At 28.8% G+C, this 61986-nt stretch overlaps 1 protein-coding gene across 4 annotated transcripts; it reads left to right on the forward strand.

The window, feature by feature from the left end:
* The first annotated feature begins 11543 nt into the window (after positions 1-11543).
* On the forward strand, positions 11544-59024 carry LOC136985775 (neuronal acetylcholine receptor subunit alpha-10-like). Of its 4 annotated transcripts, none has more exons than XM_067283127.1 (8): positions 11544-11605; positions 45037-45103; positions 45802-45947; positions 46038-46082; positions 46160-46269; positions 56422-56960; positions 57071-57264; positions 57753-59024. In XM_067283127.1, the coding sequence occupies exons 2-8, from the start codon at positions 45067-45069 to the stop codon at positions 58095-58097; spliced, it is 1416 nt and encodes a 471-aa protein (XP_067139228.1). In that variant the 5' UTR covers positions 11544-11605; positions 45037-45066; the 3' UTR covers positions 58098-59024. The 4 variants fall into 4 exon arrangements, with proteins under 4 accessions (XP_067139228.1, XP_067139229.1, XP_067139227.1 ...); XM_067283128.1 differs by having other exon boundaries at positions 11554-11593; XM_067283126.1 differs by lacking the exon at positions 11544-11605 and adding an exon at positions 21559-21821.
* The last annotated feature ends 2962 nt before the right edge of the window (positions 59025-61986 follow it).

The raw sequence follows: 61986 nt of genomic DNA on the forward strand, positions 1-61986 counted from the left end.
GTAAACAGTTAAGGTTTGAGTTTTTCATTTTAATCCCCTCAAGATGTTAGAAACATCGATTTTTAGAAAAAAAAATCGAGGCCGCGGGCCGTATCTGGCCAGCGGGCCGCCAGTTTGCGACGCCTGGTCTAGATTCTAATGAAACGAAAAGTACGGATATTGTTCCTGGCTACCGGAAGTGACGAAAGCGTGTGACCGAGCAATGGGCCCAGCGACCCTTCTAGCTATTGTTCGAATCCCCGACAAACGATCACGCCCATGGACATCCGGGGCACAATCACTATCGGAGATTATTTCCATTACGATAAACAACAGATAAAGTAAAATTTTATATAACAAAAAATGTTATAAGTACTGTACCTTATTGTAATTTAATAGCCCCTTGTAGTTTAATAGCAATTACCTATTATAGTTTATTTCTTAGCATTTCGAAGTAAGAATAAATTAATTCCTACAAGTAAAATAGAAATGCATTAACCAAGTTACTTATTTTTTCCTTTACTTCCTTTGATTGTTAATCAAAATTTTGGACATAAAACAGAATTAATTCACTCGGATCTTACATTAATCTGTCATAAAAGATAGAATAACCATTATCTAAGAATTTAGCAGCCTAATTATTATGCACCTTATGCCATAGAAAATGCCTTAAAATGATAAAAGATTGTAGGCCAGTGTCATCTGATAGATTTGCTAAATAAATCCAAATTTATTTAAATTTTAAATGATTTCATTTGAAATCTTCACTGTTAAATTATAGGAATAATCAAAAATGCAATACCAAAACTTTAAGAGAGTTTAGTAATTTAACCTATATTTATTTATTTTCGATCTTTATATTTAAAATTAAAGCATAATTAATTAATTTAAATTGTAAATTCTGATATAAAATACAAATAAACGAAACTTTACTCAGTTCTAATAATTCTTTAGAAGTGGCCATTTTGCGAAACACGTTATTCGCGTGGTGACACAAAAAGGTTAATTAAGGGAGCAAAGACAAAATTTTGTTTAAATTTATTCCAAACTTTAGATTTGTCAACATAAAAATATTCGAACGACCGCATTTTGTGTCATTGTGGTGAAACGATGCGTTTCGTAATGTTGAACGTAGACCCGTGTTTTGGCAATCCGGTGGGGATTTTATTGCATAATAATATACAGTACAGTACCTTGGATATACTTATATTACCTATTTTATTTGAAAATTTCTCCAAATTCTTTGATTTGTATCAACACGAAATAGCGAAAGGGACATAATTCTATTTTTCAAAATGCTGTTACGAAACAATTTAATACAACTGTTGAAAACACTCGAGAATTAGAAACTCGCCGACATTTATATCAGCAAATTTAAATGTATTTAGACCCGAAATCCAATATTTAATTATTAATTTTATTCATAATTCTTGAATTTTATATAAAAATTTTATACCATCTCCTATCATCGGAAATAAAATCCCGTAAAAATGTTCCCCTAGTTAAACGGAAATCAGATTATCCTGAAAACTTAATAAATTTAATTCCAATAAATTTGGATGTAAACAAATATAAAAATTTCGACTATTTTTTTTTTGTTCAATAACAAACGTTTTTATATTAATGTATTAATATTAAAGAAACAAACGAATTTGTTCATGGCAAATGTAAATTCTTAATCAACACAACATTACGTTGAACATCTTTTTCTTTTCTTTCAGATAATTACATTGTTCTATCTAATGAAAAAGTTAATAGGCCCTAAACAGAAAATCTGTACTTTTTTGCATAGATTTTCTGATGGCACAATCCTAACAATAATTGATTATTTAGCATGTTTCCAGTTGAAGCATGTAACCTAATTCCTGTGCAGTACAGAATTAAATTTCTTATTCTCGTCTTGCTCGCAAATTCGACATATTTGTCTTGAATTGGATACTTCATTTAATTTTTAAATAAGAGACTTAGGCACAATAGTGACTTATCTTCAACAACAAAGATTGTAGAAGTTACTTTTACATACTTTGTAATACAAGCCTACACACAATAAACAGTACAAATAACTTGAAAGATGACACTGTAAATGGAAATAACTTTTATTAGAGAATTTTATCACTGCTTTCTCTTGTGTCTAACGAATATCATACAAAACAGTTTAATTTTACCGAAGAAATACGTTAACAAATAATTATTAATAATCCCTAACGTGCATAATAAGTTTCCTATAACTAGTCTTCTGGATATAGAAAAGAAGAAAATGTATTTCACTCGAACTCACGTGATTGCTCTTAGCTTTACTATTTGGATCTATTCGTTCTGTTTGCTCCTGGATTCTTCCGATCCGTTCCCAGGGCGGTCGAGTGTGGACGTATGTTCGGTTGTCACTCGAGTAAACACTCCTTTTTTTTTCTATAAAGAGTTCGATTTCCTTCTTTGAATGAACACGTTGATTTATGTATCTGAGCTTACATTTTGGATGAGAGTTGTTTGTTAATAAATCAATTGGTTTGTGAACATATTCGATGACCCCTAGCACACGAGAAAAACACGAACCTTTTAAACTAATTATTTGTGTGGCGAATACATCATATTATATAATTTACATTATTTTCTATAAAATATTAGGAGAGATAACTCGCTTGTTTTAAATTAAGTCACTAACTTTGTAATATTTTATTCGATTCGACAACTTGCAAATTATCAAATCATTTATATACAAAAATGCAAGGAATGATGTTTTTCAACACGTTAAGATGTAAAATATCTTGGGAAATAAAATTACTTATAAAAGTGTAACATTTGCAATTTTTAAACTTTTTATTATTGCATTTTAAAATCATACCGTGTTTTATACAAAATTTACTTTATATTGTAAACAATAACAACAGTAAACATCTGTTGCGTGTTTATATTAATGATTCAAACAAGAATAAACACTTCGTTAGTATCATTCATTCTACAAAGACGATCTAAACTTATCCCACATCTACACATTAATAACAGTAGTAGGTAGTACTACTGTATAATAGTAAGGAATTTCTTCTATTTTAGGTAGTATTTTAGGTAATAGTAGGAATTTTCTTCTATTTGGTTGCTATCAATTCAAATATAAAAACTCTTCTTTTAATTTTCCTTTAATTACGTGTGAAATGATTGCTATTTGCGTATGTCGAACAATCCGCAAAATTTTATCTTAAAAATTGCTCTGAAAAGAACATAAAATTTGAATTAAATCTCATTCATATATCGTGTTTAATTTTTATAACAACAATTATTGCTTCAGCTCAAAATTTCAGGTTAACACACCTGATTTCGCATGTATTAACAAACACAAGCATTTCAAATCAGAAATTTAAGTCATTTTATTAATTATTAATTCTTAAGATTACATTTTCAGAAAAAATATCATTTATATCGATAATCTTATCTAATTAATTTCAAATTTAATTTTTAACTAGCCCATTTCTCATCAATAAATGAAACTGTATCTATATATATAAAAGTGTCCTTCTTTTAGGCAATGCAAGTGCTAGTCTATAAATTATCACTGTCATCTGTACAAAAAATCGAAGCAACTAAACAATATACATTATGTCAAATTATACACTACAAAACATAAATGGTTTTATATTCTTAAACCTGAAAGAAACGAAGGCAGGAAATTTATCAAATTCTAGAATATATCTAGAACCGCACGTTCAAATCAAAAACTGCTACACCACGACAATTCCTTCCCTTGACTAATGGCGGGTTATCTTCACCCATTAATTCAGAAACAACATGGGATGGCCATATCAAGTGGAGCTCTTATACAAAACAAGCAAATATTGTTTAAATCTGTAACCAGAATAAACCCGATTATAAATGAAAATACAGACAATGTTCGTCACGACAAAATATATTTTCTTCAGAAATAAATATTAAAAAGGAAGATTAAATTATACACATTAGCAAGTTAAGTGAAATAAAAGAAATAAGACACTGATAAACACATGACTAGGATCAGAGAGTTAACGCTCGCAAACTTTTTTCTTCCTCTTGTTAGTTACTACAATACAAGCCTATCAATCATTCTTGTTCAGAGAAACTTATAACACATGGCATAACAATACATCTCTTGGCATATAAATGCATACTTTAAACAAAGAGCATATTTTAGCATATTAATCAGTGATTGTATATTTGCATATTTTAATGTAGGCATTTACTATTATAGTATTCTGCCGGAAGCGAAATGTTTCGATATGAATTGAATAATTACAACATTATTACCATTTAATCAAACATAAGTATTTATTTTTTTGAAAATAATGATTAGTCCTATATTGTTTCTATTTTTTAGATAATTAGCTAATATTCGCACTTGAAAATTCATATTTAACTTATTCAAAACAGTTATTAAATATTGTTTTGTATAGATTAGTAGAAAAATTGGGGAAAAATCATTCCATAAAATGTATTTTATCTTGAAAATCTCAAAATATTGTCTATACCGTGGACTTTGTCTCCGAAGTTTGAGAAACATGCTTGATGTTAAAGTTCTAGTAGCGGATATAAAATCCATATTTATATTTTTTAAAAAAGGATTCCGATGTGGCCAATTGTTTAGTCAAAAGATCTCCTTGTCTCTACATTCCGAGACAAAAGTAACCCACGATAATAAACCTGGTTGGAAGACTATTTTTAGTACACTTATATTAAGGCATAGTGAGACCTTCTGTATTCATTGTTTGAAGCTTCAAGAGTAGAGTTAAAAGCTATTTCAGATGTAAACAATTTAGCTTTTATTTTTGATTTAATTAATATCATAAAATCTATTTCTTACGCTAGTAAAATATCCTAATTACGTTACTTACTAGAAGAGATTTTTAACGTTTTCTGGATTAATTATAATATTACTGTGTGTTTAACAGATTAAACTCGACAGATATAACAAACTTTAGATTTATTTTTAACGTTCCTGTAAAAATGGAAAAATAATTTTCTCAATATAAGACATTCATAAAAATAATTCTTGTATTTTCTTTAAAAGAAAAAAACGCAAACGCACACACACACACACAATAAAGCAAATGATTGTAACTATTACATTACATTAACTTATTGTTTCACGTAATTGTTTAGGCTATACTAAATGATAATACAAGTCTTTACTAAAAAATACTTCTGTGCTTTGTTTAACATAACATTTGTTTGAAAATAGAGTTTTAAAGATTCAAAAATTATATATATATTAGCGCATACTTCACCTTGTGTAATTGCATACACGCATCATCATGCTCTTCTAGTGTATAAATTATGAGATTCTAATTATAATTATTGTTTTTAACTTATGGCTTCAATATACTGTAAAACAATTAATCTTTTTGTATTCTTGCTGCATTATATTTGCCTATTTTTTATGAGTATTTAATTTTAAAAAATCTAAATATTATGCCATTTTAATAATCGTATTCGGAGTCAAATGACTAATAGAAACCAGATCCGTCGTAGGATAAAAAGCAATAATGAAGTTTATCTTCGATCTTAGACTTCGATCCGAGATCAAAGATTAACGACGTGTAACTCAAAGAATATTTTGCTCGCCGTTCGATTCCTTTATAAAACGATTATTTTACTAAACTATAATTTTATAATATAGACCTACTAGTAGAAAAATAATCTACTATGTTTACATTATAAAATAAATATAAGAAATAAAGAACATAAATCTACAGTTTCTACAGGAGATTTGGGTGTTTTTTAAGCTCTCGATATCGGTGATATAAGGGAATATTTGAAAATATTCGATTAAGGGTAGGTACGTACGATGATAAAACAAGAGGAAATTGCCAGGAGAAAAACCGTTGTAGAAGCAAAAACGACGGTGGTCGAGACAAATCGTGGCGAGTCGTCCTTGGAAAAAGAACAAGTTAGCGGGAGAACGCGAAAATAAGAGGTGTGGCGAGACAGTCTGTTGTCGAAGCCTCGGGCCTTACTACCTAGATAACTGAGAACACCGGCATGACTTAAGCAGATACCTATCGATGCACTTACTATGCTAAGCGCGTACCTTCCTACTGCACCGAGCGCCTCTTGGTGAGGGTGTTCGATATAACCCAGTGAATGTAGTGTTTAATTGCACGCGTCTGCACTAGTGTATACGAGTGGTATTTGCTACTACACTTTTAAAACACTTCGAAATTACTAACTTTTCTATTTGCAATCATTTTTAGAAAAATAAGAGCATTTGGAAGTATTACTAATATCCCGTAATTAAATAATTTATTATTTACATTTGTGCTGGCAACAGTCATAAAATAGAAAAAGAACACGTGTGTTAGAATACCATAAACCTAGAAGCAAATGGCTTCTATATATAAAGCGCGAGTATATAAATAATAAATGATTTCTAATAAGTATGAATAATATGTTAAGTAAATATAATGATAAAAACAATCGATAATAAGAAATTAAATAAAAATTTCGAACTTAAACTTTTACATCAACAGCAGAAATTAACCATGCAAATCCTGAAAGAAACATTATATAGGACTTAAGTATTGCAAACAGGAAATTTACAGCATTTACTCGATGTAAAAAAATAAAAGGAAATCGATAAATTGGAACACGAAAAATATTTGATCGATCCAGATCGAAAGCGATCGCTCTTATGTAAAACCTGTTACGCCATCTGTGAATAACAATATCAATTAATATTTAAATACTGTTGCAATTTACAATACTTTATTAAAATGCCTAAATTAACTAAATAAAAATATTTTGTTCAGGCAAATTACGTATAAAACGGTAAAAAATGAAAAAAAGTCCAATAGAAAACACTGTAAAAATATAAATAAATTCGATTTATGAAATATTTAAATACTCTCAACGTGCGTATTTCTTAAAATAAGTATCACTAAAACAACATATAATTATTTTTTTTTCATTCGAGAATTTTTGGAAGTTTTAAAATAGAAAATTTAATTAACTCGCTTTAAGTATTCTCAATTTATAATACAGTAAAACCTCGATTTAAGGAACAAATTTGGACGACGAAAATTTATTAATTTTTGAATTAGCGTGTTAAAAAAATTGACAAATTAGTTATTTTATCTGCTATTACCTATGTAGATACGTTTGTGCAATTAAAATTAAGTATGTACGAGAAATTTAATTTTGCAGAAAAGTGTTTTTTTTTATGTATTATCGCTTACGTACTCACCTTAAAAATACCCGTCAATTTAATTAAATATAAAAAGCATTTTAAAATTAACAGATTGTTAATTTTTATATATAACATACGGCTTGGAAATTTTGTTTTGGTGGACTTCGAAAAATCCGAAGTTCACTAAATCGAGGTCCGTTAAGTCGCAGTTTTACTGTAATTGATTGAAAATTTTCTATTGCTCCTATGATTTTCGACCGATTAATTTAGTGAATTTTTAGTTGCTATGAAAATGCAGGATGATTTATTTAAATCAAGTCTTATCGTAGTAAAGGATTCCATTCTGTTTATTCGTTTACGCGTTACGTACGAACTGATTCGTCACTCGAAATCGAATAAACAATGCGCAGACCCCTGCATAGAACTCATAGAGATTGCTTTAATCTTCATATTTTATGCATTCTATTGATCTCAAAGTAATTACTTTTACTTCATATTCCTAATTGCATTCTGTTAACCAATTGATATCAGCTTTCAAAAAATGAGACACGTATCGAAATCCATAAATCTGAAATAGATTTCGATATGTGTCACTACCGCACATTAATAAATCGTGCAGATATTGCAATTACAGTCTTTATGCTTTATACAGATGGTATATGCCCTTTTTTTTAATCCTATACGCCCTGAGGACACTAATTTGACAGTTCGTGACTATCGTGGATTCGTCCTGGTACATAATGCCTGGGCGAGAGCAGGATCTGATAAACTCCCTCACATAAATTTCTGATTGATCCGGATTCTAATGAGGATTTCCCATAACGGCAGCTGACGTCTTTACTACTCGACCATACAGTGTACTCTCGCTAATCCGAACTAATTATTGTACGTGAGTTGTTTAGATTGGCGATGTTATATAAGTTATATATAGGCTATATAAAGGAAGTTGAACTACAGACAAGTATCAATATATATTTTAAGAGTTTTTTACTCTCGTGTTAGTGTTAAATGTGTTCGAAAATGTAATATTACCTATTAATTTTATAATTTTTCTCATACTTTAAAAAACTAATCTATGATTTCTTTTTGTTTTTGGCTAGAATATTTAGCAGGAAAACGAACAAAATTAGTTTGGATTAAGTGAAGTTCGGATTAGTGGCGGTTCAGATCAGTGAGTGCCTTGTATTGTCTTTTTCTCTTATGGAGAGTTGAATAAGAGTTGTTGTTCCGATCACAAGTAAAAAAAGCAATAAGTTATATGCTTTATGCCATACCAAAATGGAAAAACTCGTTATAGTCATATTTTGAGGGATTGAAAATACTCAAAAACTTTTGTATTATATATTTTTTTTTTTTCCTCAAGTAAAACTCTGAGAAATCTACACAATATTTGGCATTTTTTAAAACTCGCTTCACCCTGTCAACGTCAATAAGGCCTTTTATCGAGCTCGTCATGGTCCGATAGGTTCGTATTGGAAGGGATTAGGCAACGCAAAACTTGGGCAATCTGACAAAGAGAAGGTGTCCCCCGGGAGGATTTGCTATGGGAAATTGGTCCCTATTTAAGTGTTAGACTTTGTGAAAAAAACCCAGAAAACTTCACGAGACTAGGCTTTTGGTCAGGTTCAAACCCGCACAAACTAGCGGTGTTAAATAGTATTATCCACTCGCCACTGGTGGGCCAAGTTTACATTGGAACGATGAATGATAAAAGACAAGGAGCGATCTATTAATGAAAATTTTTAAATATATCACCTGGACTCGAATCTAGATTTCAAGAGATGCAGACTAAAACATATTTACCTCTTGGCCGTACGATGTTTGACATAATCTTGCTTAGGCAGAAACCACATAAATTATATAAAAGTTAATACGAGAGTTCAGCCATTTATAGTAATTGCGATTAAGACATCAGCCTAGCGCTCTGGGGAAGCTAGGATCGAATATGATTTTCCAGAGTGGTCGAAAAAGGCCAAGAATTCGTTTGAAGTTGGCCTATCGGGCCTACTCCTCAGCATTCGGCTGCCCTATTACGAGTCCGAAAACGTCTCTCTTATTGTTCACAGATAGAAAGAAACCAATAAATAAAACAAAGTAAAAAGTCTCATCTAATTTAAGAAATTTCATCCAAGCTTCAGAAATTTTGATTGAAAGTTATTTTCCACCAGTGACCAAGTGGGTAAAACCATTGAACAATGGTAATTAGTCGTGGATTCTGCCTGATCAATAGGTTGGTCACGTGCAGTATTTCGAGTTTTCTTCACCTTTGTAAAAAAACACTGAATAAAGGCCATTTTTTCTTATGAAGTCCTCCCGGGAGATTTTCCTCTAGGATATCGCCCTCGTATTACAGTTTAAATAATTTAATTATAATTTGACTCGGATATGTCGAGTGACCAAACACCAAGCGTTTACCTTCTAGGAGACAAATTCGAGTGGCTGGAATGACACAATGTGGGTCTTTCCGCATGGATTTGGGACAATTATATTGTCATTATGTTTTCTCTGATATCTGAGAAATATAAGCATTAATAAGCATCAATATGTAGCTATTAATATATATATTTTAAATAATTCGATGCCAATTGTCAACTAAAACAAGATTTACTAAATTGAAAAAAAATCATGAAATAAACTTTGTACAAATTTGCCAGTATTTTTTTTAACGTATACTACATTCTGTCCAATGAATGACGGACTTTTCAGGGTCATTTTTGATGAGCGGGTTGTCAGTCTCGTTGAAGGTTGACACGTGACGCGATAATTATCATGCTAATGGATACAAAATCCATTGCTTTTTTCGCGGTATAAAGGGAATTTTGACTACTAAAATAATTATATACTCCCAGATATGTTTTAAAAAAATAACTCTAGCTTCACCGTTGCAACATGGGTTAAACAACAGCATTATTTTTGTTATTTAGTTAATGAAAGTAGCGATAATGTCATTACCATTTTAATTTATTTGTTTCCTCTTTTTTAGAACTTTACAGTGCAGAAATTCGTTTATGTTAATTAAAGTAATATTCGCATACAATTAAAAATATTAAATACTTTTCAAGTAAAAAAATATTTTTCCAACGTTTTCTAAACAGTAATTGGTTCAACGAAACAGAATATAGGCATTCTATCAGATGGCCCTCATTATAATCTATCCGACTTTTATCATGTAAGAGAGTTTATCTTTGTCGAAAAAGGTCTAAGTACAAATTTAAAATATCAAATAAAATTTTGGCTAAACGTTAACCAGACGGGTCTAATGGCACAAGCGAAAAAGGCACCACCCGTCTTGTTGGGGATTCAAATTCGAGTTCGGATGGAGTAACCTGATTAATTTTCATCAGTGATTTGTTCGATGTTTGTCGTGTCCCGTCCTTCATCATCATTTTTGAGACGTGTTCAATCGAGGACACGAAAAAATGTCTTATTGGCGGCGCTTTATTAAATCGAGATGATATAAAATGCACAATTGATCACATTATTATTCAGCGTAAAACACAGAAATGTCAATAATGAATAAAAACGTCGGAAAATATATTATTTTCTTCTAATATCTTCTATTTTTCAATATGATGTAACCATTAAAACTGTACAAGATATTTTTATCTCCTCTTTAGCTATTCCCTTTCTCCGATTTACTATGCCAGTTCATTACAAATCGAGGCCGCTCAGTAAGATTTTCTACGACTTTATAAATTCGTAAAAAAATTAACGAATTTGATTTTTAAAAATTTTGAACTGTGTGTTAACAGAAGAATTAAATACAATTCTAACGCTAAAAACTGGTTTTATCTACTTCCGTTTTCGAGATTTTTTGGAAAAAGATTTCCCTCAGATCAGTGGTTCTTAACATGTGTTCTTCGGCACACTAGTGTTCCGCGAACTTGTTTCAAGTTCTTTGCGAAGTTATGACAGCGCCTGACTATTTTACCCACATTACGAATATTATTTACTGTTTGTACGGTGTTATATCCTTTCAGAAACTGATAAAACACATGCCCAATATGCTTTTCATTCAAAGACATTTCGACTTGATTTTATTCATACAAAATGTGAAGTAAAAATGTTATAAAACACTCTTCTAAACAAAGAATACAGTATCGCATTAGCAATAGTGTTAAATTTCACAACTGTTATAATTAAATCACACATCTAAGATAAGTAACGACAGCTGCTGTCGTTACTTAACTTAAATGTGTGATTTAGCTTAATCATAAAAGTTGTGAAATTTAACACTTATCGTTAATGTGATACTGTATTCTTTGTTTAGAAGGGTGTACGCTAAACTTTCCGTTCAACCCAATATAATATCTAATTTTTAAGTATTCTACATGGCTTTTAAATTTAAGTTTTGAATTTTTAAAATATTTTCTGATATTCTAGACTTACCCTGATGATTTTTCCAGACTTGCTTGATGATAGCTATATAACAGCGTGTTGGAAGATAGCGTCTCCATATTTGATCCAGTTTGCTGTATAGTATTTATAGTTTTTATTCTAGATTGTCCACTTTAGTATTTTATTAGATTTCATACAAAAACAACACGGAAACTTTTAATATAAAATAAGCAGCTTACAATTCACAACGAATATAGCCGTAACTTCGGGACTAAATATGGAGGATTTGCGGTTAGAATGTTTTTTCACGTATATATCGCGTTATTATTATTAATTAAAGATGTTCTCTTTTCGTTCTCGAAGATTTCATTTTATTTAATTTTCTTTAATATCTATTGTGTTCTATTAACTTTTTAATTTGCGTATTTAACTAATTTAAATTTTATTTCATTTATAAAGAATAAATAAAATTCTCGGATAACGACAATGCATAATTTCATTGCAAAACACAATCGCTATTAGTATAACAGTTTCTGTTATATTTTCAGAAAGTTCTCGGGCCAATGATTTATGCATTTGAATTTTCCAAATTAAAATCCAATTTACGAGCAATTAGTATTAAATTATTGGTCGTAATTATCGGATTTGTAAATTCTTGTGTTTAGAAATTAAAATCTGTTTTAATCGATGATTCGGAGACGATTATTCTAGAATTTTTTTCATATTTAGGTATATTTCACATGTTATTTAGGTATTTTACACATTAATGAGTATTTTTTCATTTTAAAAATCCAATTCTAGAAAGCAAGCTGCACGTTCGGAACGTTTCTCGTTATTTAGGGAATGTTTCGTAATTTACGTAAGGCTATTTTTATACTTTTCAACTAGCATCCCACCTTTTTATAAAGCATCGCTGTCTCACATATCCATCCCTAAATATACATAACGCATATTATCCATCAACCCCTTTAATTGTACTAAGGAATAATACACAGCACGACATACTGAAAGTTACAATATTTTATTATTACATTTAATCTGAGAAGTTGTTTCCGTTTGCCGAAAAAACTTCCGGTAGCTTAACCCATATACTATATATTTAACAAACAAAGTATTATGTAACGTTTTTGTAAACACCCCTACCTCTTCATAACGCATCGTAACAATTACTTGCATATCCACCCACCAATTTCTAATTCACAACACAACACCTTTACTTGTTGCTGAGATAGTTTTATTGAAAGAACTAACGTTTTCGGCCTACTCAATAGGCCATCATCAGGCTTAACTTTCGAAAACGGAACATTGGCGTTCCATTAAAAGAATACATTTGTTTAAAACTTCAAAGCATCAGTAACGGAAAAAAGAAGAAGAAGAAGAAAAAGGACGAACATGGTAATATATACAAATATAAATATACAATAAGTGTTATGTCGATTGACAGAAATAAGGAAATCGACAGAATCATACAAGTAGCCGAATCCTTAGGATATAAAAAAGGCACAATAGCAGGAATAGTTAGAAAATATGAGATGGGCACAGCAAGAAATTCAAAACACGTTCCCAGTAAAGTCACAAAGTTTACTTACAACAAGAATTCAAAAGGCATTATGAAAGAAATTGCAAACCGCAAGGAGACCAGAATGGTTCTAAAAAGAGCTCCGAACCTATATACAATCTTAAGAAATGATAAAGATCACATTAAAAAGGAAGAAAAAGCATGCGTGTACAAAATCCCTTACGAGAACACAGAACTAGGAATCGAAAAAGACTACATTGGAGTCACAACAAGAAATTTAGGGATAAGACTTAAAGAACACAAGTATGACGTCAGGAAAGGCTCCAACGCAACAGTACTTTCGCAGTTCGTGCAGACCCAAGGCTCAATAATTAAATGGGAGGGAGCGGTTATTGTCAAACCCTTGAGCTCCCCAACGTTAGCAAATACCGCTGAAAAAATTGAAATTTACAAAAGCAAGTTGGAAGAGACATGCATAAATGCGAGGGACGCAGACAGTCTACCGACAGCTTGGAAATTTGTAGTCAAGAAATGTAACACGAACTCGTAGGCTTGCTTTAGCTTATATTTACATTTTTCATCAATTATTCCTCAATAATTGTTTATATAAAGTATCACCAGTAGATTCATTTTTATTTTTTATTTTTTATTCTTTATTTCTTATTTTCACTATGTTGATTTTATTGTATACTGTATTTATATTTGTATATATTACCATGTTCTTCCTTTTTTTTCCGTTACTGATACTTTGAGTTTTTAAACAAATGTATTCTTTTAATGGAACGCCAATGTTCCGTTTTCGAAAGTTAAGCCTGATGATGGCCTGTTGAGTAGGCCGAAAACGTTAGTTCTTTCAATAAAACTATCTCAGCAACAAGTAAAGATGTTGTGTTGTGAATTAGACTAATTATTTGCTGAGCAAGTATCTGCTTTATCCCACCTATTTCTTCCTTACGCAATTTATGCACAGTCTTTTATTTCATAAATATCGGTTTTATTTATAAATTGGTCCATCTGTTTGGACTTTACATCTGTAGAAGCGGTGTGAAATAGTAACTTAATGAAATTTACTAACCAAAATTAGAAAATTTCATTGTAAAATTTTTAAGTGAAAATTTTAAATAATAGAAAAATAGCATACGTTTTATTGTCAAAAATTTTATTATTTAACCTTGTTCTTCACACTATGTAAGTTACTAATTTTTTTTTTTTTTTTATTAGGTAAGAAGGTAGAATTACTTTTTACGTCTCTCCTGTTTCAAACACAGAATACTTTTTTTGATAATTATTAGTTGTAGTTAAATAATTAATTTGAGTTAATTTATTTTTTAAAAAAAACTAAATTCAAATAATCGGAGAAACTTTCTAAAAGTATTTCGAATATTATTCTATAGAAAAGAGAAATCATTAATATAACATTCCGGTGTTATGCCTTTCAGAAACTTAACTTGTAAGTTATAAAATAGTAAAAGTTCTAGAGTAGTTTAAAGTCTTTTTTATGATTAAAACTAGAAATTATGACCAATTCTATCTTTTCTTAAGAGATGGCGCTGCGTGTACAATGAAAATCGAGACTCTGGGTACAGTACTTTCTTAAAGTTCGACTTTACGAACGTACTCCCTTCTTTTGTTTTAGTACAAAGAGAAAATAAAATAAAAAGTATTGTATCTCTGCAAGTGAATTGAAAACATTCCGCAAGCAGTAATTAATAGGAATTTTAGATTTGAATGTAATAAGAACTATGTTCAGAACTATCCAAAAGAGTATCTTAAAACATTTTGTAGTTATACTCTAACTTTTTTTTTTTAAATCACATTTATAAATTACATTTATGGTTATGGAATCGTTTATGTTAATTTTATGATCTCAATATGTAACCGGTTCAAATACCTTAATTTTCTAGGAATTATCACAACCACACTTAATTTGATTAATTTATATTTTTATTTCTTATGAATGCATCGTTTAATATATTGATAACACTTTTAAATAATTCTGCATTTGAAATTTGAAAGATATTTTTGGAATACAATTTGAAGAAAATCGTAGACCTATAAATTCCCACAGTCGTCCGTCCGTCCGTCTCTTTTTAATCTCGAGAACGGAATAAGATAGATGAAATTCGAGACAAGATATGAAAACCTTAGGAGGCCCGATTGACTATATATGAACTACCGGTGCAAATCGGAAATCACGTTATTTCAATTCAAAACTTTTCTCCTGAAAACAGTTAATAGATGATTGGCACGACTCTATTGCTAGTAGGAAAGTATAACGTACAGGGGCAAGATACTACTAATTTGAGGTGGAGAGCATATATTTTAAATTAAATAAATTAAAAATATGATTAAAAATTGCAGCCCGGTATTGTGACGATCTCACAATAAATAATCGCTCGTTTTCTTGATAAAATCAAAATAATGTAATATCATACTTTTATAAAATGAGAAATTCGTCAGTGCACATATCTAAAAGTTATTCATCTAATTGGAAAATACGAAAGAGTTAAATTTATATCAGCTACAAAGATAACGTTTGTCATCATAACACATATAATGTTCTATTATATTACTGTCACAATACTGTATATTATTGTAGAGTATAAGAATTATAATATTTTGAGAGTCTTTAAAAAAAAAAACACTAGAAAAAAGCAGAATTTGCTAGATTTATAGTAAATTCTTTTTTCTTGGGAATCTTACTATACATATATTATAATACCCTACGTATAGTACAAGGTATCGTATATCCAGTAAGAAAGGTTACTGTTTCTGTGACTTTGCAAACTTTAATTACACAGTTTACACAAGATGTATACAGAAATAAATAGGGACGAGGAAAAAATAGATGAAATGAAAGACCACCGGATTTTGATCAATGTTCTGAAGATAAAATGGACTTAGTCACGTGCAGTTAAATTTTAAAATATTAAATTTTAATCTGTAAAGTTTTCAATGCTTCGAAGAAGAGAATATTCTGATGCAAGATTTAATTTATTTTTAGCTGTCTGTGCAACTTTAATTTTTAAATCTGAACCATTTTTTTTTTGTATTTTATAATTTATGCAGAGGACCTATGACCTCTGGTCGTTTGCATAAGTTGCAAAATGCAAAAAATGAAGGGAATTAAAGCCGCTCTGGAAACCCGCGATCGAATTCGAGCGGACAAAAAAACCACAATTATTTTTGGGATGGTCTATGAGGATATGTCGGGCCCTCCATTACCCGGCCACCCATTGTGCGCCCAGACGAACCCATGATGCGTATGATTAAAAAAGGTCTTCTTAGTGTCCTATACTCACTAAGAGGGCCTCAAGGGAGCCTTAGGATCCCTCCTAAGGCCATAGGGAGAGACTGAAAAATGGGGAAACTTTTATGCTAAATGCAAACTGCATCAAAGTAAAATGAGAATAAAAGCAAATAGTGGTTCTATAAAAACGTATTAATATATAATTCAAGTAAATAAAAGATCGCGTGATAAAAATCATAATTTATATTCTATTTGAACAAAATTTATGTATAGAATTGAAAAATAAAACTTTCTTAAATGCTGATTTAAGCACTCGATTAATTAATATTTAATTAATCTTAATGAATTGAACTTAATTACCACGTGATATCTCGTTTATAATCTGGATTAAGAGGCATAATCAATAATAATATGATAAATACCCACTTTAAATTTTATTTTTAATCTCTTTTTGAAAAATATTTTAATTCTAGAATATTAATTTTAAAAATCATAATACTTTAAAATTAAAATATTTTCGAAAATAAAACTCTGGAAAAATAAAATCACGAATTAATCATACACCTTTTTACAAATTCGTAAATAATAATATAATAGGCCTACTTTCATTCGTGCAGTACATCATGATGGTTGAATTTTATTAGCCATAAAATTAATCAAAGTTTGATATTAATCTTAAGATTAAAATTTAGTTAATCCCATTTATAAGTCGATTAAATATTGGTGTAAAAAAATAGGTGAAAAAATCGAATTCAAACACGAACATTCTCACTCTACTCACGTTACTGTTCGAGCCCATTCTTCGATACATCATTTGTTATCACTTGGCCACGGGGATGACAAGTCCTGCAAACGTTCGACCAAGGTTATTTTGCTGAAAAAATACCCTATTTTCTTACATAAAAGTTTAGTAAGAAATAAAATTCAAGTTAAACTTTTCTCATTTATTTGAATATTATCGAAAATCGAAAGTTAAAAGTTGATTATATCGTTTACAAAATTTGGTTTTCCTAGTTTCTTAGTTTAGATATGTGTTAAGAGCATCGATGTATCTTTATTCTTTAACAATGTAGAAAACACTTTAGGTGTTTTGTAAATATTTTTATATTTATAAAGTACTTTTCACAGGAGGAGGAATTTTAATCTAAAAAAATTCAAAGTGATCGGGGATAGATCTTTAATAATTTCTTCTGATTTCTGATTAGAAAAAAATCTAGGGATTGAATGTGTTATTGCAAAATCTAGTTCCTGTTCTTTATCAGTTCATATTCTTCAAATCAATTTCTTGGACGTCTTTTATATAAATTCGTTCCTAAATCTTATACAGTTTAAGATTGAAAAAGAAAGACGTGACGTTATTTACAATTGGAATTTTAATGTTCTTTTATTTAGAATTTTACAGCTGGAGATTATTTTTATAAAAATGTAATTTTCCCTAAATTTTTAGATCTTTTCATTATAATTTAAATATTATGTACTTTTATCAAGCAATTCAAAGAGTCGAGAAAATTTAATTTTCCCGAAAACCCATTTAAACAATAAATTTTACATTCGCTTTTTAGGATTTATTGAAACAGAATAGTTTAAATTCTAAAATATTTCTTTAATTATATCTCTTAATAAAAATTAAATAATATTACAATATTTAAGAAACTATTTTAAAATATTTTATTAGTATATACATGTGATTCTGTAGTTCCTTCAACTGTTCTATTAATTCCTTATAACTATTTAAAGGCGTGCCTTATTAATTCAATTTTATAAGTGAAAATTTTTAAATGTTTTTATGATTTAATTTATATCTTATTATATTTTTATTTGGACTTAAAAATCACCAAAATAAAAGAGAAAAAAACAATAAAACACTTGAAAAGGTCTATTAGTTGTTATTGAGTTTAGAGAAATTTGATGGCCAAGTTTACCTATATGGAGCAAAAACTACTTTAAATTACAGTTTTCGTAAGCTCGAAATTATTTTTAGTTCTGTAAATAAACTAAATATTGCCACATTTTATTTAATGCTAGCGGCAACGTTTATTGTATTGTTATATAAGCTACAATAGAAAGTAGATTTTAATAGATTTATTGCTGTTAGGCCGCTTTAACATCTCTATAAATAGACTTTAAAAAGTCGTTTATTTAAACCAATAAAATTATATTATAAAAATTAAGTTTAAAAACTTTATTTTTTCTTAGTTTAATGTTAATTAACTCGGCTCAAAGCGGATAAATTTAGGAAAGTGTCCGGTGATATCGCCGTAACCACAATAATTACGGAACATTGGTATCGAGTAATCGATTAGTTTGGAAGTGAACGTTATCTGCAAAATAATTGTCATTAAGGTTCCATTTCCTTCAGGAAACACGCCGAATTATATTTAGTCCATACTAAAACTAACGGGCAAATTGTTCGATCGCTTTCCACTCGTTTCATTCATGATTATTATTATTATGTCGGCTCTAACATATTATTAATTATTTTTTAATGACGAATACAGGAAATCACGCTCAATATGTATCTATGTGAGTAATAATAATGATGAAGTTTGTCTTTAATGCATAGATGATGCGCATTATACACAGATATAGGTCTTGGCTTTATTATTTTTTATGTTTACTATTAAGTAATAACCCACATATAAAGTCTAAAAAATATACTACTATATTCTGGAAATTAAAATAGATTTTGTGAATGTTATTATTTTTAATTAATTAATATTTTGTTAATAACAATTATAAAAAAAGACTAAATTCTAGTAATATTGGAAGAATATTTAGTCAATTTTAATCTCAATTTACAAATGCAGTTCGGTAGAATTATAGAGTGAGCGCATACTGTTACAGTAAAATGGACAATTATCGAAGATCTTGGAGAAAAAATACATCTTTGCGTAAAATTATTAGCATTATCTAGAACATTATAGAATTGTAACGTAAGAGAGAATACCCTCATCAAGAATTGCTATATAAACGGTTAAATCTTTAAAATAAACTATAGAATAAAGAGAAAATAAAAGACTATTATATTCAACAATGAAAATCATTTAGTTTAGATCTAGCAAATCGTTGACAATATTATTGGAAACGTCTGAAAAACAGGAAGAAATATTCTATAGACGGTAGCAAAGTGTGATTCAATCATTGCGTGGAGAAAATTTGGATAGAATGGTTAGATAATTCTTATTTTTATAACTAATAAAATAAATGCTATTGGTTAGAAAAAGATACTTGAAATTAGAGTTGTTGAGAAAATAAATGGCCATTTCGGTGATTTTAGCAAGACAATGCTCTCGTTTGTACAGTACTTCTATAATAATATTGTAATGATTTCCTATTCGTGATTAACAATCTCATTCTTTAGATCTCAATCCAATGGAAATCATATGAGATGCATGCCCTAAATCAGTATACTCGGGAGGATACCAATTTCATAATTTGACCGAATTAAAAGATTTTAATTTAAACGGAATATATCATGCAATTAATGATGAAAATCTGAATAGAAACAATGGAATTTAAAATATGCAAAGTTTTATTTAGATACAGTATTTGTTTTGTGTGGCATTAGGCTATATTAGAGAGTTTGTTTTCATGAATTTTTTAAAATTTATCCATTAATATATTATAATTTATGCTAAATTTTTGTTTAGGCAATATTCTAAATTATATAATAAAGGAAATAAAAATTTTAGTTATTTCTAAATATTCCTACGGGTTATAGCCTATCTATGGGTTGTCTTATGTGAAGTGATGAATATGGTAGAGTACAGTACATGGATATATCATACTTGCAGAAAATAGAGCGTACTTTGAATAAAATTATATTACAACAAACACAAGATTTATTGATAAAGAGAAATATTTTAATAAAATTTTAAAAAGTAGGCCTACTCCCTTATTAACTTTAAGTATAAACTATTCAATTCAGAAAAAAATTAATGTAATATTATTATTAATTTAGGTTATATTACAGTTTATCGAAACTAGATTTAAATTAACTTAAAATATAAACGATAACTTTGAATGTAACTCCGCGACAAGTCACGTATTAATGATACTAGAATTAATTTATATTTTGTAGATTTGTACTGTAGAAACCGTTTCGGTCTTGAGTATTCAAATTTTAAAAACTGATACACAAAATGAGATTTATCGATTAGTAACTTTCGGGTAGACGATATTAATTAAGAAATACGGAAAGATTTTATGGTAGATCGTTAACCATAACTCTCGTTTATTTACATAAAACGAAAAAACATTTATTGCTTGAATTTCATTAATAAAACAACCGAAATAAAATCATCATTTGTAATGAATTTCAACGTCCTAAGAGAAGTCGAGCAACGTCAGAAGCCACGTTTACAACATCGGGTACGAGTTTCCAAATACTTTCGACCACTCGATTTTAATCAAAGAAAATACAAAGTTAATAAAATAAATTGAAAATCCCAGAAAGATATTATAAGACAATCGATAAACCCCCATCAAATGCATTATCTCTTCGATGATTTCGCTCTTTGGCAATCGACAAAAATGAGCTTCAAAAAGAGAAAAGAAAAAAAAAATTAGCTCCTATTTTTTAAATCTTTTATCTAATTTAAAAAGTTCCCTCTCGGTACACACGCTTCTCTTTGGATAAGTTTCAACGCATTTAATTCGATTATTAAATATGTAACTAAAATTATCTGAAAAGTTAATTTTAAAAATAGAACTTGTTCACGCTCGTTTCGGTATCTTCGCGAGTACATTTTAATTAGGTCGATTGTTATTTTTTTCCTCTAGCATCATCTCTGATTTATCTTTTTCTTAGTGGTATTTATGGTCGATAAGGAGACATTTCGCTTTAATTTTCTTCTAATTTTTCAAAAACACAAAGTAAAAGTGTCCCAGAAACCGAGCAGAATGTTATTTCTTCATATATTTTTTGTTTTTTAGAATCGGCATTCGTCGAGATCAAAAAAAGAAATGCGAGATCGATACTTACTTTCACATTTCTACTTAGTAACCGGACGACGGATTAAACAGAAATTGGCTATTCGTACCGAGTAATTACGGTTCGTATGACGTTTTGTAGAGCCACCCTCCAAAAAATACGCGTGTTTTTTTCGGTGCAAAGACGAAAAGGTTACCTGCGTCAAGGGGGGTGTTTTGTTTTTTTTAGAAGAGCGCAGTGACGATAAATGTGGTAGGGAGGCGAATAGTTGTTAGATAGTTGATGTCGATGGCTTAAATCCGAGGAATTCGGCGTGGGAAGAGATTAGTGTGACCAATCCGTCACCCATTATCCTTTAGTCGGTCGGCCTAAATTCCGGGTCCGTCAATTGTCGGTAGCGACGCGGAGTGGTGACGACGTCGTCCAATTGCCTTCCGCCTAGTTCCGATGCCTAATCGAGCGTAGAAGCGCTTCAATCGCCCCAAGCGCCAACGACATATTTCACCTCCGCCGACTCAGCGCCTTTCTTCTTACTTCCTTCCACTTCTTTGACTCCCGATCGTTCGTGCAGATGGCGCTCCGACTTAATTGGAGATGGCGGTAAATTCCGGAGTGGGAGTACCTGACACTCGGTCCCGCCGATCCGGTTGGTCAGGTGAGTTCTTTACACTTTTAATAGCCTTTCGCCGCTTCTATACGCCTCTAGATAATTATTATCCACGCTTAACTCCAATTAATTAAAATCGATTTTGGTTTGCGGGTTGCGTAACTAACGCCAAGAGACCATGTTTACGGTTAACGGGTGCTCGTAATTCGTAAAATCTTTCGTGTCACTACTAAACTTTTACGCTATCGAATTTCCTAGATACTTCTTTAATTAATAAAACTGCGGGCAGGTAAATTTGATACTTTAATACGACAAGTTTAACATAATAATCTAATTAAATACAGTGCGCGTTATAAGCCGATTTATAATAAATTAAAGGATAAAACGCGCGGTGTTTTACTAGAAAATTATGTAATACGGAGCTGTAAAAATTCGAAAAAATATTTGACGACGCAATCAAATCTTATGGGGGAAAAACAGGAGAAAAAAAAACTTAATTATAGACGACAAGGAGAAAGAAATTAATAGGAATTTTTCGTTGGTTCAATGGTGTAGATAATGCGATGCGTAAATCATGGAAGATGTTATGAATGAGAGAACGTCGTATCTCTTTCCACATCAAAAGTATTTTAAATTATTGTTAGAGGGATTTCTTCTTTTCCTTTTTGCTTAGACAGCGAGAAGGGCTTCGTTTGTAATGAAAGATCCGTTTTATTCGTTGTGTAACCAGATAAATTAATTGCAATCTGTAGAGAAAGATCTACAGATTGATTGAACTCCAGTTTGAACACACTTCTTGTCACTTAATCTAATATGAACGATTTCTATTTTCATTTCTACCTCGTCTTATTATGTTAAAAATCTTTTTAAATAATATAAATATATATATATTAATTAAGTAACTACTTGTGTAAAAAATAATGTTTAATTATCTTAATTAAAGTAAAAAATGGAAAAATATCTTAATTAAATATTAAAAAGTTTATTTTAAATTTGTACATTTAAAACATTAATAACTTGATCAACATTATCGTTCTGTTAAAATAATGAGACGAAGAAAGATTTCGAGACGAGAAATTAATTATGTTATTAAGTTTAAAAATTTATAAATTAATTATAATTAAAAATAAGTAAAGAAAAAGTGAACAGATAATTTTGATATCTTCATTTCTTTTCTTCCGGATATCGATCTCGTAAATTAAATTAATATCATGTTTTTTAACGCTTGTAAACTAATGACTTGTAACTGACTCGTAACTATAGAAATTTGGATAGTAATTTTATTGATTCAACGGGTAAGCGGACAAATAGATCGGGAAATTTGCTATTTATGTATCTTTTTTTTTGTGAAAAATAGACTGATACTTTCAGTTGAATTGTTATATTGTCTCTTACTGAAATTAAAATATTTCAGAAAAAGCAAGTTAATATTAGTTGTTTGCTTGCTATTAAATATCAGAATCTTATATTAAAAATAAGAAAATATTATATTTTAATTCTCATTTATATATATATATATATATATATATATTTTTAACAGTAAAAATCTTTAAACTTTTACAAACTTTATAGTAGAGCATATTATAATTTAAATCTAATATTAAAACTTTTAAAATTGTGAAAGAAGGAAATTTAAGAAAACGTTAAATAATAATAATAATAATAATGTAAACTTTATTAATTTAAATCCACAGTAAACAATTCAATAGAGTGAATAGATTTGCAATAATAATCGACTATTGACTTAAAATATCTTAAGAGAAGTTGAACTTATTAATTTAAAATTTAAGTATAATCATTCGATACTTAAAGTTTAAGTTAGCCACCAGACGTAGAAGCACTTCGTGACTCCATTGTATCTTACTGTACAACATGAATTTGGGTTGCATTTCGAGATTTTTATCTCCTTCTCGACCAACTATACGTACTATTCCTATATAGTTTCATATAAAGACGGTACGTGTGGAGGGGATAAAATCCCGAAATGCATCCAAGTTTATTTTGTACCGTTGTACAGCATGATTCAATAGTCACGAAGTGCCATACATATGTGTATTTTATACATGATCAAGTTCAAGTATGTTTAAAATATTAAATCACAGAAGGTGATCTGTTTTACAAATAATTATTCTATGTTCTAAAATTGATAAACTGTAATAATTATTTGTCATTTCTTATACTAAACATTTATTTTATAATTTTTAAAAGTTTCGTTTACAAATATAGCTTAGTCACGTAAAATAAATGCTATAAATATTAATAAAAACATTTTTTATTCTTAATTCTGAATTAAAAATGAAATGTAATAATACGTAAGGAAGAATAAATTATTTTTATATTATTTCTATGTGAAAAATATTGATAAGTGAATATTCAATTAACCTTTTATTTATCTGAATATTAATATTTTTCAATTGTACTAAGTTTCCGTATCGTGAAATAATATTTGAGAAAAATAATTAAAATATAGTTTAAATTCGGACGTATAATATTGTACATTTTATACTAAAACATATTATTTTTCTATGTTTCAATGTAGCTCGGGAAGATATGATTTAAAAGAATTATTCGCTCCATTTACTTAGTGATTGAATGAAACTTTATTATAATAGTTTTATCTTCTTGATATTTGAAATGGATGTTTACGACATTCAAATATGTTTAAAAATATGAGATATATTTTAAAGAATTGTTAAAAGAATGCTCTATAGAATAAAATCTGTCATTTAACATTGTTTTAAGCCGTATCTTTCGCTAGATTATCTCAAAAGAAAACGCTTTAAGTCCTTATTTATTTATTTTTCTAAGATATTTTTCTTTTTTTTGGAAAAAATCTTTAATATTTTCGCAATTTCATCGATTATGTTAACTAAAAAATTCATTTCTTTTTTAAATATCATGCCAATTAGGTTACTTTTAATCTTCAAAGTCTCTTCAAAGTTTTTTTTTTAATGATCGCTGTTAAACTTACGAAAAAAGTATTCAAAAGTAATTTATGTATAGAATTTTGCTTTTAGTTTGAATTGCTATCTTTAGAAAGATCGTGTATAAATTTATATACACTTACAAGTTAGTAGCGTATGATAATACTGTATTCAGTACGCGTTATCCTATGGTCAAAATAGGGTAATTCCCTGGGGCCCCACCAATAAGGGGAAATATTCCCCTTATTGGTGGGGAAATACCAATAAAGAACCCCGCCAATAAAGAAAATATTTCCCCAAAATCTTCCTGCAAAGAAAACTGTCTGAAATGTCTCAACACTGTACTGTACTGTATTGTACAGTACATGGGGCTCCCCAATTCAAATTTGCTTGGGCCCATGAAGCTGTAATGCGCCATTGACTGCATTTTAAAGCAATTATTAAATGAAAAGTTATGAAATTTTTTAAACGTTCATATACACAAAAACATAAAGAAAACAAAACAATTTAGTAAAATTTAGGTATTTGTGATTGATGGATCCGCGATAATAAAAATAAAATCTCCGAATTTGTAGTTTTAGCTATTCTTAGAAATTTTAACAAATATTTTACTCGGAGTCTTATTTGAAAAACATCTGGCTTAGACGTCGTCGAATATATCAAATATTGACTTTGAAAAAGTATTTATTGATTTCGGATTAGCTATTTAACTTAAATATCTCTACGATCTTTATGCAATTTGTGCCGAAATCCATCTCATAAAAAATAATAAAATGGCATAATCAACAAATAAACAAAAGTAATATTAAGCACTTTAGCGGTTTATCGCATTGAAAATCAAGGGTTCAGATCTCTGACACAAAAGAATATTATTGGACATGAATTGTAAATTCCAAGGATTAATTCACTTAATAATTTTGACCATACAAATAATTCTTAGACTTTTTTGCTTCTATATTGTCTACTTGAACCTTGTTTATTAATAGGACTTATTATACTGGTGTAGTTTCTGATTAGCCTAGAGAGGAGATCTTAGTCAAAAGCCAAAATGTTTTCTTTATTTTCATCTGTACACTCTTTTTTTGTGTGTTTTCGGACATGAAGATACCAGTCCTATTAATAAACAAGGTCCAAGTAGACAGTATAGAAACAAAAAGTAAAACAGTTAAAGACATAGAGGTAAGAAAGAATGAATATTATTGGAATTCGAACCCAGCTTCCTCCTTTAGTGTATAAGGGTATGAGAGAAATTTATACAATTATTCATGCAGTATAACTGTTATTTAAATGCATAAATTTATTATAAATGTTTCATATCCATTATAGACCACACTCGATATAACGCTCTCGTAAATAGTACTATCCTCTTTTTAAAGTTTCAAAAGAATACTCTGAATAGATAGATCTTCATGTTAGAGAATCTTTCATTATCTGTGAATTACTAAATTTACTATTCAGCATTACAAATGAATATATATAATTCTTATTGTTTGAGGTACAATACTTCAGTTTAGCGTCATATTCGATTTAGTGTCAATTTCGGATACAAACAAATGGCAAGTTTTTATAGTTAAATACTAATAGACAAAACATTATTTAATTAAAAACAACATAAAATTTAATATTTTTATAGAGATTCAAAGCTAGTTAAGATTTATTTAAGATGGATATTTTTTTTTATATTATACATTTTGAATTTATTAAAATATAAATAATAATAATAATAGTTTTAGTCTCTCTATATAATTATTTGCTTAAAGTTTAAATTTAAGCTAAGGAAAGCTGATTTAACGTAATGAAAATAAAGAAAATGAAAAAGTAAATAATAAAAATTGTAAATATGAATGTTTAAATTACAATTTTAGAGTTTAAACAACACAAGTTGATTAATAAAAAGTGAATTGAGAGAGAGTAATGCTACATACAAGTCTAGACGATTCGAACTATCCGATTCGACTGTAATTTCATTATTTGTGATAACATTCCTTGGCATCATTGTTGCTCGATCAATCGAGGAACAAACTATTTTTTGATCGTAACATTTTCTAAATCAGTCAAAGGCTTAGTAATTTTTCTCGAAGCAAAATCGATAGAAATTAACTTAGCGACGTTTAGATTTACAACCGATTGGTCCATAATAGCAAATTGATAATGCTTAGTTTCGTCCAAACAAATAATTTATTCACTTTTATATCAGATTTTTTTCCCCGATAGATTTAAATGTTATTCAAATTTCTATTAAAAACTGTATATTTTCTCCATAAAAATAAGTTTAAACTTTAGTAATGGCTTTATTTCCATTTAGAAGTACAGTGCATATTCTTATTATAGATTAGTAGGGACAAATGATTTCATTGTAAAATAATTAGTAAGGGCTATAAATAATAATTTTATACGTATTCACAGTTAAATCTGATATTAATTATCACATAAACACGAATAAAAACTGATGGATTCTCAGAATCATGACTGTATTATCTATTACTTATTTTTAAATTTATCATAGTTTCTAATAAAAAGTTATGTGGAAAATTTCGAATTAAGTTATACAGCGTTAAACGTTAGCTTAGTGTGGATCGATTTATCTATAAGTGATACGAAGTCTATAGAATCAATCACGAGACAGGAAATCAGTTCATAGTCGAAAGCGAGAAAGATTTGGAAGAATTCATAACTTTGGTCCCATTTGGTGGCAGAATGAGATCAAGTTGAAGAACTACTCCCCTTTCGGCAGCGAATTGATTACGATCAACCGACTGAAATATGTTTGTCTTGGTCGCGGTGCCAAACGAAAGGTGACCAACTACAATAGAAGCCACCGACGTCATTAATCTCCTTTCGACAACATCGTTTACCGTTATGTTGTACCGACGGGCGTCGAATCTCGCAACGTTCTATCATCCCAAAAGGCATATTTTCTATCGATGCTGGCCAGTTTCGTGACAAATGCCATGGAAAATGATTCTATTACTTTGCGCAAATCGATTATTCTAAAAATTTAAATAAAAATTATGTATTATTTAATAATATTTCTAAGGAAAAAATCGTTACGCACGTCTTACAATTTAATAAAATTCGAGTTTAAAAATTTATTTTATAAACATTCGGATATAAAATATCTGAAGAGGGATTCAAAATTCATTATTTAAATACAGTAGAGCATCGATTATCCAACTTAATTGGGGACTGGGGTTGGTCGGATAACCGAAAAGTATGAAAAAATACATTATTAGTATAGTATAGTATATTAGACCTGGTTTAAATACTAGCCTCCCTTTCATGGTCGAGCCAGTGCTGCCAGCTAAAACATGCAAAAATTTAACAAAAATAATATTAAAGTAGCTAAGACATAACCAAATATTGTAGCGCCACATCACTAGCGGACATTTGAATTTGCCGACTAGAACGCGGTCGGTTAACCGATAAATCGGTTAATCGTGGGTCGGATAATCGATGCTCTACTGTAATTTCTTTTTAAATGTTTTAAATTCTAAGGGTTTGATTTTAATACTTGATTGGTGCACACTTTTCTTCATTATTTAATGCCTTTTTTGAATGCAATATATATATATATTGGTGTATTATTTTAAATATGATGAAAACTGATCTAGATGATATACAGTTCGATCAGTATCTGTTCTACAATATTATAATGAGCGATTCTTTATAACAAATTTGAAACTGTCCTTCCAAAGACTTACGAACGGTAATATTATCGTATTTACAAAAAAAGAAAGAAAATATTTCAGTGATGATTTTCTTCTTCGCATCTTTTCATTTCGTTAATGTAACTTTTGTATGTTATTAGTCTTTAGATAAAGCTAAATAAGTAGAATATTTTTATTATTGCAGTGCTTTTTATTGTATTTTGTTGCGTGATTCGAAGATAGAAACCGATAGGACATTGCAAATCCTTACAGAAAATAAATTGATTGTTGCATTTCGTCCTCCCCTATCTATATACAACAGTCTGTATATTGCAATCGTTTCCCTTTCTTTCTTCAATTTCTTACAATTACAATCCAGCAGAAAACGCCATTCTATCGGCAATTCAAGAAATAGACCATTCTCTTTACTATATTTTTATACGGATTTTATTTCTATTCAACATTTTTCCATTAATTTTCAACGTATTAATAATTCCATCAAAAAATATTTCTGTAAACAAATATTTTCTTGCTAAAGTATATTCATAACGAAGCGTATTAAAGAACTATGCGTTCTATATTTGTAACATTAACAAATTAATCGCTATTAAAGAATAAATTTAGTAATTGGAAATTCAATAATAATTAAAATGATGAGAAGAAATTATAAAAAGGTGACATTACGATTAGTTTTCCTTATAATTAAAGATGACCTTTTGTAAGTGAAAACTTACTTTGCAAAATCAATAAATATCTCTCTTTTTTTTTTTTAACATTGTTTAGCCAATTTCTAATGGGAAATTTAAAATTAAATTTTTTTCCGATAGTTTCCATTAGCAATATAACATTTTTAATATTTTAAATAATTTTTAAAAAATAAAAATTATGACTTAAAAATCACTTTAATAATAATTTATTTTATGCATTATAATAATAGACTTATATAACATTTTTTACATGATGTAAAACTTCTAAAAGCGTTTTTCTAGTTACTAAAGTCTGTTGTAAAGCGTTAAAACATTATTTTTTTATGTTTTTTCAATCATTTTTTTAAAATTCTGTAAGTAAAAAGTAAAATAATTCTTTTTAATTAAAGATTTTAAATAGTTTTAAGCATTATTTTATTTATTTTTTTTGGAAAATAATTTTAATTGCTCTATTATCATTCTCACGATCCTTAAAGTTATCTTAAATTTAATCCTTAAATCTTAGAGAAGGAAGTAATATTCTTATTTATTATTTTTTGCTCTACTGTAATGGAGTTTTTTGCATATTTATTCATTTTGTGTTATATTTTTATTAATGCAAAAAATACAATTTGTGTAATTTATTTTTTATTATTTTTTTCATAAAGTTAGCATTAATCGAATGTAGAAAAAGCGATATTTTGATTACATTTCTTTCATTAGCTTTTTTGCTTCTTTTTATTGGTTACATAAGCACAAAAAATTTAGATAAATCTCATGCAATTTACTGGTTTGTAATTTCGGTCTTTTAAATTATGGATTATAGAGATTGAAAGAACTTAACATTTTCTTTAGCATCTAAAATCTGAGAAAGTTTTCGCTGTCCGAGAAAGTGGGACGTGTAACTCTTGCTATTCGGTTTTCAACATTAACCGAACTGCATTCGAAGTAATAAAATTGAATATTTTAGTTTTATTGATCTCGCAATGTTGTAAAAAGAAACGAACAAGAGAGAATAATACAATACCTAAAGAAATAATGTAGTGAAAGTATAGTAGTCTATGTGTGTTTAGGTATTTACGTACCGACTATAGAATCATACCGACTATAGAAAATAATGATAATTATAAATTATATTACCAGTTATTACAATAGAAAATATAAAGGATCATTAAAAAATAATAAAAACAAGACGAACATTGATTAATCTTTCTTTTAAAGACTATTCAGGTCTTTTAGTTAGCTGTGATGTGAATTCTTGCAAAAATTCTTTACTTTTTGAGTGAATTTATCCAATAGCTACGTATTTTTACTTTTGTTAATATAAATTGATATTTATTCAGTCCTTCAAGTATAATATTTTTTAAATAATTCTCTAAATTCATGCCTAAGTCACACGCAAGAATTAAAACCCTTAATTTTTGATTAAAACTCAACAGATTACGACTTTCGATTCGTTTTATATTTATTTCTCAAAGTTTATATTTATTTGGAAGTGTTTTCCTTTTATTAACTTATAAAACTTATAATTTATACAAAATATCGATTTCATATCATCACAGTAGCCTCATTTAATAATAATAAAAAAAAATCACTACTTGATTTACGTATCAGTTTTTAATGAGTTTTAGAATTATTTTAAAAGACAAATAAAACACATTTTTACTGTTTTATGTTTATTTTAAATTTAAATTTTACTTAGGAAAAACAAAATAAACATTTTATATATTTAATTTTCGTCTTTCTAATGACTTTTCTGATGTAAGAAATTTTCGAAAAATGTTTATTAAACCCTCATCTATTTATATCTTCGTACAGTTTAACTCCACATTCCAATTTAGACTGTTACAATTGCATAGTTACGATAATAAGGCGGATATAATTTTGCCTTATGGTTTAATAAGCTCTTTGAAGATCGATAGTGAATCTATTGTTTGATGTCAAACAAGTGACACTTAAATATGCGGCAAGCCTCTAAATGCTTATTTACATAAATATTTTAAGAGGAATTTCAAATTTCTGCATCCAGAATAAGTCTAGTTACATTTTTTTTTTTTTTGCTAATTTGCAATATTTCAATATCGTAAATCTCGAACAACTACTCTAATAATAAATTTCAAGTTAAACGAGCAGGAAGAAATACGTCAGCACAGCTAATTGCTTGAAAGCAATTTCGATATCGGTGATTAAAAAAATAAAAAAAATAAAAAAACTTGCTAGAAATTCGTAAACTCAATTAATCGTTAACTTCGAAAAAAATTATTATTATTATTATTTTAAATAATATTTATGACATTTCTACCAGAAGGAACCCCTTAAAACAAACCATTTTTGTAATTAATTAATTAAGTATTATGAATTTAATTTATGTTGATGTAAGACATTTTAAAAGTAAGGAATAAGTTCTACAACTTCAAAATGTAAAGATGATCATTTAATAGTTTATTAATGAAATCTATCTTTCAAAGCTTCTTTATTTTTATTCCTCTTAATAATATTATACCATTTTTTTAAATTTAAGCGATTATAATATGTATTCTACAACAATTTATGTAAATATTATAACAGACAATATGGCTAGTAATATTTAGCAGTAATTTTAATTTCTTTTTACCTAATTTTATGTATAAATGGAAGATATAAAACTCATTTTTATTTTATATCCTCGAATTCAATACATTAAACTATTTATCGCTAATTGTATTGAGTGTTTTCTATGGAAGAAATCCAATAAATTGTCCCCGTTTAAGTTAATTTTTTCGTAGAGATTGCACTAATTCATCATTAATAATGATTTATGTTTTGAAAAATTTTGAATTGTTATATTTTAATTTAGTAAATTATTTTATTTAAATAGATTAAAATAAAATTTAAAATCATTATTCACATATCTACTTGAAACTTCATTAATAGAAACTATGTATTATTTGTTTATCATAACACAAGAAGAAAGGGATCTAAAATTAGAATTTTAATCCTATTTAAAATATAAATGAATTAGTCTAAAATAATGTATTTAATAAATAATTATAAAATACTCCGATGAGTTTTATATATTTAAATATTTATTCTAGAACAGTTTTAAGGAATGTAAAAGCATTAAATGATAATCAAAATCGTCTAAATCGTAATGAACTCATCCTCTTTTGCTCTCTTAATATATTTTCAACTTTTTAAAGTTTTCTACTTCATTAGAAGTTGAGCCGTTAGAATAGAGTTTCAACAGAGTTCTACTGCAAAGCCAATAAGCCAATAGGTAAAATAAATAAGGCCGTTTTTCTGGATCCCTCGGTCGGACAAGCACTCAATTGAATCTCGTATTTGCAATAATGACCACAAAATTCGTGGCAATTGCAATCAGATCCAAGTAGAAGCGATTGAATAAAATATCTCTGTTGGCCGCGTCTGTAGCGTATAATGTTTATATATTTTTTTCATAATTTGGAAAATTATCTGTAAATTTCATTAGAATATTTACTTAAATCAGAAATTAGCTAACTGGATTTTTAAAAAAAGTAATTAGGCAAAACGAGTTCTGAATTTCTATTCCAGCATCAACAAATTTATACGCTCGTAAGTAGAAGCTGATGGTCCAAAAGATTTCTATGCCCCTGTATATATAATGAAACTAAATCGAGTTTATGCGGTTAGTCTGAAGGACTTCTTAAAGGTATGTATTCATTGGATAAGACCGTCTTAATTGAGTATCGATAACCATGCTAGTGCTTATGTAACGAAAATGAATCTGATGTTTGCTAGATTATCTTTATTGCGATCGAATAGTCTCGCCATTTATTAGAATCGTGCTTTTTTGTTCGTATTTTCCTGGCTAATCTCATATTAATAAGTTTAAATATTTTTATTTGTAAAGGATAAATGAATTGAACGTATTTACATAATCGAAATATTGCTCTAATTTATTTTTAACTTGATTATGTTGCAATTTGAAAAAAATTGTAGACCTATAAATTCTCACCGTCGTCCGTCTGTGTGTCCTTCCTTAATCTCAAGAATGGAGTTAGCTAAATAAAAGACGATATAAATGTGGAAACTTTAGGGATAGGAAGCGCCGATTAACTATATATAAACTTCTAATGCAAATTGAAAGTTATGCTATTTCAATTCACAAATTTTTCCTTGAAAGGTGTTAGATGACCGGCACTACTCTATTGTTAAAGGAATAGTATGATGTACAGGGGCAAGCCACTAATAGATCGATGACTTAAAGGAATATCTTTCACAGTTTTTTGCTCCTGAAAAGGTAGTCTTGGAATAATTAGAATTTAACTGTTAAAGCAAAAGATTTTCGTAAGTCAACTCTTTTAAGAATTCCTTTAAAACTGCACAAAAACATACAAAATGAAACATATAGACTATATAATTTTACCACGACTCAAATCTAAGAGAAGTAATTTTGTGTAAAGCTCAACATTGTAATTAAATATGCAAACGTACTATTAAATATTGATATCTGAGTCGATACATCATCTCTCGTGAGTTTTTTGTACAATAAATTAATAAAATTTATTTGTACAAATTAATAAATCTATACAAATTGGAAAAATTGTGCAATTTGTATAGATTTATTAATTTAAAGGCATAAAAAAGAAACAATTCTGAAGTCCTTTTCACGTCACAGGAACACTTTTTATTAAGCTTCTTCCCGTTTAAACGTGTAAAAATTGCTGAAATGATGATGAGAAGATGCAATTTTTTTTAATGTATCTTCTAATTACAAATACTTTTAATAATTTTACCTTGTTATTATTGTTATTTTTTAATTTTCTTCTATAGAAATCTTATTTTTTTAATAGATTAGAATCGAATCTATGAGAAGAGTTCAATCTATCAATAATAAATTTATTTTATATTTATCTAGATAATACTCATCCTTTCTTCTCATAAAATGTACTAAAAATATAGATTATCGAATCTATAGTTGAATTGATTTCTCTCGTATTGTACAGTACATTCTAATTGAAAGTAGACTACCTTCTTAAACTCTATTTTAATTCAGTTTTAGATAATTTAATATAAATGATCTAAAACTATAATTAGTTAAATCGATTTCATTATTTTCTATTTTTTTTATTTTAATTTTTGATCCTAAATTAGCTCTAAAATCTGTATAGTTGATAATGTTGCTCTCATTGTTCGGAGTTAGATGATAATGGAAACATAGACAACTACGGAGTCATCACTGTTTTCAATGATCATTTAACACAGTTTGCTGGTTACGACATGCCATTTTAGGAAGAATAGTAATAAAGTTTATCCTCGAAAATTTTTTACTACCCTTGGCAGAGTGATGTTGGCCGAGGACTTATTTGGATTTGAGCCCATCTTTGTCACTTCCTCATATTCTTTAGTATGTGTAAACGTATGTGGAGAAGTCATTAACACCCTTCGAAATCCAGAACAAGCAATTTTAAGAACATTTCTATAATTAAATAGTTCATTTTTACTAATAAAGTTCAAAACGTTTATTTATAATAATTCAGAAATAGACAAAATCGTTTACGTTTTTTAAATTTAATCTTTATATATCAGATAATAAAAATAGATAAGATGGAATGACAAATTATCAGGAACTGCTACTTATATTAATTATTCAATTTTATTTAAAAAATTCTACAAAGTACTTTCGCTGTTTGTACAACAAGCGCATTCATTAATAAGCCGTACGAGAGGAGATTTTAGATTCAATATCTCTCTTTGCCTGCTTAGACATTTACAGTAATCTTTGGTAAAATTCAAAACTTGAGTAATTCTTCACGAATTATTTTAATTTCTAGCAATTACGTGTTTGTTTTGTTTTTCGGCAAACAATTCCGCGTGTAAATGGGGGGATGGAGCGAGCGACAGAAGGAAAATTTTCATTTTAGCCACTTCAAATAAAAGCCGTTATGTAAATTGGCCATCACGTTAGATATTTAACGAGAGATATAAAAATTTCTCGGCCTGCTAAAGCTTATATTAATTTTCTAATGACTCTCATTTATCTATAGAAAATTTTTGTATTTAAGTCCCACTATTGTGTATTACAGAAGATCCTTATCGTAAATCGGCAAATTACAAATATTAATGAAGAATCGATAGCTTACACCCGAGAAAATACCGACGAGTGATGCTTTATTTAAATAGTTTGACCGAAAAATCAATAAATAACTAATTCGTTTAACCTTTAATAAAATTTTTGAATGGCGTAAAGTGTACGAGTCAAAAATAATTGCATTTTTTTTTTTTTGATAAAATACATGACATTATAAGTATTTTATTCGCGGTTACGTAATGACGAAACAATAGTAGATTCCGTAATTACCTTAAAGTAGCGATTAGTCGAACAATGACTATAGATTATTCGTTTGCAAACAGACTCCTTGCCGCTACATTCTAACAATAAGTCGTTCTATAAAAGCCGAACAAAGCCGAATAAAATTGAGTTGACAACAATAGAAAATAACCAGTGAAGCACGATTTCTGTTCGATCTCTCCTCATTGTTCCTCCCTGTTATAGAATCGTTTTAGACATTACCCATTGATACTAGATTAATATCGTACGTAATTCGTCGTTCAATCGACTGCCTATTACGTTATTATTATTAGAAAATACAAATTTATTAAGCATTGACGAATTTATAGTTAATTGCCTGTTAGTAATATTCTTTGACATGTTTTTTCCCTACCCATATCTTCGTTTAATTATGGATAACCAATATTACCAAAATTACCGGGTAATTTTTGAGAAAAAATTGTGAAAAAATTGCCGTTTTATAGTACTTACTACACATTTTTCTAAATAAACCCCATTTTCAGACAGTATTTTTAGGGGAAAAAGTGCGCATTATACGCCGGAAAATATGGTTTTCATTGAATTATTTTTAAAAATAAAATATTTTTATAAATATCTCTCTATAAATTTAATAAAAACGACAGCCGTAAGCTTAAAATATAAATAAAATAAAATAAGCGTGAATATTATACCCGAAGGTATTATTAAATAATAATAATTTTTTACGGTCGCGCAGTTTTATTATACCTATCGAAAAATATTTTTTATACAGGTGAATTATCACTTTATTGCTATCTATTTTTGGTTTATTTTATCATAATTATTCCATATGCACTATTCTATTTCTTACAAATATTTACTATGATTTATTTGGACATTACGCGGTGATGCATGTATATGCGCAATCCGGTAGATACTCATAAATTATTGTGCCACTCGGCAAATACAATATTTTTCTATACCGGAACGTAAATATAAATTTTTTAAAAATAATAATTTTATTACATATTGCGAAGATCTTTAAATATATAAGTATTATATAAGAATAAAAGGAAAATATAGGTTACTCGAATTATTTTACAGTTTGCGTATTTAATCGAGTTTGATTTCCCTAGAACAGGGCTTCTTAACCTTTTGTGATCCTTGGACCCCTTTTCCAGTCAGGTGAGTCATGAATCTCTTTATCTGAATAATGTTTTAAATGCATAAAATAAAATTACAAAAGAAACCAATTATATAGAAATATATTTATTGAAATAGCATGTGATATTACTATATCTGCTTCTTTCTTAACACAACAATTAACAATACAATAGGGCTACATTTAAAATATATGAAACTTGAAGTTGATTTTTACCCTTCCAAGCCCATGGATTTCTTAGGGGCTCCGTGGGTTTGGAAAGGTAAAAATCAAGTTTCCTATATTTTAAATGCAGGGGTTCTTCTAAGTCCATGGACTTGGAAGAACCTCTGCTCTAGAATGACAAAGGTGTCACTCGGAAAACGTGGATACGAAATTAATTATTCGAGTTAACACCTAATCATCGGCGGGTATTGTTATTTTTTTTTAGTTTATTCCGGAACTTAATTGACTATTTGCAGCCACACTCGGGCTATTAGTAGCAGTTAAAGAGGTTGGATGAAACTCGATAGTTGTCAGATTCGCACGAAATCTGACCTCATTTCGGGAGGCTACTACTTCTCCACCCCGAGTCCATTAGTCGGGCTATCGTTCCTCTCTCTTCCATCACTTAACGGAATGGCCATCGATCAGAAACGACTCGGTTTGTACCTGACTTTCGCCGAATCTTAACTGAGAACGATAAAATAAAGATTCTTTTGTCGTTTCCAGTATAAATTTTTTGTTTAACGAAATGTAACTGCTTCGATAATTCGATATCGATTAAAATTGTAGAGTTTCCTCCCCTTATCCGCTTACCTAAATGCTGGTTGTTCGTCTTAATAATGACCACCCTCGATGACAACCTTCGAACGGTTCTTTCGTTTTACACATTATCATAAACTCACGTTATAGACCGTCAGATATACGTTAGTATATCTGTTACTGCGCTGGTATAACTAACACAAATATTGAATTTAATAAGTTATATGCCTAATATTTAGCTTAAAAAATAAATTATAACGCTATAATTAATTTGAGTTTCGTATCTTCGGGATGTTCGATTGTTTGATGCAATAATTATGAAGCGAAATTTTATATCTTTCTTACATGTTGACTTTTATCGCTCCATAGTCGTAATGTTTATTTTATGTTTAAAAAAACGAGGATTTATTCTTTACCGAGTCAACGTTTTATAATTCGGTTCTTTTCTAACAATTTTATCTTTTCGGGACACATTAAGCTCGATTTGGTATAAAGAGATCTGCCAAAACAAGATAAGAAAGAATATTGATAATATTCTCGATCTATAAATGTCGACGACGAAATTTGAGACTTTTTAAGCAATAATTTCGGTTTAAGTATAGCTTATCAATTGATAATTAATCAAATTTATTTAATTCTACTCAAAGACTAATCGGCATTTTTGAAACATTCCACCTTCCCGGATGTTACATAACAGAGGGAAAGTATGGCGATCGGTCAAAAAAATAACTTCCCCCCTCCAAGATTTTTACATTTTTGGACTTAGGAAACCTTGAAACGTCGAGATGTGTAAAAAATTGGGTTTTTCTGTATGTATCTTATAGATATTAGTGTGTGGGGGACACGCTTTTTTTATTCACTTTGAAGCTTAATAACTCCGGAGTTTTCTGTCGAAAATTTTTGAAATTTTACAGGGTAGTTTGTGCATTAGGGAGACATGTTACTAGAAATTTTCAGGAAAATCAAACTATTGGAACGGAAGATACGGCTTCCGTTCTTTAATAACTCCCGAACCAATCTGAAGTAATGGTGGCAATTATTAGGGATAAAAACAAAGAATGACGGGAAAGTATAAATGCCTACTGATTTATAAATTAACTATAATAATTTTCGAAAAATAATTTATATATATATATAGCCAATAACTATTGATATTTTTAGTTACAGAAATTTTATAATGATAAAAATTCTATTTTTAGATGAGATGATGATAATTTTTACTGGTGAAATATTTAAAATTCTTCTCGAGGTTTTTATCAAAACAAAGCAATTGACCTAAGTTGCATAGAATAAAAATCGTGCTTTTAACTAAACTGGTCTCTCTTACAGGACAGGTTTATGTAGAATCGGCGCCGACTTTCTGCAAACTTTTACAAATGACGACACATTAAATTTGAATCGAACATATTGTAAATAATGTCGAAACTAAGATTAACAAATTTTTTTTAAATAAATAAATTATATTTTGAAACTTTTCGTAGATAATTACAAAAACGAATAAAAGTGATTAAAAAAAACCATTTTATTTCGTGTTTTTACTCGAATTTTTGACAGTTTGGAGCGTGTTAAATTGGCACCGGAATCAAATTTCTTGTTAATAATGTAATTAAGTCGACTCTCAAACCAGGCATTTACAAAAGTTGCCCGGTACAAATATTGCTTAAAAAGTCTGTCATAAGAAGAGGGAATTACAAATGAGGCAATGTAAACGGCAATAACCTAGAGTAACATTCGTTGGGATGTTTGCATTGTCGTTTTATAGCGCATGCTCTTTAGCTTCGAATGTGTAATACGAGTCCTTCGCGTCGATCCAATAGTCCGTGATTTACGACCGGGACCGAAACAATAAAAGACTTCTTCTTTTATTTCTTTTACTTATCACGTGACGAGAAATAAAATGCCAGACGGCGACCTCCGATATGCTATTCATGAAATACGCCCGGCACATTTTTTTTTCCCTACGTATCGATAACGGTTGCGCTTAGCACACTAAAAATATGCACTATTTGCATGGGACGTTACGTTTCGAACGTTCGATTTTACCTTCGAATGAATAATTTCTTCTAATTTTAAATGAGTTTATGGCCGAAACTTTGAGTAGAGTTATAGTCTATTATGTAATAATTCATAACTCTGAAAAAATAAGTTCTTTTCTATAGTAGTTTCATGTTTTGAGTCATTTATAGAAGAATTATATAATTGATAAACTGTACTAAAAGGTAGGCCATGAAACTTCACTTAGAATACATTTTGGTTAGTTTATGCAGTTTATAATGTATTTAGTTGGAAAACTTTTCGATGAAAGCATTTTGAATCAATTTATACATGGAAACGTTAAAGGCTTATTATTAAACATTTATAGTATATTATAAAATATAACAGTGTTTAGGCTTCATAATTAAAAGTCTCGGTAAGCTATTACGAAATTCTTCTTTACATTTCATCAATAATGTATGGATGGCAATTTTCGGTTTGCTATTTAAGTTACGAGAAGCGAATAAATTCGCGATTTGTCCTCTGTCAGTTTGATCGAGTTAGAAATTGTTCGGTTGCGTGACTCTCGAATACAATGTAATAGAGACATCGAGAATGCTATTTAATTCTATTTCCAGTTATTAATTTTTGATACGCTTTAATGCACATCGGTCGTCGCTAAATACACGACGAAATTAGAAAATCTCTATACAAATTACACTATTTAGTCTGTTTGTCTACTGTGATACGCGGCGTAATAATTACTAATTGTCGAAAATCATTTAAATTTTTAAAAATACAGTATAACCTCCGAATAGCGAATACCGTCGGGACAGAGAAGCTTGTCCGCTATTTAGAGGTAAATATAATGGATGTTCTGTTTGAAGGGTCAGGAGTTTGTAAAAGTGTCCGTTAGTGGAGGTTTCACTTCGTATTTTCTTCGAATATCGTAGAAATTTATATATTTTTTTAAAATTAAATTTTGTTCAAGCAACTTGTGCTCCTTCCACTAGCAAAAACCTGATTTTACTAAAGTTAATTTTCATAAATTTATCAAATTTTTAAAAAATATTCATATTTATTTTTTATAATAAACAACTATCGAACAATTATTTTAATCATTTATTTGAATGGCAAAACTTTAGTTTTTCCAAATAAATCCCTTCTTTTTTTGTCAAAGATTGAACCTTTGATATCTAAAAGTAGACTTTATATAATCAAATATTTTTCTAGAGTAAAAAAAAGTTTATAAATTAGAAAATATAAATACAATTTTTATCGTTTCCAATTTCTTTCATTCTAAAAAAACCAAAATAAATAACTCAATATCTGTAATAAGAGCGAATGATACTATGATAAAATTAACTTATTTTAACAATATTTCTTATTCTTGTTCCTTTATACAAAAAATATTTAAGTTAATACACATGAATTGTGTGTAATTTGTATGATTTTTAATATGATAATCGATTCTGCTGTATTAACATAACATAACAAAAGATAACGTAAAAATTTATGGCGTTATATCGAAATGTTGATTATCGTTGAATTCGTTGTATCGAATATTTATGGCGTAGTATCGAACTAACAATTGGCTTATGTACAGTACGTACTGTACAGTACATCATTTCAAATTTTTCCTTTCTTATCTGAATTGTAAAGTATATATTGTAAGAAAAACTTTGTTAATTATTGTTATAATATACATCTTTTTAATAAAATAAGTAAAAGTTTTATTAAACGATTAGGGATTGTTTTTACTCTTTCCGCCCTGTTGCCAGGCGCTAAGAGGGTCTTTTAATTAAAAAAACCCTCTTTTAATGAAAAATTCTTGAGGTTTTTCGAGATTCGATTTCGGGTGCCCCAGAGTAAAACGATCGTGGTATTAATTCAGAGAGAAATATAACAACAAACAGACAAACGGGCATTAAATTTTAGCTAGAAATTTATATAATTTTTAAAAATAAATTGCTTATATTTTGCATAAAAATCCATAAGAAAAATAAATAAATTGAATTCGTTTCGATTTTTTAAAATTCATTTATTAATTAATAAATGAAGAATTTATTCGAAAAATATTTTTCGGGTGTATAATAAAGGTGTATTTATGTATATATAGCGTGTTTATTTATATTTCAATTAGGAGTTAACCGGATGTGTGATAGAATTTAAACAAAAAGAAATGAATTTAAAGGTCAATTTATTATCAGATTCAATTCAAATTTTAGCTTATTATTAGGAGAAATTATTATTATTCTATATTTGATGACTCAAATTTCGTTATCCACAAATCGGATTTAATCTCTTAATATAGTTCTCTTTGTGGATGGATAAACCGATTAGTTGAGAGGAGGGGAAAAAGAAACGAATCGAAACGAGAGATCGTCTTTGTTCCTTTCATTCGATAACTTCTCTCGATATAAAATCTTAATTGCACTCGACCTTGATTTCGCTGTTACAGCGAAATCTTCTTAATTCATCAATCGAGAGAAACTTATCTGGATGTGGTCGGGACGTGCCGAACACCCGTTTCCATTCTATTGATATCTCCATGGCAACAAAGATTCCGGACGTAAGCAATTCGGCCCACTTAAAAATCTGGAAAGACGAGTGCTACGACAATACTTCGATTTTGAATATCGGGTGTGTTTTAGGAATTGTTCGTTTCCACAATTATTATTCGTTATCGTCAATTGTTCCTTTTCTTCTTCTTTTTTTTACAATAGTCAAACGATTTGTAGAATTTTTGTGCTTGGTTAACAAGTAAAATTAGAACAATTTATTGAGCCTTATAGCAAACGGATAAGTGCAAACTTTTTAATTAATTTATTACCTGTAGGAATATTTTTGAGTTGTTTAAAATATTTTAACGATTTTTATGCAGTAATTTTTAAAAAGTTTATAGAATTATATCAAGGTTTGCTTCTTTCACGAATTATTCACGAATTTTAAACACGTTGCAAACAAATTAATGAACAGAAATATAAAATTTAAAGTAGAATTTTATATTTTATACAAAAACCAAATTATTTTATGCATTATCTATCAGTGTATGTTAGTAATTTCCAAATTTTCTAAAGAGATTATTCTTTTGTTTTGTAAAAAACAAACATAAAATACCACTTAAAGATACTTACTGCTAAATAAAACGTGTAGAATAAAAAAATTCTATTTTAAATTTTATATTTTAGAGTGATAAACTAGTAATAGAATATCGAGTACGTTCGGTTGTCATACTCAAAAATAAACAATAATATTGATCACTTCGCGCCTCCCTTGAAAGGGCATCGCGACCTCCCATGGGCATTATAAGCAAACAGTTTGAGAACTACTGGTCTAGACTCTAGACACTTTAAGATGTTTAATACCTATAAATACAAAGTATATAGATAACGTATAAAAACGTACAAATAAGCGTAAAGTACAAAGTAAAAATGAGTAGAAAATCGATTGCAAACTTCAATGGACAATGCTCACGGCAATCGCATTCGTTACTACATAATCCAATATAAGAATGTTGGACTCGAGACACTGACTGGACACGTCACATTCGATATCCTCGACGGTCAACATTGATATAATACCCTTCGAAAAAAAAGGTGAAAAACCCTTAATATTCTCTGCCAACTCGAACATTTAATGGTCCAAATTGGTAGAAGAAACTATTTAAAAGAGACTTATTATAAGTTCTTTAAAATAAAATAATTTTTGTTAATTAGAAATTAATTTTAATTTTTAATTTTATTATATTCTATTCGCAGGTAAAGTCTCGAATAGACAGATTTCAAGTTACTCCCAAGTAACTGGAAAATGTCTTTAGATGAATAATTCCAAAATATTTAAACATCTTTCATTATTTATTTTCGTAAATTTTCTAAGAAAATTATTATTTTTAGTAAATAGTTTACTAAAATATAAATATAAATTATAATCTTCCAGCGGAACTATTAAACAGAAGCTTAAAGTTTCTTTTAAAAAATGACTTCTAAATTTTTTTTTATTGATTAATCAATTTTCTTCTACTTGGAATATTTTACGTTTTATTACTATGTTTACTTTAAGAAAGAGATTTTCACGTTTTATATTTAATTAATTTGTTTGAGACAATTGATCGTTTGAAATGATTTTTTTCGAATATTACGTAACAATGCAGTCATTTATCTTTCGTATAATTCATTGTTACGTTTTTATTGTTGAACGGCATCTTTTATTACTTCATTTAAAATCTCGACTTTGTATTGTAATGATTTATCTGACACTCGACAGCTAAATTAATTTCCTTTCGACCTATTCAACTCGCGAGTTCGTAGACATTTCTACACTAATTTTTACATAAATACTTACTACAAACTCGTTTTTTATATGACTATAATTTAAATTATATTCTAGAATAATTTATTCGTAGATAATTCAGGTAATTTTGTATATAATCACAAAAACAATTAGACTTATCATCGATTAAAATTATATTAAATTTTTTATATTGATAGTAACGTTTGATTTAAGTAATTTTATGTATAACGTTATCAGGTCCTGTTTACCGTGTTCATTATCACACAATTTCAATAGGAGAGGGAACATTCACGTGAGAAAACTTTAAACATAAAAATGTCCTTCTTCTCGTGATGACATTTGAAGAGATGCTAATTTGCAAATCTTATTTAAAGGAATTAATGACGTTGATCAAGGTGACCGTTAGCACAGAAATAACTTTTGTGTCTTTTCGAATAATGAATGTTGACATTAAATCTCAGCTGACGATGCTCTTTTATAGTCGAATGAAGATCACTTTTAATCAAGCAAATCTGAACTTCAAACCCTTGTACACATCGTACACTTTATGCTGCTTAGTTTTAGAATTATTGTTTGGTGAATATGAAACTATTTTGGCATTATTTTTGATTTCCAAAAGTGTGCGCATTATACGAGCGAATTTCGGTAGAATTTTACTTTCTAGGCTCTGTTATATATAACAGAAGAAAAGAAAAATGACCCACCTAAGATTTTTACATTTTTGGGCTCAGGGACCTTGAAATGTCTAGAAATGAAAAAAAAAAAAAAATTGGAAGTTTTTTTCTGTAGGCCTATGTATGTAAGCTAGTATGTGTGGGACACGATATTGTTCACCCTCGTTAAAGCTTAATAATTCCTGTACTTTTTGTGGAAAATTTCTGAAATTTTGCAGGGAAGTTTGTGCATTAGGGGGAGTGATGCTATTAAATTTTAGTGATTAAAAGTCAATGAGGTGGGAGATAAAGGAGGTCGTGTGTATCTTCAGTAGGGTCGGACTTAATGACGATTTTACTCGTTATTAGCATTTACAATTTTTTTTGTTTTGTTTTTTGTAAAACCCACCAAAATTAAGCATTTTGTCATTCTATAATAATTAAAAATATAAAAAGTTTTTAATAAAATATCATAACAGATGGCACCACGCATGCTGTTTAAATGTTGCGGGGAAAGTTCAGCAACTCGTTGCTATAATTTTTTTGTATTAAAGAAAACAAAAACTGCGAGAAGTTCGATGACAAAATATCGACGTTCTAAAAAGACAAATGATAATAAAAAAAAAGAGCCAATAATTGAAAACCAAAAGTCGAGTTCTTGGTCAGTTGGAACACGCTTCATCGAGCATCTTCCTCGCTTCTACACTCCTAGTTCTGCAAGTTTATCGAAGCATACGGCTAATGCTCGAAACGTCAACTACACCTTTTCATTACTCCGTCATCGTCTGTCTATCGGAGACATTTTCTGATTTTCGAAATCAAATCAAAGATTCTATCTCTCTTACTCAATAAATATTTCTAGTTTCCTTTTTCAAATTTTAATGGATATTTTTTTTCTTTATTTTTCAGGTTGATTTCAAGAATTGTTCCAGTAACAAAATGTTATTAGAAATATTCACCGTATTTGTTCTGAATAGTAAGATCCTCTATATATATATATATATATATATATATTTTTTTTCCCTACTAATTACTTTACTTTAAAAAGAAAAATTCGAATCTAAAAATTCTGTTAGAGAAGAGAAAAATCTTTGGCTTCGGGGTGGAAAAGCGACGTCAGAAAAGAAAGTGCCTCATCAGCAATAAGGACTGCTACAGAATTATTGTTTAACAGTCCTTGAACTTCGACATGGCCACAGATGGATCTAATGCAAAAACATTTCTACCGAGCAGAAAAAACAAAGCTGTTTTATCTACCCTTCTGATTTTTAGTTTTTTTTTCTTTTCTTTTTTCTCTTTTTCTTTTCTTTTTATTCTCACAATTTATCACAACTCACTTTCGATCTCTCACTCTTTCTGTCAAAGTCTTTCCGCCATCTGTTCTTATCAAGTATCGTACTTGTTTGTTCTACAGATTTTTTTCTGATAGAAATACTTTCATTCTCGTTTAGAACCAATAATATGCTTTAAAAGAGAAGAAGAGAAATTTAGACGGAATAAATCTTTATCTTCCAGTCGAAAATGCCCAGTCGGAAATCAATCGCTGACCTAAATACCCAACGTATTAAAAAGAAATAACATAAAAAAATTATCTCAAATCATTTTATTTTCTTCTTTTTATAATTTATTCTATAATTACCATGTTTATTCGTAAATGCATATTATTTTTCGCAGTTTTTCTTTCTTCTGCCGACGAGAACGAATACAGATTGGTTCAATATTTGCTATCAACTTACGATAAATCTGTCCGTCCTTCTCAAAATGCAACAGATCCAGTTAATGTGACGTTCGGTCTGGCTTTAACACAAATTATCGATGTGGTGAGTCGAGAAAATATATATAACTTACATATTATTTATAATTACCCGAAAAATTACTACGATTCTTAAACGTTTAATGGTAATTTCCAGGACGAAAGGAATCAAATCCTAACTACAAATTGCTGGTTAAATCAGGTAAAGTAATTATTTTCCTTCCATAAAATATGGTCGACACGACTTCTTACTTATATACGTTTGTATGCAACGCGTAGATGTGGTTAGATTATACCCTGCAATGGAATGCCAGCCATTTTGGAGGAGTTCACGTGGTTAGAATACCGGCGGAGAAAGTGTGGAAACCCGATATTATTTTATATAATAAGTAAGTATGATACATTTTTTAAGTAATTAACGCTAAAAATTCGGTTGTTTTTTTATAAATTCGCCAAGCAAAATAAAGATCTAATACGGTATTATACAAAATAGGAATAGATGACGGCGCGTAAGCGTCGTGGCTCGGAAAGGGAAGGAAGGTTATAAAATTTCTAAAAATTAAAATTTAATGAAAGTAAACCATCAAATTTTATTGCATATTACAAATCGGTTTAATTGCTTGGCAGCCATCGATTAAGTTTTTATAATTATAGTAACGCGTGGAATTTGGAGAGTCGAAAGTCATCTTCGACAAGAGACGTAGTAATTAAAGTACGAGCATCTTTTCATTGTTTCTCGGTCTGTTTAGAAAGATAAATGGAAGAAGCGATCGAAGTCGGTGATCTGGAAATGTTCGGTAAACCGATGGGCGATATTCAACCGTTTTCTCGTAATCTGTTTCATCTTTCTTCAGAAAATCGTTGCACAAACTATTTGCCATTTAATCTGTCGCATCGCAAATACTGTATATCTGTTCTTCTTAGAGATTGTCGACTGCAGATTAAGCGCAAAAACTTTCCTATAAGCGCCTTTATGCATTCTATCATACTTTATCCAAACTTAAATTGTCCATAAAAATGTCTCATTTTAATACAGATTAAACAGCAATGTTTTATTTCATTTACGGCGCTTTTCGTCCTGTGGTCACGAAAAGAGCTTTTTTAAACCACGTCTATTACGGGTTCGTTCGGGTCCACCCGTAATGAATAATGACAGACGGGACCCGACACATCCGGGTCAAACCACCCATGAAAAATTCCTATGCTTGCCCGGATTTGATCTTGGGCCTCCAGAATGGTAGTGTGAGCCTTAAGTGGAGGGCCGTCGAGAAAAGGAAAAACTTGATTCCTATCTCTGTAAAATGTCATCTATAAGAGTGCTTTTTATTAATAAAAAAAACATTCTACGTATTTCATTTGTTCAAAACACAAAAGGCCAAAGGGGCCCCTCTCTACCCCGGGCCCCATACAAGTCCTCTTAACTGTTCCCATACAAGATGCTTAACTGCCTTTGCTATCCGGATGATCGAATTAATCACTCAAAAATCGTCAAACCTGAAATTAAATACGAATAATTCTGCTAATTTGGAATTTTCCAAAATTTACTAACATTCTTTTCTACACAGTTTAATATTTCTAAATAATAGGATAACTTTGTTAAAGAATTCTTGCTTGTAAATTGTTACTATAACAGTAATTACCATTTTAAGAAAATTCTAAGTTAGCATTTAATAAAATTTATCGTATTTTAATGTGGAAATTTTTAATAATTAAATAATTTTAATGTAAATCTGTATCCACTAATAAATATATGAACTGAAATTTACTATTTCGAATTACTATGAAAATTTTAACTCTCATAAATTTACTAGTGGATATAGATTTATATTATAACATCGGTTTTAATGTTATACTTATTCAAATTTTTATTTATTGACTTAATCCTCAGACTTATTTTATTTAGATCCAATGAAAAGCCATCTTTATATACTGTATTTCGCATATATTTTAAGGAAAATTTTGTCTCTAAAACTGTTCAATCAAACGTATTCATAAGGCCACAGAAGTTATTTGACCTTCTCAAATACTAAAGCAGTCATTTCCGATTCTTCCATTGTAAAATAATGACACCATTCTCGAAAAATATAAATTATAATCAGGATTAAATTTAACGATTTATTACAAAACATGTCTTTATTATAATTAAAATATAAAAGGAACTCGTATTGATTCCAACTATTATTCTACAAAGATTTTTCTGATGAAACTAATTCATAGTTACTCTACAGCTTTGATTTTATAATGTTGTTTATAGCACTAATTATTACATTCTTACACATTTTTTGGATTAATTTTATAAATTTTTGATTTTGGAAAAAGCTGTTAAGTCAAATGATTAAATCTGCTTAATTAGAATCGAATTTATTTTAGGTTAACATTATTATATCTATCACGAAGTGCTAAGGGATTAAAATCAGATTATAGGGTATACTGTGTATAGGTTTATATTCGACTTTAGATTCATATACTGTACTTAATGTTTAGTCTTTATTTCACAATAAATACGAGTGAGAATTTTTGAAGGAATTAAGGAAAAGTAATCGAAGACGTTCGATTCGATAACACTTCTAAATAAAAGAAAGTTTGATTATTCACTCGATTTGTCACTTTAGACAAAAGCAGTAATCTTCTCATTTAATCACCAAATCGGTTCTTTCTGGCTAAATGCCAAAACAAGAATTAAAAAAATGGCTTACTGTTCTTTGGATTTGTTTATACTCATATTTGATCGAATGTATGTTTCTCGGTTATCTGTTAAAAGGGGGGGGGGAATACACGGAGAAAAGTTATTTCCTTGAACTTGGTCAAACAATTGATACAAAAATAGATCGTTCTAAATTAAATTACTAAATGATATAAACTCGATAATCGATCTTTTCATTAAAATTTTTCTTTTTTACAATAATAAAATTCTATTAAATTTGATTAAATCGAAAATCTCTAGAAAGCGTTATGGATCACATTCTCTGTTTTACAAATGAAATATTCTCCGTAATTATTTAAATTGAAGTTAATCGCATTTTATAATTATGTTAGTGCCGAGTTTTTCATTCATTGTAACTTCGATTTTATTTGATACAGGAAAACGAAGATGGAAAAATAAGAAGTGAATCAAAATAATTAATCGACAATACTCTTTGAAGTTTAGATTTAATAATAATCAAATAATTTTTGGAATTTTATTTAATATTAAATTTAAATGATTTTTGTTTTATTTTTATAATCGAGATCTAAGATTTGACAGTGCTTTTATATTTATGGAAAATAATAAATTTTCACGATACACGTGTTGGTTTCAAGTTCATACATATTTATATATTTTTATTTACTGTTTGGATCAAATTTTCGACCTGAAAACTACGCGATTATTATTAAATCCTTACTTCTAAACTAATGTAACCGGCAGTGATTTAATAATCTTTGTCCGAATTTGATTGGTAAGTGCTAAAACTTAAAAAATATCCTATAAGGAACGTTTCCTTAGAAAATTTCGTGAGAAAACTTGGATGAAAATAATCATTAGATAGAATTTGACTGTAAACAGTGAGGAAATTAGTCTTCAAAGTGATGTCGAAAAGATCACGTTGAAGTATTAGGAAAGCAAAGGACAATATTATTTTTAGCTTAGCTTAAACAGGAAGAAATGTCGATGTTTTCTGTCACTAAATCCAAAAAACTTGTCAATTTATAACAAAATGATTGTTTCGATCGTTCTGGAAATCTAAAAATATGTTTAGCAGTAAACAGTTCTACATCTCCAGTATGAGGCCGCCCATTAATTACGCGTACAGCTTTTAAACCCTTTTTGACCCTCTTCTTCCCTGTTGTTTACAATGATGCACTTCAGGTAAACCTACTCTCCTTTACTAAGGTATACAATACTTTATAGACCCCCTGACATTAAAAAAATGACTTAAACAAGTTCTGCAAATATTTTCTGTAAATAGGCGTATGAGATCAAATTTCTTATACCGTTAATACAACAAAAAAGTCCACATAGACAATGCTCGATCCCTTTCCTGTCCATCGTGAACAAAGATATACTGTTAGTAACTCCTCCCTCTCTTAACTGTATACGTAACTTAATTAATGAACAGTTCCTATAATGTTTTGTATATGTTGTGTCCCTTTGTCTTTGTCTCTCTTCCCCAAGTGCCAACTTCGAAGAAGACGAAGTGACTAGAACTTTGCTGTAATATACATTATCTTTCGAATGAATGCCCAATCAAAATCGCATGAGGTAACGTTGAAAGAATGCCTATATATTTTAGGCATTTAGTGCAGGGGCAAGCCACTACTAATTTGAGACGGAGAGCATATATTTTACTAAACAAATTAAAAATATGATTAAAAATTTCAGCCTTGTATTGTGTTGATGTCACAATAGAATAATTGCTTGTTTATATTAGCTTTTCGTTTTCAATTAGTCGTGTTATCGGTAGACATGCTTAATGATAAAATTAATATTTTAATTATAAGGATATCTCCGAAAAAAATAATAATCCATGAATTTAACTTTTATTAAAGACTACTATTTGAATTTATTAACAATACTTGCCTGTATATATATATACAGGTACTTGTACTGTACTTGGTATACTGTATATTCTAAATGTGTAGGGTATACATGTAAATTTATTTTCTATGAAAATGTGTTAAATATATGAGAATAAATAAATGTATTTTTATTTGTATTTATTCAAGATAAGCCATTTTAAATCGTTGTATGTAATTTTTGATCGTTTATCGAATAAGCATTCTGTATCGACGTTTAAAAAACGTTTTACCAATAAGCTATTGGCTGAGAGCTTCTTCCTCTATTTTTTTTAAAAACAATTGAAATTTTTTATAGAATTTTGAATTTATTTTTATAATATTCTTGATTGATTCACTTTTAATTTAAAAAGAAATATAAATATATATGTATATATATTTTAAAGATAAGATCTTGCAAAATGTCATTAAAAATAATAAAATTTTAATTATAATTTGTGATTTTTTTAAAAATTAATATTTTAAATGAACTTATTCCAAACTTTTTAAATGCATAAAACTCGTTTGTTTTAATTAGTTGTACAGTTTACGAAACTTTGATATAAAGACTTCATAAATTAAGATTTAATTTTAGAAATTTGATCTTCAGGATTTTAACATTTGTAAATTATTCAAGTATAAATTACGTAAATTGATTACCTAAATTTGAGTTTTAATATTAATATATACAGTCTTTTAAAGAAATTATTATCCATTTCTTTAAATAATTAATTTTATATGAAAATGTAACTTCATTTTGAAGTAAACTTAATTTTAAAGTAATTTACATCCTATTTACGTCAGCTGACAATAAACAATAGAATCAAGTTATAATGATTAGGGTCTATCTATTTATATACATAAATATAAATATAATGCTTTATGTATATATATAAATATAATTAAAAATTATTATATTATATATGGCTTTGTATAAATGTTATAAAATACCTATGAAGTATTTCGACACAAATTAATATCGGTTAGAAGAATGGTCCTTAAACATAATTTGGAATAATTGATATTAAGGAATCGCCTTTCAACAAAGCAATTTATATTCAAATATTTAAATGAATTCGATTGTTAACAACTTTAAACATAATTGTTAGTGTTCTGATTCAGAAATTATAAACATAAATAGACAATTTCATGCATTTGACGAGGGGGGAAAATAAAAAATAAAACTCAAGAAAAGAATTTATTCGATAAAACAAATGTTAAATATAACTGTAAATATATTCAGGAAAAATATAAATTTTGGGAAATTTTTGTCTATAGTTATATGAAAGTACTTTGTTTCTTTTTCTATCTTTCTTTTCTTTTTACTTCTCCGGCTGTTATACATAATAGAGGGAAATTATAGCGATCGGTCAAAAATGACCCCCAAGATTTTGACATTTTTGGACTTAGGGGACCTTGAAACGTCGAGAAATGCAAAAAAACTTCGGGTTTTTTTTTCTGTATATATGAATGTTAGTGTGTGTGTGGGGGGCACGATTTTGTTCACCCTCTTTGAAGCTTAATAACTCCTGTGCTCTTTTTCGAAATTTTTTGAAATTTTTCAGGAAGGTTTGTGCATTAGGGGGAGCGATGATATTAAATTTTGATGATTAAATGTCGACGGGGTGGGGAGATAAAGGGGTCGTGTCATATCTCCAGTAGGGTCGGACTTAATGATGATTTTACTCGTTATTCGCATTAATAATTTTTTTTATAAAACCCATCCCACCCTCAAAATTAAACTTTTTGCCATTTTATAATAATTAAAAATATAAAAAGATTTTAAAAATAAAATATCGTAACAGATGGCGCTACTAAATGTTGCCGGGAAAATTAAGCAACCCGTTGCTGGATTTTTTCTTTCTTTCTTTTTGCTTTTTTTTTTTTTTTTTTTTTTTAATTTTAGAAAGAGAGATAATTTTATTCTAATTGACTTCACAGATCTGAAATGTGTCTGTTTAACATTAGTAGCATCTAACTGAGAGATAAACAAGATGATAGTACTGTATTCTCTTAACCTGATTCAAGGACGACGCCAGCCAATGGGTAAGGGGGGGCAAGATGATGTAAATTGATAGAGGATATGAATTGTATGTAGGTAAAATAGAAACGATTCATAAAGTTTTAATCATTTACTATGTACCGGAAAAGAAATATCTCAAATAAAACATTTTCTTTAACTTACAAGAAGCCTAAGAAGATTATTTTAATTAAAACTTAGCATTTAAATAACTTTTTCGAATTTCTAGGGGAGGGCAACTGCCCCTCTGCCCCTCCCCCTGGCGACGCCCTTGACCTGATTTCCATATAAAAATCATTAGACCGTTCACTAAATTCAAATTTTCAAATTTTTAGCAGCGTTAAAATATTTTTATATTTACACTCAATAATAGTTATTCTGCATTTATAATAATAGTCGATTATAGCATTCGTTTATATCAATTATTAATGTAAATTTGTGTTCTTTATTTTTGAAAAAAATTTTTTGTTAAACTTTATACCCTTTCGTGTAATTTTTAAAAATTTCTTTATCATAGAACGTGATAATTTTATTTTGTAATAGTCATAAATAATCCCTACACAATGCCAAATATAATTAGAAAAGTGACTAAGTGGCAAAAAAAGATTTATTATTTATTTTTATCAACATACTATACAGTTTACACAATTGGTTTTTCATATATTAAGCAAACAATTTCTATAATTATCAATGGAAAGTCCATAAAATATAATATATTTGATAACTGATAAGTCTCGAAGTTGGCTACATCCGTGAAGAATGTGATAAACTGAAGAGTTTGAGACTTGTTCCAAAAAAGGATTTTTTATAGAAATTAATATAAATGTTGATTATAAATGTTAATTTAAAGAAAATTTATTTAATCGCAATTATGGATCCATAACTATTGTCTTTATAAAGATGTCACTTGGAATTTCTGTCTGATGAAAAGCAGAATTAATCAAAGCTTCTTGATCTTGCAATGTTAAATGACAAAAGCATCCCAAACTTAAAGCAAAAACGACAAAAATATATGCTAAAACTATAGATCTAACTGTAAGAAGTTATTTTATTCTAACTTTTAGACAATTAACTTTAACTATTAAATAAAATTTTGAATTAAAGTATCGGGACTTTTCGTTTTTCATCGGAAGTTCTTATGCAGTTAATCGGGGCCTCTTGTCACCAAGCATTTTACATCTAGTCTTAACTTTCATGTATCTAATGTCATTCTCGAGATTAACGACGGACAGACGGACAGACGGATGACAGTGAATAAAGGTCTACAATTTTTTCAAATTGCAGCCCAATAATGGTGCATCGTTTTGTCAATTGTATACTGTTTATTCAGCAATTATAGATCATTTTTCAATAATTAACGAATCAAGACATTTTCGATGAACTGAAAACAGAATTTTTACTTTGCACTCAACCGCATTTAACATAATATTCAATCGAGAATTTCCTTCTTAACATTGAAATCTAAAATTCTTATGTTGCATTTGCATAGTATTTGGAATCTTCGGTAAATTTCTTAATAAGTTCCAGACGACCTTTAATTACCAACGAAACAATTTAATAATCATCCTAATTTTCGGTATGACAATAATTTCGTATAGGCCTATAAATTATTTTAAATTTTACAAGAATTAATAATTATATAACGTTTTATAATATAGTAAATGATATTTTAGTATGTATAATTTCGAGATTTTAGGAAACGTTCGTATTTCGGTTATGTAAATTTAGATTTACAAAATTTTAATTTTAGAAATGTATATTTAAAAAAGTTTTGATTTTACCGATGAGGCCATTTTACTGTCCGAGTGTAGCATTTAGTTTTATTTATTTATTACAATATCTGAGGGATCTAGTATCATCAAATAACATACAGTAAAACCTGAGTAAACCAGAATCGTACGGTACCGAATGTTTTTCCGGTTTGACAAGTTTTCGTTTTAAACACGTTTTTTAACGTAGAAAATGGCTCCGTCTTTGAAAATTTTTTCCTTTTAGGCAGGTTTACTTTTTATTCAGGTTCCGTTTTGGGCAAGTTTTACTATATTGTTAATAATATATTGATTTACAATAATAATTTTATAACTTGCTTATACATAGAAATGAAATGCTGCATGTAAAAAATATTTGATTTTATTTATTCATTTTATTTGATTTTATTTATTCATTTATTTATTTAGAAAGAAAGTTTTCTATAAAAGCGTAATTATTAAGTCCCTATCCTATTTAGTTGATACTTTTGCAATTATATCGTTGTTGATTTTCTAAACTTTTGATATTTTAAAATAAATCTTGGATGAAGAACAAAATATTCCCAATATTTTATTGATGTAACGGCCAGAACTAAACGTTTATTTCACTATTCAAGGTACTGTATGATTTATAATACCTACAAACTAATCATTCAAAATATATTTCTAAGATACTGTATTTTAAAACTCAGTTTCTGAACATAAGAACGTAGAAATCTCCATCCTGAATTGATTTTACTTCAACTGAAACATTTTACTGAATCATATTTTCTAAGTGTTGAGCAAATAGTAATAGTTATTCCAATGGATTTATTTGATTTTGTCGATATAAATCTCAAATTATTTATTTAAGTAAAATATAAAGAATATTCTACTTAAAAATATAAGTTCTATATTCTTATTATAAAACTTCTAAAATTTTCAATAATTTTTTAAGAGCATCAGTAAAATTAATTTATAAAGTTTAATGTTATACGGATTTAATAATTAAATAAATAAAAGTGTATAAATATCACAGCTAAATTATCCGTCCACGGTGAAGAATATCGAATTCATTATATAACAGATATAAAAGAACATCCATAATAGGATAGTTAGGTAATATAATACTGCAATTGTCGTTTATTAATAATCATGCTTATCGGAAGAAATATGATAACTTATATATCATTATACAGATTATATGAATATTAAGGATATAATTCAAGGTTATCTGAGATATACAGGAAGATAAGCATGACACTCATAACATTACCTATAGGTTTCATTCTTATTTTAATCCTTGAATTATTACATTTATAAAAACGTGTGGGAATCCATCGTTTGATATGAAAATAAATGCACTAAAATGAAGTCTGCTTAAGAGAAACTTTCATCTTTTTTAATGACAATTCGAATTTTTATTCATTATTCATGAGAAAAGTCGTAGCCTGACCGTTCTTGCATAATTGTTACTTAAAATACATATTTTTCAGTGATAAAGTTTAAAAAATATTTTAAATAAATATTATTTTGCGTAATTCTTTCGATGTTTGTTATTCTTTGGAGTATTCTATTATACTAGGCATGCGAAAATAAAAGCAATCAAAGTAAAAAATTAAGATACAAGTGTTGATTTTCCGGAATTACGTTCAATTTGAAATATGCAAATAATAAAACAATGAAATATTTAGTTGTACGCAAATTCTTTAATGGATTTATTGAAGAATTTTTTCGGATTTGAAAAAATTATATTTAAATGTAAGAGCTAAAGCTGATTTTTGTTATAATGTTATTATATAAAAATATTTAATAAAATAAAATTCATTATATTTAAAACTGAAAGTACGTATTGTTTCATACTAATTACAACAAATAATTTATAAAGTATATTGCTTTTTAATGAATGTATTCATTCTCTACTAATTTGATTATTATTGTATCACATTTTATGAATTAAATGTAGTAGTAAAGTGTAAACAATAAAATTGTTCTGTAGTAGGGAATTTAAAATTTACAAGTAATTCGGTTTAAAGAAAAAGACTGTTTAAATCCCGATAGATTTCTGTCTGACAATAGTAATCCAGATAGAATTCTATAGATATCAAACTCGATCGTGTTCTTCGGTTCGTTCCGATGACCTTGATCACCGGGATTTTTAAACAGTTCAGTCAGAAAATTTATTGTTTAGGGTATAAGTTAAATAACTAGTTAAACAAAACACATAAATATCAATAATAAAATTTTATTTTTAATTTCAGTGCAGATTCTCAATACAACAATGCCATTCTCAGCACCAATGTTATCGTACTTTCAGATGGAAATCTAACATGGCTGTCCAGTGCTATTTTTAAGAGTTCCTGCAAAATCAATGTCGCTTGGTTTCCTTTCGACGAACAAAACTGTTCCATGAAGTTCGCTTCCTGGACTTACGACGGTTATCAAGTCAATATGATTATTCAGACTAACAAAGGTGACTTATCGAATTACGTAGAGAACGGAGAATGGGATCTCATTAACATGGCCGTCGTACGAAACGAAGTTTATTATTCCTGTTGTCAAGAACCGTATCCCGACGTCACTTATTTCATTGTGTTAAGACGTCGTCCCCTATTCTACGTCTTTAACTTGATATTACCTTGCATGATTATCACTGGGATTGCTTTGTTAAGCTTCTATATGCCTTCCGATTCGGGAGAGAAAGTTACGTTGGGTATAACTACACTCTTGTCCATGACAGTGTTCCTGATGGTGATCGGAGAGAGTATGCCACCGACATCGGATACGGTGCCATTAATAGGTATTGCATTAAGATTTTTCGAAAATATTTAATTTTCTTAACATAAATGAGATCTCGCATATTTTTTACAACGTTCATTAAAGTAATTTCGAATTTTACGTAATTTTCAGGGTTATATTATGCCGTTGTCATGTCGTTGGTATCGTTAGCCACGGCACTATCCGTTGTGACGTTGAATATTCATCATCGTGGGATGAGAGGGAAAGAAGTTCCTCCTATTGTCAAGAGGATAGTGTTCGGTTGCTTAGCCAAACTGATGTTTATAGAACTGGATTTAGATTTCAATGTCGAATCGAATAGAAGAGTAAGGAGCTTCCATGTTATGAAAAGAAATTCACATTTGTACACTTTCTTAAGACGTGTTGATATTTTAATTTTTTTAAACAAAATTGTTTTTAGATGTATTTAAAAATCTCACCAATAACTCTTTATTATAATTTTATATTTTAATATAGAATTATATTTTTCATTAATGTACTGTTTATTTAGAATAAATTAATAATTTCATATTTTAAATATTACATGTAATATATTAGGTTTAACGATATTATTTAAATTTATTTTTCATAAAGTTACATTTAAAGTAGTGTATTAATTTTTTTTAAATTTTATAAATGTTAAAATTAATAAAACGTTTCATTTCATTATTAATTGCTTGGAAAATTATCATATAATAATACCTTTCAAATAATTTAATATAGAATAGAAAAACAACTATTTTTAAATAAAGTATATAATAAGTGTTTGTTTAATTAAAGAAAATAATATTTAAATTACTATTTTTTTTTTTAGAATCGACATCCGTTACCAGTGAGGATTCAACCAGAGAGAGATACGTGGGAAAACGGTCGACTATCTCCAAAATTTCGATCTCCCCATTGCATCAGTACAATTCAGTCGTCGAACTTCATCGAAAGCTTCGAAAAACATTTTTTAAAGGTGCTAAATAAAGTCTACCAAACGATCGAAAAGAACGAAGTCCGTTTGGCAGAACAGGAAAGAAGAGACACCATTAAATTAGAATGGCAACAAGTGGCACTAGTTATCGATCGGTTCCTACTTCTTATTTTCGTTATCTCAACACTAGCCACGTCTTTTGGGATTTTATGCATGTCGCCTCACGCTCGACTCTACTGAAGCGAGATTGGTTTATGCTGTGATCTCAAAATATTCGAATGTCGATAGGAATGGTGTTCGCCATTCAGAGCTTTACGCGTAGATTCTGGCCTGAAGAATCTACCCACGGCTAACTCTGCCGTAACGTGCTATATTGCGTATAGTAAAGCAGCCAGTAGTTATCCAGATGAATATTTTCATCTCAACGTAATCGATATGATATGCCAACAACAACATCCAGTTTTCGTCTTCAAGTATTTACAATTTTGTTTTTGATATAGACTAGTCACTTCTATATGTTTTCATATAGACTCGTTATAGAACTGGATTACAAAATACATACAACACTAGTAAATGCTCAATTTGTAAATTAGATATTACTTAGAAAAAAAACATAAATTAGTGTCTTAATAAAAAAACATTAAGAAAAGTTCAGAATATATTTTAAGTTTGAAAGAACTAAGATATATTTTTTTGTGCTAATTACTTGTTTACACATTAAATATAGAGGAAAAAAAAAAACGTGAAGAAGAAGAAATATATTGCTCTTGTTTAGATTGTTTAACAATTATATATTATCCAGTAATCGATAGAGTTCGAGTGATAAGTTGTAGCTTTGTTGTTAAAAAATCACATGCGTATTGATCCACATATAAAAATATATCCATTAAACAGAATTAATGGCTATTCAACTAGTATTAAAAACGTAATTTTGTGACCAGTACGTTGTTATATTAGTATCGATAAATAAAACAAAGTGTTCTAGATTGGTAAAGGATATATTTAAAATTCCTAATGCCAATTAGTGACTTCATCGCTAACGAGAAAAAAAAAAGAATTGCAATAAACAAATTTTGTGATCAAATGGAAAATGTAATATTACTGTTAAAAATGTATTGTTGAAAATATTCAAAATCTATCTTTGTATCGTGATAGTTTTGCAGAAAATCTGTAATAATGTTGAAAGAAAATAAAGCATAAAGATTAAATTTCAATATTGCCTTTAATTCTTTCAGTTTTTTGTAAAAGATCTTTTTCCATTCGTTGTAAACGATGGAATAAATACATCGATATAGCGCGCTCTAAATGGTGCCACCTTGGTGAAGCGCCAATAACTATTTGTGAACGGATCTTGCTCATAAATATTAAATAAACTTTTCGGTGTTTGTTAATTTACCATATACGATTTTGCATTGCATTACATTGATATTGATTTTCAAACTCAAACTTATATAAATTACATTCTGTATATAACTCTTAGGGTACTTTAACGCTATACTCGATTTAGTGTACATTTCAAAACGAACAACTGGCGCTATTGAATCTAAATTGGGATGCAATTTGAAAAAATTGCAGACTTACAAATTCTTACTGTCTGTCCTTCCTTAATCTCGAGAACGGTGTTAGATAGATGAAAGTCGAGATTAGATATAGAAAGCATAAGGACAGAAGGCCATGATTAACTATAGGAGAACTTCTGGTCTAAAGAGGGTCACGTGAATTCAATTTAAATTTTTTTCCTGAATGGCTTTACATAGATGACCGGTATGACTTTGTTGTTATCGGGAAAAGTATGATGTACAGGGGCAAGACACTACTACCGGTAATTTGCAATGGCGAACATATATTTTAAACTGAGTAAATTAAGAATGATTAAAAATTGCAGTCCGGCATTGTGACAAAACAATGTCACAATAAATAATTACTCGTTTGACTATACATTTCCTTCTCAGTTTTATATGAAAGTCTCCAATCTTATTGTTTCACAATTAAGTCTTTAACTTGCAAATCTGTTAATAAAAAGTAATTTAAAAGGAATATTCTTAGAATTTTAGATTAAAAAATCAAAGATCGTGGCTAAATATATATTATATAGTCTATATCTTTATCTTTACCACTATAATTAAGATTTTATAATTAATTAATACAGTGAAACCCATCTAAAAGACCATCCTTCACAGAGGCCACTTTTGCTCGAACCATTGGTGATCGCAAAACAATTTTAAAGGTCACAATTTTAAATATAGTAAAACCCATAGTGGGGGTTTTTATTGTATTTAAACTTGTTCAATGCTTAGAATACGAATAAATGAAAAACTATTCAGACCATTCTTTTTCTACAAGTAAAAGCCAATTCATTCTGTAATTTTTAAGATATGTTTGGATAAAGAATTTTATAAAAACTTTTCTAAATTTTGTACAATATTCCAAATTTATTGGATCGATTTACGATCAAACTCGATGTAAGAATGTTTTTTGAATTTATAAAATTGTTTAAAATGAAATTTTGAAACAGAGACATTGTTATGGACAGGGTGGGAAAGAAAGTAACTTAACACCTCTGCTACAGTCAAATAATCTTTATTCTCTGTAACACCTCTGCTACAGAATATAGAATGTATCCAGTTATTCTCTCATGTCAGGAACGTATTAGACTAAGGAGGAAACAGATAGATGTGTGTTTCACGCACGGCCGCCGTCTTCATGGTGGCCATATTGAATGCAACTCCGAAACTGTAAATGGGAAGGGGGGTCATATGACACATCATTTAGGGCCAGAATTTCACAAGGAAATGATTGAAAGATTTTATTCACCTACCTTCAACGGTTACAGAGTTATGCACGTTACATGATGGCTCAATTTACATTCTTTGGATTCATTCTATATTCTGTAACAAGAGTGTTAAGTGGCTTTCTTTCCCACCCTGTAAAATGACAAAAGATAAATAATAAAAACATAAATATTAAAATAAAATTTAAAGAACTGAATACATTCAAAATCGTCTAGCGATATTTAACAAACAAGAAAAAATATTTTTGAGAGAGATTTATTGTTATTGTGAGAACTTTTAAAAGAGTATCACCTTCCTCATTTGACATTGTCGGACTGTAAATAGGGTTATTTCTACAAAGTTAGACAATATTAGAAGAGAAAAAATGTAATATTACTAGTCTTCTCTACTATAAGATTTAAGTGATTTTATTGCATATTATTTCTAGAGTATGTGTTAAACAACAAAATCCAAAATCAGTCAGAACCTAAATCTTCCTAAGCAGAAATGAATTAAAACTAAACTAATTCTAAAATATAATTTCTTAAGAAGAATGCTTTTTGTAATTATTTTAATAAGTGTAATGTCATCCCTTTACATTTTCTAAGAGAACTTTATTATGTTAAGTGATTTTAACATAAAGTTCTCCAGAAGTTATTTATATAAGGGTGTCTTAATGTTGCAAATTACATTAGTTTTAAATTTAAAACAGTTTTGTTACAATTACTTCTACCTAGTCTAAATAAGATTTTGCGGCTTTTGGCTGTAGTATATAGGTAATATATAGGTTTATTGTAATTTACAATTTCTTGAAAAAACAGATAGAGTCAAGGCAAAAAAGAGCCCAAAAAGAGCTAAACTGCTGTATAAAAAGTGAAACCTGAATTCCTTTGTCATTTAGTGTTAAATGTTATCAAAAATTTTGATCTAAAGCTAAAAAAGCAAAAATTGACAATTAATTTTAAGTGCTAACCAAAAAATTTAAGCGCTAAATCCGGTATCTCTGCTCCCCGTCTGTACTGATTGCCTACTGATTGCAGGTACTGTATTAAGAGAGTAATGTACCACATTTTCATTCCAAAAACCAGCGATAAATTTAAAATTAACTAGAACTTCATTTACTACGTTATTATCATTGTAAAAAAAGGAAAATGCTGCGTATTTTATGAGTACAGTATCGCTAAATAGAGATTTATCGCAGTAGAGAATGTAGCTCAATAGGGAAAAGTTTTACGTTAATCTAGTACGAATTGGCAAGAGAACTATATTTCTCATCGTTATATCGATAATCGCTGTACAAAGATTTGACTGTAGTTATTTTAAGATTAGATTAATACTAGTTTTTGGTTTTCTCTGAT

This window comes from Centruroides vittatus, unplaced genomic scaffold, assembly GCF_030686945.1.
Source record: "Centruroides vittatus isolate TY-2023 unplaced genomic scaffold, ASM3068694v2 contig_979, whole genome shotgun sequence".
In the NCBI taxonomy this organism is placed as follows: Eukaryota; Metazoa; Arthropoda; class Arachnida; order Scorpiones; family Buthidae; genus Centruroides; species Centruroides vittatus.

What these genes read in the sequence shown, in the direction of transcription:
- LOC136985775 (XM_067283127.1), top strand. Translation starts at nt 45,067, where the DNA reads ATGTTATTAGAAATATTCACCGTATTTGTTCTGAATA. An exon ending in TAACACAAATTATCGATGTG is followed by an intron (nt 45,948 to 46,037) that starts GTGAGTCGAGAA and finishes GGTAATTTCCAG; the next exon opens with GACGAAAGGAATCAAATCCT. An exon ending in CAAATTGCTGGTTAAATCAG is followed by an intron (nt 46,083 to 46,159) that starts GTAAAGTAATTA and finishes TGCAACGCGTAG; the next exon opens with ATGTGGTTAGATTATACCCT.